Source organism: Dinoponera quadriceps, unplaced genomic scaffold (assembly GCF_001313825.1).
Source record: "Dinoponera quadriceps isolate SergipeBrazil2010 unplaced genomic scaffold, ASM131382v1 scaffold2305, whole genome shotgun sequence".
NCBI lineage: Eukaryota > Metazoa > Arthropoda > Insecta > Hymenoptera > Formicidae > Dinoponera > Dinoponera quadriceps.
The window spans coordinates 389,862-461,783 of NW_014556411.1; the positions used below are offsets into that span (position 1 = coordinate 389,862).

The window sequence follows — 71,922 nt, forward strand, 5'->3', positions numbered from 1 at the left end:
TACACTTCCACCTGTGTTTACGTTTAAGTACATTTCAGAAAATATTTTCATTTTTAAAGTAGTTGTAGCATAAAGTGAGTTTTTAAATATGACCTAATTATTGGCGTAATTATAAATAGGTTGACCATTCGGAAGCTGAGATATTCGCAACTAAACATGACACTTTTATACTTAAACATTTATAGAATTCTTTCTATGCATTATTTGTGCATTTCTACGAAATCAACTGATGCATAAAAATGGCATTAATAAGAAAAATAAAAAAATAATATATTTTCATGTTTGTAATATTGTATATACATGTCTACCTCAACTTCGTTTCAAATTAATATTTATTATTTAGATAGTCAAATAAATCTATAGGAACGTAATTTTGATGCATGATATTGCTTGATAATAAATACTAAATTTATGAGTGGCCCCAGTGACGCGCCACTGAAAATATGGCATTTTACGATACAACTACTTTAAATCCTTTATATCCTCAAATGGTAAAAATCTAAAGACACGGTAGTGTCACATGTCAAGTGCACACACAAAATCCATAACTTGCAATATTTTGACAATACTTAAATCGATGTGGTCTTCGTGAAAATTATTTTTACTTATTCGTAATTTCTTTATTTTTTGCGTAGTGTAATTTTCTGATATTTCCATTTTTACGGGAATCGATTTAACGGGAATCAACGGTGACGTTGGCACAAGGGTGCAACCGGTCGTCGGTTTCTACACAATTCATCGTTGCGATCATGACGCTCGGGATCGGAGAAGACCTGAAATTGACAGGACAATAGACAACGCGACGAGGACGTGTGAGACAAACAACGGAATCGCGACTCAACGATATTGGGGTCCACGTCAGTCTAACTCGAAAATCTAAAGTCCGCAATGACGGCGCCGGCGATCGGAATCGATCTGGGCACAACGTACTCCTGCGTCGGGGTCTTTCGACATGGCAAAGTGGAGATCATCGCCAACGATCAGGGTAATCGCACTACGCCGAGCTACATCGCGTTCACGGAGACCGAACGGCTAATCGGCGACGCGGCGAAGAATCAGGTGGCGATGAATCCCACGAATACAATTTTCGGTGAGTTTTGTACGGCCGTCCCTGCGCGATTTTACGTCGACTGGCTTCCTTCGCGAATTCCCAGACGCGCAGTTCCGATAGTCTTCGCGAGATTGGTTTTCGCGTGCAATCGCGGCGATAATCTCGATTTGAATTTTGACAGTCCAGCCGAAATCGCGCGATTTGGCAACGGTTACTCACAAACGCGGGCTCATTCCAGGGGTATACGGATTTTTAGTTTTGTTTCCACTCCAGCAGTTGCAGTATTCCCGTGTTTAGAGCGGCGAGAGAAGGTACGAGCGCCGGAACTCTCGGTGAAGTCGGTAATGCGCTCGTTTCGGCGCCGCCAAATCGACTCGCCCTCGAGAGAGAGAGAGAGATATCTATTGTCGCTCGTATACGTATCTAGAGGATATGTCCATGTCGGCCCACTATAACAGACCATGTTTATGACGTTGACAATAGCCGTAATCGCTTCCTTTTGGAACAGTTGTTCTAGCTGGACTCGCGTTCTCTTCTAATTAGTCGGCTACATCTCGACGCAATTTAATCGGCTATCTTTGCACGATAAAGTGATACGTTTAAAGAGTGCAAATTTCGTGACAATATTTATTGAAAATCTGTACGGCTCCATTAATTTTACCAATAGCAAGAAACTATAATTTGACATCCACTTAATATAATTTGACTCTCATTTAACAATTTGATATATATTCACGTTTAACGATTTACTAATATATATCTCGGAGAAGGATCGCGTTTGTTTAATTAAAATATCGAATATAGAAACTCCGATGTTCTATTGAACGCTATAAATTGTGTACTCCAGAACTAAAGTAGCGAATACGCGCAAATTTCCGAACGAGATCGTCTTGCAGATGCCAAGAGATTGATCGGCAGACGGTTCGACGATCCGTCGGTGCAATCCGACATGAAGCACTGGCCCTTCGCTGTCGTCGACGACAATGGCAAGCCGAAAATCCGACTGCGATATAAAGTGAGCGCATTAATTATATAAATAAATCGCAGTGAAAAGGCCGCTCCACTGAGATACGCTTAATGAAAGAGAAAAGAAAATAGCTGTCTGCGCGCGCGCGCGCGCGCGGAGAAGCGGGCCGGTCATACTGACTAAGCACGTTCCTTTCTTCATAAGTTTCATCCGGATAAATGTTTTTCATCCTCGTAGCGCTCCATTAATTACTCGTTGCGTATTATTACAAGGGGGAGGTGAAATCTTTCTTTCCCGAGGAGATCTCCTCGATGGTCCTGACCAAGATGAAGGAAACTGCGGAGGCTTACTTGGGCGCGAGCCTCACGAGCGCCGTGATCACGGTGCCGGCGTACTTCAACGACTCTCAACGTCAGGCTACCAAGGACGCGGGTACCATCGCCGGCCTGAACGTCCTAAGGATCATTAACGAGCCGACCGCAGCCGCCATCGCTTACGGGCTCGACAAAAAGGGTCGCGGTGAAAGGAACGTTCTGATCTTCGATCTCGGCGGCGGTACTTTCGACGTATCGATACTGACTATCGACGATGGTATATTTGAGGTAAAAGTCTGCGGTGGCTCGTGTGTCCCAATACGGCCGCACATTCGCGAGAATAAATGGCCTCCGCCGCGTCGGAGAGAATGACTTCTACGTTGGGGATTGTTTTATCATTATTTCCGACTAGTCGCGATTATTATCAGGGAATTTTTACAATAAGGAAATTCGACACAGTAAGTGTAATGGCATGCTATTTTTGGAAACTGTTGCCCCAGTTGAGACTTTTTGACGTACCTTCGATGATCTTGCGGATTCAACGCATTTGATCGATGGTATTTAATCGGTATCTGAAACGAAAGGTGAAATCGACGGCCGGTGATACCCATCTCGGCGGAGAGGACTTCGACAATCGTCTGGTCACATATTTCGCGCAAGAGTTCGCGAGGAAGTACAAGAAAGACCTGACGAAGAATAAGCGATCCCTTCGTCGGTTGAGAACCGCCTGCGAGCGTGCCAAGAGAACCCTGTCCTCGTCTACGCAGGCCAACCTCGAAATCGACGCTCTGCTCGACGGCGTCGATTTCTACACCTCCATCACGCGCGCTCGTTTCGAAGAACTGAACCAAGACCTCTTCAAGAACACCCTGGAGCCAGTGGAGAAGGCGCTGCGCGACGCTAAAATGGATAAATCAAACGTCCACGACATAGTGCTAGTCGGTGGTTCCACGAGAATACCGCGCATACAAAAGCTGCTGCAGGTATCGATTAATATTGCCCGATTAATTAATCGTAAATTACTTTTACTCTTATTATTACTTTAGTATCACTCAGCGTCTTGCACAAAACGTGAAAGAGGGGGTAAGCGGAAGGAAACGGTCTAACATGTTATTGTCAAGGTTAATCGCGCGAATTAACAATCGTTGACTGAATCTCCCGCGATAAGAGTCGAGATAATGTCGATACAGGTTCGGCGATAAAACGCGTTAAAATACGATTCAATTTCCATGCGCCGCCTCCTCCACCTCCTTCCTCCTCTGTCCTAACGCGGAGAAAAGTTGCGGGGGTGGAGCGCGCAGAGAAAACACGAGGGTTGTTCCCAGGTGTTCGTTACAGCATTAATGAGCTGAATGACAAAATCAACAGACACCCCTGCTGTTATTCCCACCGTGAAGGGAACGAATGTATTTTCGTTTCGCCTGCCGATATTCCGGAGATCGATAACGCTTAATTTTCGATGGACTCGCCCTCTCTTCCCCCTTCTCCCTCTATTTCAGGACTTTTTCAACGAAAAGGAGTTAAACAAATCCATAAACCCGGACGAGGCAGTGGCTTACGGCGCCGCGGTTCAAGCGGCTATCCTGCTGGGCGACAAGTCCGAAGCCGTGCAGGACTTGCTGCTGCTTGACGTGGCGCCTCTGTCGCTCGGCATCGAGACGGCCGGCGGTGTGATGACGGCTCTCATCAAACGCAACACGACGATCCCGACGAAGCAGATGCAGACGTTCACAACGTACTCCGACAATCAGCCGAGCGTGCTGATACAAGTTTACGAGGGGGAGAGGGCGATGACCAAGGACAACAACCTTTTAGGGAAGTTCGAACTTTTCGGCATTCCGCCAGCGCCGCGCGGCCTACCTCAGATCGAAGTAGGTTTCACGAAATATAACGGAGTCAGGCGATACCGGTTTTAGGGATGCACGAGATGCCGGGGGAAAAAAGGGGGAGACATTCCAGTTCTATTGATTCGAACGTTCCTGCGAAGCGGCTCCGCCTCGCTTCTGCCGATTCTTATTCAGTTTCTCGTAATAATCGTAAATTTTAATCGAATCACGAAGGAAAGTGCATCTAAAGATTGTTCCGAAGCCTGATATACTTGAAGCCGGCGTAGAAACAATACCGTTCGTCCGGAGCCGCGTCGAATTATATTATCGTAACCTTTCCCTGGGAGAAACATTATGTAAAATCCTCACGAAACAAACTTCGCTCGCTTCCGCGAAGTTTGAGTATTGAATACTGTAGTGCGATTAATTTATCTCCGAATGCTAACTCCGGAGGGTTGTTATATATCGGAGTATCGAGGCGGCGGCGAAGCGCTGTGTTTCAATCGAGGTAAATAATACACTGCTAAACGGCAGAATCGCATGGTGTTTCTTCGTATTCGGCGGCCGGCGTCGCCGTTTCGTTGTGCGCGAGGAGACAATTGCTTTCTTCGCGAGGATCCACGCCGCAGCGCCTTCCTTTGCCGCGGTTGACCACTTTAACGATCGCCGATCAGTAATTAAAAGAGGGAGCCTCCGGGGCTAAAACCGCTAATAAACGTTTCCGACGATCGACGTCGGAGATAAGAAAACAATCCTGCGAGGCAATAGGCCCGGAATGGACTGTACCGAGACACGAGTCCTGTAATAAAAAAGCAAGAAAAAAAGGAGAGAGATGGGGGTGAAAGAGGGGGAGGAGAGAGAAGGAAGAATCCTCGGGGGGCGAGGATGTATAGGTCGGCTCAAAGGATAAGAGCAGAGGCAGAGGGCGGCGATTCTCGTGTCTCGAGATTCCTTTTCTGCCCGTTGCCATCGGCGCACAAATCGGCTCTATTGGAATTGTCAGACCGTTCGGATAAGCATCCGGATACTGGTCGGCGAACGGAACGGAACCGAAGGGGAACGAAAGAAATCGAAAGCAGACGGCCGGCTAGGCCCGAAGGGGTGGGCGGTCGGAGGGAAAGAGAGAGAGGAAAGGGTGTCGCGATTTTTTTCCACGGAATTCCCTTCGGTCCCGCAGGTTACATTTGACGTTGACGCCAACGGCATTCTGAATGTCTCCGCGGTGGAGAAGTCGACGAACAAGGAGAACAAAATAACGATCACCAATGACAAGGGACGCCTTAGCAGGGAAGACATCGAGCGAATGGTGAACGAAGCGGAAAGATATCACGCGGAGGACGAGAAACAAAGGGAGAGGGTCGCGGCTAAGAACGACCTCGAGTCATATTGCTTTAACGTGAAGAGCGCGGTCGAGGAGGAGAAGGTCAAGGAGAGGATACCGGAGGCTGATCGAAAGCGCGCCGGCGAGAAGTGCAATGAGATTATCAAGTGGATGGACACTAACGCGCTGGCGGCGAAGGAGGAGTACCAGGCGAAGCTGCAGGAAGCCGAGAAGGTACTTCTATATTTTTTACCCGACAGCGCGCGCTCACACATATAGTAATGGTGCGCGTCCGAATGGGAAAGACACGGAAAGTGGAATGGCGTCGATGTGATTTTCTATGCATCGGGCTTACGTAGTGTCGCTTTCTCGGCGCTTTCACCGAAATACATTTGAATCATAGCGGAAAGATAAGTTTGATGAGACAAGTTTTATGCATTTAGATAGATGTGTAATTGTCGTTTTATGATATCCGAGACCGTCCAAAAGGATGAATTATACTTGTGGTTTCGTGAAAAGATCGATGAGAGTTGTTACTAATTTATAAATAATTTCCCTTCCAAATCTTCTTTTGCATGCGTTGCTTGTTCTGTGTATTTTTTCATTGTTCACACTGATGTCTTCTTTTATTAATGTACTCAATAAAGTTAATTAATAACTGCGAGCATTAATTAATTCAATGACGAATTGCCATGAATAATTGTTTTATATTTCGTTCTTGCCAAACGCTTATGCTATTGTGTTCAGCAAAGTGACTACAAAATGAATACATAGATTTCTTCCGGATAGATCATAATGTTTTTCAAACACAACGTAAATGTCTTTTTCGTAACCTTATTCTTATGGTTTTCCGTATAAAGTTGCAAGTGTACAGTTGGTGCGATATTTTACATTTGATGATACTTATTCTGCTGTCTACTATTACTAAAAAGTATCCTCGAGTTTCTATCTCTGTTTCTACCGATAACTGATAATTAAGCGACGCGTCGTGAAAATCGTTTAATATATGCACTGTATCATAACGAAAGGAATCATTTTCAGGTATGCAAGCCTATCATGACGAAGTTCTACGAATCCGCCGGTGCTGTACCGAGGTCTTCGCGATGCGGCGGGCAAACTGCTGCCGGTAACACCGGTCCGACCATCGAGGAAGTAGATTAATTGTGCGTTATGGACCACGAAGGCAGAATTAAAATACCATTAGTCGATAGTACAAATAATCTCCGATGTTATAGCCTAATGATTGACAAATATGTTCAATATTTATAAATTAATTCACTAAATTGTAGTTTTAATCGCTTTATAATGGAAGACAATGTAAGTAGAATTCTTTCGAAATAAAGAATCTCCAAAAGCTTTAGGATATAAATTCTTACATGATAGATTCGCTACTTGTTTAAATAAAACGTAGATTTTGACGTGAAAAAAATCTTAAGAGGCTGGAACGATCAAATGAAAGACGAATTATTGTTAAAAAGATTCGCGAAAATGTTTTTATGATTTCCAGTTATATTTAGCCGTGCGAGTCGCATAGGAGATGATTGACGCACGACTGAACATTAATAATTAAGTTTCTATCGTAACAGAGCACTTCCGATATTAATTCTAAGCTCATTCTTAGAATTGGCTTGTCTGGAATACCGTATCCTCGCTAGTGATACGAACGGGTGTCTCGTTGCAGAAAGATACACACATCTCGTTGAAATTCCAACGTGTTATTTATTGCAAGCAAGTTTGAGAAACGTAGTTACCGTAAATGATCTTGTAGTACATTTGCATGGGATAATATTATCAGACTAACAACGACCTAGCGTCGTCGCTTTTATAGGTGACGCGCGAGTTGTATGTGTAATTATTATGTTGCCGTCGCATCACGTAAAACCTATATACGTGGTAATATGTACACAGAGCGAGAATGTTAAATATTAATGTCCTTAAGTGGTAATGATAGCTTACGAATTAATGGAACGTTTCTTCTCGTAAAAAATAGATATCCAGAGCACCATGTTTTCGATTAATTTGTTATGTACAACAGCCGCGTCTTACCCACGGCGAACGGGCGCGAGGCGGCGATAAAAGGCTGACCATTTTGCATCCGACACCGTCGTCGCCGCCGCCGCGCGGTACAGCGCTGCTTGCGTTACAACATAGTGGCTGCTGCTGCTTCCGGTCGAACGGCAAGATCATTATACTATCCGCCGCAGCCGACTCGCGGACATCGAGAAACAAACGAGGAACAGAAACTGACTATTATGCCGCAAAATTTTATGCCCTGTACTCAGTCTTTCTCACGCGCGATCCTTGTTCATTGTGACAGTCCGGTCCCGGCTTGTGACACGCTCTCTCTCTCTCTCTCTCTCATTTCTCTTCATTATCCGCGACCCGAGTTACACCGTCTGAGATCAAAGCGCATTGATATTATCACGTTAATATCCTTTACGTAACGCGCACGAGACCGATGAACGAAACCGGATGTTCTTCGAGTCGCGCTCCTCTCATACGGGGGGGGGGGGNGCGGTCGGGATGGATTCCGTCTCGAGATCCTTGGATCCACGGTAAATGTCTCATTACCGAGCCCAAAGATTCGGAGGACCACCTCTCCTTCCGTGTGATTTCGCATGTTTCATCTCTTCTCCGCCCTCGGTAGAGTAGCGACGAGCGGGGAGGGGGCAGTCGGCAGCAGAGAAGACGCGTGGGGATTACAAACAGGGACGTAGAAACGGGACGGCGGAACATTGAGACGAGATATGAGAATTTATCGAAATGACCGTGGCATAAAATTTCTCGCTGGACCACCATGGAGGCTCGAAATACGACGCGCGCGATATCACGTTACTTTCGAGAGTCCTTGGTGGGGTCGTACAGAGTAAATAAGATCACAAGCGTCATAGGGGTCTACGAGGACCCCCGGGGGTTAGAACAATACGTAAAAATAGTACTTCGTTGTACAAGTGTTTGCGCATATGCGCGCGCATGGGTGTATATAAGTACGCATGTGTACGTGTTTCACGTGTCAGGAGTAGTGTGAGTGTGTATGTGTGTATGCGCTTTAACCTACTTATTACTATATACAAATACAAGTTGCCCGCAACGCTCGGTGATTCAGGCGCCGCGCGCAGAGAACGTGAACTCCTCTTTACTCTCGTATCACATGTCGTAAATAAGAAGGCACCACGTAGTAATTCTAAATCGACCATCCGGTGATTCGTACGCCGCGAACAACGAATTATTCAGCTGGGTATACATTGAGCGTACGACCAAGGGACGAACAGCGAACTTGAACAACTTTCGTTGTTGCAATTTGGGAAATGCGTACGCCACAACGAATCCAAACTGAAGGTTTTCCGGGCCGATTTGCTCATAAGGTGGCTCGTCGGAAAAAGTTCGCGCGCGTTTAGACGCAAATATACACGTTCATATTACACGTTCGCTCGTTCGTTCGTTGTTCGTTCATGGCTCTCAGTGTATACTCACTGTGAATCGGTACAGTGTGCATTTTCCGAGCCCTCGGTGGCATCTTTACGCGCTTCCTTCGCGCAGAGCTCGTCTGAACTCGCAACTCGCGATTGTCAGTTAATCGCGCACCTCCGAGCGTCCGTAATCGTGCACGATCGTGGACGAATGTTGCATCGGAGCATTACTTACACCGCACCGCGTCATCGGCGCGCTTCTGGATACAAATCGCGCGCAAAGCTTAGACTCGAAATACATAAGATACGCGTGTTTCCTTTTCTAATGAATATATTAAAATTTTGACACTTCGCCGAGATATATATCCTTAATATCGCTCGACACGTTTCCAATTGTCGAGCATCGTTTTACTCGATAATTATCAACGTTGATCGGTACACGAAGGATAGTACAGATATGTGTATACATGAGAGTCGTATATTACTCCTCGCACAACGTCATGAAACCTGGATAACGATTCGTCGTCTTCGTCTTTTGGTTACGCGCGCGTTCCGTCTTTTTCCAGACTTTCTAAAGACTACGCATCGTACCTGGTAATTTGTATTTACAGACGCATCTCTGTGCTACGACAAAAAAAAGGTACAATTTCGGTCTTCTTCCAAAAACAAAGTCCGGAAGCGTAAAGGATACATTCTTAGTCTTCAATCGTCTGATATCGCAGTGCCTCGTGATATTCTCCTTAGTCGCGCGATATGTCGGCGAAATATTGCGCTCTTCATGGTTCACTGGGGGAACACGAGAAAATCGACGCAAGCTTAACAAAGACTAGGCACTTAAGGCTTCGGGATCACACTTGGCTCGTGAGGACATTGGGTTCAACCTGCGACTTGTGATTTCACATTATACGCAAAGAAAATTCCGATCACCCTTCGTGTGCACCAAATTCACTCAACGTTTGCGTTCTTTTTGTCTTTCTTTTAATAGCGTTATCTGTCACTTTAAATAACAATGTCTTTAATCTTGTTTTAATACAGAAATTTACACGCTCTAATATAAATTTATCGTAAAAAATGTATACCGTAAAAATGAATCTCAAAGAAACGCATCTAAAATATTTAATCAATTTCGAATATAATTTTCGTCTGACATAAATACAGAAACGCTTCGAAAATACGGTCGTTCAGAACCCAACAGTTATGTATAAAAGAAAAATGTAAGCATATGCTCATAATACTTGGTTGTAATGCAATATTTGCCATTTGCAGCTGCGCGTGCTCAGAAATCCCGGGATTTTCAATACTGGGCCAGGCTTGGAACAAAGTGTACCTACGCGTGTCCCCGTAATTTTTCATCCCTATTAACCTACGCTTTCGAGTCGGTTTCGGCTCGTTATGCGAAACTTCTTCATTGTTCACGCTTGAAGATGCACGGTTATACACGAATTGATTTCATAATAACTTAGCGTGTAAGTCCATCGTTACGACTAGTCGATTGCCTCTTTCAACGCGGCTAATTGCTCCTCGCCTAGTTTCACCTTGTCCTGTATCTCGCGACCGTCCATTATCAGTTTCGCCTTCATGTTGATAAAATGCTGGTAATCGGCAAACTCCTCCTGATTCAGGTACTTCGCTAAGATCGCCGACACGTTCACGCTGCGCTTGTCTATGTTACTTTTCAGAGTCTTCGCTTCTTCCAATTGATCCATTAGCTTGTCCCGTTTGCTCTCCAGAATTTTCTGCAAGTAAGATCGAGAGAAAAGATCAATAAACCGCCGTGTATTCATAAAATTTACGTAAAGTCGCGCGTATCCTCCCAAAGAAGAGACAAACCACATAGGGATATTAGCTGATTGTTATACAAGTGTAACGAAATTAATGAAGATTAATCAAGTCCAAGATGATAATCAAGCGGTGAATACTACTCGTATAATAACACGACATTACGGTTTACAGAGAAGAGGTAATTTGAAATAATCACGTATCTCCTTGGAGTCCTACGCAAGCTACGGATGACACACGAAGGACGGAAGAACGATCGAGCCGGGGCAAACAAGGAAACGGGAGGTTACAATACTTACTCTCTCCGCGTGGTCGGCCGGCATTCCATAAAGGGCGTTCTCAGCGCGAGCCAACCTGCCGCTGAGACCGAGGAGAAGGCTCGTAATCTTGCCGACTTCCTCTACATGAAGCCGATACTTGGACGCTTCCGGCGGACGAGCCACGGCGGAAACGCGCGCGGAGACTCGCGCACCCAGAGCCTCGTTTACATCGCCCTCTTCCCTTACAGCCTCCTGCTCGGCCCTGAGGACCACCAGTTTCTTGTCGAGCCGCATCATCAGTTCCTCCTGAAAGACCATTTCGGTACATGCGATATTTTGCGACGGTCGAGCCTCTCGAACAAGAAGGGAATAGCCGATCAGCCGAGATAACGATTCGCCACGTGGGAAACCGATTAGGTAACACGGGTCTGGGCTGCAGCGGTACGCGATAACACAGAGTCCCGAAGTGCGGTAATTACACTTTTACATAAGACTCGATCATGCCACGCAGGCCGGCCCGGGAATGATACTTATTATCGTCCTTATCCGCGAGCGATCGGGTAATAACGATCGCCGGCCCGCGAACCGCGTGCCGATCGAATTTAGTCGCGGGCAGACGCGCGCTCGGCGGAGTTAATTATAGAACGCTCTGTAACGCGTTCAATTATACCCCCGCGTTCCGCGCGCGCGCGGCTACCAGTCGTACCTTTTTTTGCCTAAGGTCAAGGCTGTTCGTCGGTACAACCGCCGGCGCATCCTCCTGACGTGTTAATCCCTCCACCGTGACGTCCCGCGAGTATCTCGTCAGGAACCTGGCCTTTCCCTCGGACGTCGTGAAGTAAGCCGAAGTGGGGGACAGGGGGCTAGTAGGATCAGCCGACAGTGGCGTGACGGGAGCCGAAGGTATCGTTTCGTGCCTGAAAGAAATTCATCGCGATGATTACACCTCCGGCCGGTTAATGCCGCCTAAGCGTCCCTGCCCCCTTCCTTTCCTCATCGCCGTTCAGTCACTCCCCGTTTCACAGCATCGATGCAAAAATTCTTCTATAATCGTTGCGAGAAGGCAGGAATTGCGTCAATGAGTGTGAGTCACGATTGAATTAATCCCGACGTTTTTAGAGAGACGGAGGAAAGAGAGGCCGGAATGATTCGTGAGCGGATATGAAGGAATCTTCCTCAGCGCGGAATTCGCAGCTTGTATTCGCAACTCGAGATGAGTAACGAGGCTGGTAATACTTGGTAAGTCCCCGAGCACGCGGATGGAAGGAAGGTCGCGGCGGCTCAACGGGATGTTTGTTCCTGTCGATTATCACCACTCGCACGATGATAACGTGCGCGATCTCGCGCATCTAGGCGAGTCTATTGAAGAGGAGAAAGCGATAAAGAGAGGAAAGTGAGCTATCATCATTCCGGAGTGTGCACGCTAGTTAAAAAATTCTTCCATTGCGTGGACCGCCGAGAGTTATGTTCGAAATCAATTAGAAACGAAGTACCACACGGTCGAGAAAAAGAGAGAGAGAGAGAGAGAGACGGAAGCGAGCGTACTTTTCATTATTTAATCGTTTCTTTTATCACCATTCGCATACACTACATGTATGTCCGTGCCTGTGCGGAATTGTTGCGATTTGATCGCTGCTCAAAATCGCTTTCGAAAGCGTTCGTCTTTACCTCCACCTCCCGTAAAATATGATAGAAAGTTCGCGGCATTGGTAAAACTAATTTGACATAATACGCCGTTCTTCCGTTATCGATTTTGCTGAGCGATCGTTCCCGTCACCGACGGGGATTTTACCGCGTCATTGGGCACACACTTCGTCCGACACGTGAAATTTTAATTTACGATCGCAAGCTGTTATGTGGCACACAGAACTTCCGATGGATGTACGTCTGTCCGTCCGTCCGTCGTCTACGACCGTACGAAATAAAAACGGGAGATCGTATCTACTTTTCTGGAGGCCCCGTTTCCATTTCCCCTTTCGACTTGCTGTCGAGTACGGCGCGCACTCTGCTAGTATACGATGTGTCACTTTCAGCCATACGTCGGAGACTGGCAAATAATATGATGCGTAGAGAACGAGCACTGAGTAGTTGGTCTTGACAATATCATTTATGGCGGATTACGCAACGCTCTCGATGCTTTGGTACTTTCTCCTTGAGTGTGCCGGGAGAAGTATTGTCCCGATGTGCCGCGAGACAGACGGAATCGACGGAAGAGAGAAGAATCGTCTACACCGAGCGTAAAATACATCGAACGTGCCGGTACGAGAGACGACGAGAGACAAAACAATATCCATCAATATTGAAAAAGCACGCGCGTCGAAGACGAGCGAGATTTCAATCTTTCGCGGTGCACGATGCAAGCTTCGTACGTAAGATAAGTTTGAAGCTCAAAAGGAAACAGTCGTGAACACACGGAGGAAAAGTTTCTTTTGGATTTAATATACGTGTTTGTTTGATTTGGGTTTGTTTAATATGAACAACACAATTTAATATCAAATTTAATTTATCGTTTGAATGAAAATATTGGTCTTTCGTTAAAATAAACTATGTTGTACTTAAAGGAAATAATGTTTGATTTTTAATAAAAGAAAAATTTATTTCATTATATTAAATATTGTTCCACTGAAACACGCTAAAAGAGAAGTTCTTTAATATTCGTCTAATATAACGTTACTTCATTCAAATAATTAATTATTATTCGTGATAACCATTCTAATATATGAGTGAAAACATAAAACCAGGACAAGAGCTTGTAAGCTCTTACTTTTAAATATTTATACTTAAATGAGCTTCTCTTCTTTGGGAAATATACAAAAATATATTATTTGACGTAAAGATATTCATTGCTTGAGAAATCAAATATTCGTTTGTTTGCTCCATTCCAAGAGACAAATTTGTTTCGATCGAAGAAATTTTATTAGATCCAAAGCAATCTTATTTTCTGTACACGAGAGCGGGGAGGCGAGTCGCGAAGAAGAAACGTCAGTCGGCGGATTCGCCGCTTGTTTGTTCGCGCGACACGTTCCTGGCGTCTGTCGACGATCCGTCGAATCACGGCGCTTATCGCCTCGCTAAAAAGAGATAATTAAATCTCGGTAATCTCTCGGAGGCTCGTTAACGATGCATCCGCCAGGAACTTCGCCGTTTACACCCACGTGAACGACACACGCAATGAAGAACTGGTACGTGCGTCTCGTTTGGAACGAGATATCTTCGGACGCGTGTCACTTTTCTTTTTGTTCTCTTTTTTTCATTCGTCTCCTTCCCTCCCCCCTCCCCCCTCCCCGGATATCGCGCGTACGATAAACACGCGTATATTCGGCGGCTTTTCGACAAAAAAGACGAAGAAGAATCCTCGAAGGATTCACGCGCGGCGACCACACACGGAGCGATGCGAACGCGCGTGAGATCTCGTGGGATCGGGAAGAGATTGAAATAAGAGTCGCGCGCGCGTACGAGACTTTAACGGAAAAAGAAGCTTCGCGTGGCCGTTCATTAAAATTACAAGGTGTCTTCGGGATACAACGCGGGCCAATTAAGTCGGGCGAGGCGAATCGCGGATTTGCACTTGTAATGAGCCCCCTTCGTATTTCGAGACATGCGACTTGATTAATAGCACATAATCCGCGCGCGCTCGCGAGCTGAAAACTATCAATTATCACGTTTGGTCTATATTTACGGCGGGGGCCTTATCTGCCTCGGCAACGTAACAGCAATCTCGGCCCGGCCCTTCGCACAGTCGGATGAAGACAAGGCGCCCGCGCGCGCGATATCGGAGCGCCAGCCGGCTCATAAATACGCTCTAATTAAGCGGGCTTCGATTCGAAAAACCTACTTTTTATCGTCCGCATCCGCGTCCTCGCCGCAGGAGGCCGTTGACTCCTCCAGGGAGAGCCGTCGCCTCGGTCGTGGCTGCAAGGTCGCCTCCACCCTGAACAGGCCGGAAACGTAGTCGGTGGGTTTCTTGTGCTCCGGCGCTGGGACTGATAAGAAAGGAACGAAAAACGAATAAATCAAACTACATCATCAGGTGCTCCTTCGGCGAGCGCGCGTGCGCGCGCTTCGTTTCACGCTCGAGGGAGCTCCGCGCCCCATGGAAGCCATAATGCGACAGGGGATTGCATCGAATATCGCGGCACCGGCGAGAGCGTATAATTGAATAACGCAGTCGTATGGTTGATTAAATTAGCGCTTATTAAAATGAAGGGTCGTCGCTCCCGAACGACACACCCGTGTGTCCCGGATGATAATTGCGCGCGTGCGCGCACGTACGTCGCGCACGCACACGTTCACACGCACCGTAAGGCGAGCGTGCGACGACGCGCGAATGCGACACCGCGGCTAGACAGATCGTAAATATGTCAGCGCGAGTTCCGCGGTGAAAAAATTGAATAACTTATCTAATTGTGTATCAAGTACATTGACGTTTATTAACGATACGGCGGGACGGATGGCGAAACCGTCGTACGAATGATACTCGCCCTCGGTCATTACTCATGCAATTGAGACAGTACGATAAAGATCGGGACTCACCGAGTATAGGCACCAGCTTGTCGTTGGGGCTGAGTTGACTGGCCAAGTCTCTGCTGAGCTCCTCGCACTCGATTTCCTCCGGCAATTTTTTCCTCGACTCGGGAAACGGCCTGGGCGATTTGCAGTCCCGCTCCGTGTCCTCCAAGGTGTCGGTCTGCGAGGCGGCGTCGCTGGTAGCAGCGTTCACCCGCAGCACGACCTCCGTGCGCTGCACCAACGTCAGCCCCTCGATGCCCGGCTGGGGCGACACGCAGAGCGACGAGGTCGGCGACAGTTTGTCCTCCTCGTCCACCGGCGAGTTCGGCGGCGAGGATGAGGCTTTCGAGACGCTCGAGATGGAGGAAGCGGGCGACCTGCCGCCGCCGACCGAGCGGAACTTGGAGGACGGCTTTTCCGCTTCGGGGCTCGTCTGACTCATCGTCACCCGGCTCGGCGAGTTGGATCTGTTCCAAGAACCCGTGTTGTCCGTCTGAGTCGGGCTGGAGACCTTCCTGTTGCACTCGATTCGCGCCTCGTTCCTCGTTAGAGAGTCCGGGGAGTTCTTCGGCGGCGATCTGGACAGCAAGGTGCGCGGCGATACGCGAGCGTCGACCGATCTCCCCGAGGACGAGGAGCTCGAGCAGCTTCCCGATCGTCTCGGAATAGCTCCTCGCGGGCTCGGGCTCTCGACGTTGTCCGGCGAACGCGGCGGCGAGCTCGTCGGAGGTGGTGGTCTCTCGGGGAAGATCGTACCTTCTATCGAGCTCTGCGTCTCGGCCCGCGACCAACCGTTGTCGTAAGCCGCCATCATCGTCGTCGTCGCGATCGATGACGTCGTGGTGCTCATCGAGTACGTGGATATCGTGCTGCCCGACGTCGTCGTGCCGCGTTCTGTCCTCTTCTCGTTCCGGCGATTCAGCAATTCGATGTTCTGCGAGGTCATCTCGATCGTGGCGCTCCTCTCGCGGAAGAAGTCGTCGCCGGTGAGCGGGCCGCCGATTTCGCGCAGCTGCTTCTGGAAGCAACCGTTCGAGCCTCGTGAATCGGGAGGGGAGTAGCGGTAGGGCGACAAAGCGTGAAATTGAGCGATTAAAAAGTTATCAACTATCGGCCAGAATGTATCGTTTGAAACGCGGTACGTCGGAGCGGCGGAACAACAACGACGAGAGGTGAACGGCGGAGTGAAGTTCTGAACGGGTCACACGAGCTCGGTGAGAAGCCCGAATGTTACAGAGGCGTGAACTGAATCCGCCACGTCCTTGACATTGCTATATTTGTAGACGCGAAAATAGGTGGACCGCGGAGGCGCGAAAAACACGCAAATATCGCTATTACGCGAAGGTAAATATCCGGAGATAATCTCACCTCTCTATTTTGAGATAGGGGCTCGCAGCTCGCTGCCAACTTCCGACGTTCCCGCTCCAGCTGCCGGTTTCTGTCGTTAAGGACCTCCACGCTCTGCGGCGATAGTCGCTCCCTGCGTTGCTCGTACTCGTGTCTCTTCTCCGTATGCCTCTTCTCTTGGTAATGATGATGATGGTGATGCTGATGACGGTCTTCGAGGTTGTCGTTGTTGTTGTTTTCGCTATTGGCGCGGGATCTCGCCTCGCTGGCCTGGAGCTTTTTGCTAAGTTCGTGCGACAGCTTATTGACCACCTCCGCCGAATGTTGCTGCTGTTGCTGCTGCGGTTGCTGCTGTTGGGAGGGTCTCTCGTCCAAACGATGATGAAGAGCGTCCACACTGTGCGACTTGGACAAGTCGGAGTGCTGCTGTTGATGATGATTGTTGTGATGATGATGGTGCTGTTGCTGCTGCAACGGATGATGCGGCGTCACCCGCAATAGCACAGGGTCGTCGTGGTCCCTAGGAGGCGGCCAATCGTCCAGTCGAGAGGTCGGCGACATCGTTCTCTTGTAGCTACCCTCGCTATCAGGAGCGCCGCGCTCTCGTCTGTAAGCCAAGTAGGAAGCCTTGGATTGGCTTCTGGAACCAAAATCAATTTCCACGTACAGGTATATGTATGACAGCAAGAAGTCCGCGTCGTATAATTCAAATTCCTTTTTACTTGTACAATATCTAATAATACTAATAAAAGGATAACTATTAAAATATTAAATTGATTAAAATATTAAAAATTACTAATAAAAAATAACCATGAGGATAAAGGAATATATTCGACGATCATTTCATTCAAATTGGCAGGCTAATTCATATTTTCTAACGAGTGCTTTCATTCCGACAGAAACGTTAGGCGATGCGTCGAGACACGATTTATCGAATTCCCATTTTACTTCGACAGACACGTAAGTTAGCCAAATTGCTGTAAGTTCATCGTTGGGGAAATTTATTGACATGTTGGCCCATGTACCCGTCTGCGGCTGGCCGGCTTTGATTTCGTCGTAATCCGAAATACGCCGACGCATTTCGTAAGAAAACGACGAAACGGTCTTCACGTTTTATACGACCGATTCTCATGCCCAGTCGTATTTAAAGCGGGAACGTCTCCGACGCATACCGGACACGCGTATACATATGACGTGGCGGCTAAATGGTATCACGTACGCCTACAATCTTTTTTAAAATGTTAGGCACGCCGGGGACTAGGGAAAATCATTACGCATATTTTCGGAATAATAATAAGTTGAACATGCGTGTAAGTGAAATGTTAAATCGATCGTGAGCAAAATATTAAGCGAGCGATATTTCGAGCATTTCCTACGATTATGTAATCATACATAACCAACGTCGCAACACGGTGAAAAAGTCCGACGGTTATTTCGTAACTATAGCTGTTGCATACTTTCACCGTTTGTTCGGTTTGTTAATTAACTCAGTGAAAAAATCTGTCTGTTATACATCTGCGATTCAAAGTATGTGAATGAAGGCGGGTGAACATAAAGGCTCGAAGAGAATCGCGAGAGACGTTCGACGCAATAAGTGTATCATCGTCCGCGCGGATTCACGTAATTACAATAACTCATTCACAATGCGAGGCGCACGGCAAATTGGATTGTCCGTTGACTGAAGTCATAGTTATTATGTGCGTTACGCGTGAAACTCGTAGAACTAGTCGGTGATAAGAGAGCACCGTTTAATCGGGACCGGATGCGGTCATCAACGTGTCGCATGAATTTTAATTCCTCGGCGTGCCTTTACGGTTCTACTGGTTTCTCACGAGATCGCCTATCTCTTTCACAAGAATGTTCGTAAGAATTCCCGGAATACTACGAGACGGTCGTACGCTTTACACGCGAGTATATTATCGTCCCGACAGCGTACCCTCGCATCAATAGTGCGATTTCGAGACGTAAAGGTGCTTTTTACACTAGGAATATTGATACTCGCCATCATTTCTGCCATTTGCGCGACCCCCGCAAGAACCGGTTCACAATCAGGCCGGTCGTACCGATTCTCTCTCTCTCTCTCTCTCCCTCTTCGAGACGCAACAATATCCATATAACAAAATGCGTCGCGATGCCGTAATATAAAGAGCGCTCTTTCGAGCGGATCTGTTTTCCTGTTTCGCGTTGTGTAAGTAGAAGTTACGGGCACGCGAGACACGATCTACCTGAGCGAGCGAGCGTTCCTGCCGCGGAAGATAGAGATCACCGGAGCGAGACTAACATTCGCAGCACTGACATCGCCGCGTCGTTCCGACATTTATCATTTATCGAGCGCACTCGCGAGGGTCCTTCGGCCGACTTAATCCAAAGCGCGCGAGCCCTCGTAGCCGCGTCGATTTTTCTTCTTTAATCGGATCATGAGCTGACATTGAAATGCCGTTGCTGTCACAATATCCTCGTTACATGCATTGTGCCGGATTTAAGTCCGTCCGTATTTATGACAACGTATGTAACGCGTAATGCGACCGATGTCGGACTCGGTCCGTGAGTTTACGAGTCGCGCGTCGCTAAAACGTCGAAATTATTATTATTCCCGAGCGACGGATCCGTACGTTCGGGGCTCGCCGCTGTCTCGATGGGGGGAAAAAAGTGACGCGGTAATCTGCCATTAATAATCGTTGCATTAATCTTCTTATTTTTCGAGCGGTTGGACGGAACACGACGGAACGTAGCGAGATTCATCTTGCTTTCATCCTCGCGACGATCGTCGCGCGATGGCTCTCGCGCGAACTTGTTCCGGCTTACTTCGCCGGTCTGAATTCTTTCGGGTCGCGCGCGTATTCACGTGGACGAAAAGAAAGAAAGTTCTCGCCGCGATGAAATGACTCAATGAGGAGGGCAGAAAGTAAAATTTGCGTCCGAATTCTAATCACGCGAGGGACCCGTTTCGAGGCCGTTCTCCGGCACGTATTCCCGACGTGATAAAGAATCCGTTCCACGTATAGTACAAGTTTTCCTGTACGCGACATTGCGATGCAAAGTCGTGTGATTTATAAACAGTGTGATTTAATTATACATTAATTATACCTATTTTTTCGTTCCATCTGAAAATTCGAACTGATAACTAAATTTCAGTTGTACCGTTTCAGTTGGACAGCTAATTCCTTTCTTCCGTGTCATCATAATCTTAAACTGCAATGCGCAAGTTCTTCAATGTTATCCTCATCTCACTCTTGGTTCTCTATTATATCGTTATTTAGTGATACATCACTGTGTATTATCAATAATTAGTGTTTCATCATTACATTTTTCTCTTATTATTCATGCACTTTTCTTTACGACAGCTGTCTGTACTTTTATAATGTATTAATAGTTGTTCTTACAGAATTTATCCTGGAGTGTAGCAAAGTTGATTCTATTCTATTCTATTCTCTCTTTTAACCACTGGTTTCAGAGTTTCTAGTAAGACATAAATCCCAACGCTGATGATCAGTGCGATACGAATATGCAAGTTTAATGTAGCTTTCGTATTATGTGATATTCAGTTGTTTAATCGGATGATTAGTTAATACGGATAGCACAGTACGGATGAAATCTGATTCGGTAACTGCCGGAGCAAGTAAATATTCAAGAAAATATGTGCTGGTGAACTGAGTCGTGGGAGCACGTGTGCGTACCACGTGGCCGCCAAACGAAGGCTCCCCCGCAAAATAAAAGGAGGGGAATTTGATCGCAAGGGAACTTTCTCGAAATTCGATTCGAACGAACTGGGAACTCCGTCAACGTCACGGACATTCCCGCGCCGCGCGGTTCCCGAGATAAACGGCGCGATACCAAACGCGTCATTCGCAGAAACAAACGCATTATGTAAGTGGATATACTTGCCGTATAAATGTGAGTATAGGCGATTGCGCGAGGCAACCGCGGGTATATAAAAGTGACTATTACACGGCATCGCGATTTCCCTCTGCGCGGCCGTCCGCCGCCGTAATTTACGATAACGCGCGCAAATAACGCAACTACGAATATTAATGCCACTTCATCGGCGCGATGCCTTTACGAGGCAGGAGATAGCCGGCGAATCGATTTGAAAAACACATCTCGCGAGTGAAAGAGCGCGCGCGCGGCCTTTCGCCGCGGTACGTACGCGGCGGTTTTAAGCCGTCGGCGGGGTAACGAGGCCCGTTCGTAAAATAAGTAACGATCCTGTTCGACGAAGAGCGACGAGTAGGGCGCACGAACACGGTCTCTTAAAAGTTACATCGAATAACGACCGTACGTAACTGCGTACACGCACCGGGCTCTCCTTTCACGACACGCGGCTCCTCTTTCTTTCGCGACCGAGAGAGATAGTTATCGGCCGAGATAACACGCGCACAAAGAACGAAGGAGGAAGACAAACGCGCGTGTCGCGAATATAAGCTCGCGCGGATGAGCGGTAATTTTCGCCCGGCCGCGCGACTTCCGCGAGAATAAAAATGACTGTACACGCGGCGGTCCCGCGACTTCTTCTCCTCGTCGGGAGAGCGAGAAAATATCGCCCATCTCCCCCCTTCCCGTGCCGGCTCTATCGAAGACCCATGGCGCATTTAACAGCGCGGCTAGATAAATGAGCGGTATCAGCGACGAGTTTTCACGCGCGAACGATAGCGTTTGATGGAAGAGCTATCGGACGCGCAATAAAATGGGGCGCACTTTTGCGAGGAGCGAGCGCGCCTAACGACGTCGCGGGAACGAGTAATTTATTACCGGGATTAATACCGGCTGACCGGTAGCCACTTTACGTACTAGTATATCACGATAATTGATAGCCGTGATGTATTCGCCGTGGTAGCCGGTGCCCGTTGCGGTCTTCGTATCACGACGCACCGACGACGACTTTGCACACCGGATAACTCCGGTGAGGTGTTTTGTTGTCGATAGAGTCACCGTTCCGAGAGGAGTCGATAAGAACTGTCTCTGCCAGCCGATCGAATGTCTTGAGGGGGGAGGGGGTAGTCGCAAAGAGCTATCGTTTAAAAATATACCCGCTAAGAGGGTTCTACACGGAGCGCGCGATAAGACGGTTTTTCGCGAGCGAGCGAGCGAGCGAATAATAGTCCCGACTATTTGCCGATACGTACGTGTACGTTTTATGGACGTCACGGCTGAACGAGATTCCTGAACGTCGTCCACTGGAATCCCCGCGCATCGGGTGTGCATTTGTAACAACCTCCGCGGGCGAGATTCGCGGGTATCGATTATAATTTACCGGCGCGACACGCTCGCAGAAATATGCGGTCGGTGTTTTATAAAGTTCGATAGAGGAGTGTTTCCCGTCTATGACACATCGATGTGATTCACGCTACGCTTCCAAGCGATAATATTTATGCGTAGATCCACGCAGAGAGGCTCGCACACATCACCGCTATAAATAAAATTCCAAACGCTCGAAACTCCAAGTTCAAGTATCGTAATTATACGAAAGTGGGTCGTGTCGCCGATTTAATTAACTCCCCGTTAGTCGCAGTATCCACTAGACACACGTTCAAGCTACAATGTATCGCCGTTGCTCGTACGGCCTCGAAGTCGAACTCGTCCTCTGTCTATGTTTCTTCTTTGTTTCTCTGTTCTTCATTGTTTGCCACTTTAACGATTGGGTTTATTAGCCGGGTGCTAATTGACAGAAAAATTGTTTCAAAAAGCGGAGGAAAACAATGGGGGAAATTAGCGTATCTCCGAGATACATTACGATCGTTCGTGGATGAAAAATATTGCAACTAACGGAGAATTCATATTAGAAATGTAATCAAGAAACAAAACACGTTATTTTCCCCCCAGGTTTCGTAAGGTTCTATCATATTAATAAATATCCGATAATTATTAATAAATAATTAAGAAACACACGCACATAGAAGATATGCTCACATAAACTGCAACGAACAAAACGCTCCTTCGGCCGACAACTTAATTACGCGCACGTAGTCGGTTTCGTTGAAATTCAGAAACAATTCCGATCTCTCGTCGATCTCGCTCGAACGCGAGCACGATCGCGTCCACGCGTCTCGTACCCCGATAGAGTACACCGCGAACATCGATACGTCGATACGGTCGCATGCTCGGTGTCCCGTATTCATTAGGGCAGATCTACGATCGGTAGACACCGATCGCGGCGGGGAAAGCCGATCGGTCATTACGACACCCCGGTAATTAACTCGAGGCCGACGCGTATTTCTCCCTTTCGGCGTACATATATATATATACGTGCACGCGAATTAACCGCGAAACGGAAAGGTGAAAAAGGAAGAAAGGAGGCCTTACAAGCTCGTTACCGTGCTCGTACGATTTACATATTCGGCCGTATTTATACGATCGCGGCAATTGACGGTTTATTCGCTCGAGCGAATCGTCACGCGGACGCGCCCGGCGGAACGAGGAAAGCCGGTCGTCCGGCGGCCGCAAGCGACGTCCGCCGGTTCATGCTAATTTTCTAGAATGCGCGTTTATGTGTCACGACGTCGATAGATACGCGGGGATAAATTTATATTAATGCGTCCGCGCTGATCGGCTGACTTAAACGTTGGAATTAACAGCCGCGCCGGAAGTACCGATCAAAGCGAGATTTAGACGCCGCCGCGATTCGAAGACTCGATTCGTCGTTCGAATCAAGTTCGGCTGAAGGGGAATGTAGATCGTGCGTTTGAAATCGTAGATCGAGCGAATAAAGCACGTGACCCGTGTCAAACTCGCCGAGCGCGCGCGCGCCGAGGTGTTCCGACAACTCGAGCGGCGCGCGATATTTTCCCTTCGTCGTTCGCTTTCTACGACTGAAAATCGCATGTGGTATCATTAGCTCCGGCACAACCGCGGTCTCACCGCTGGGTCTATTGTTTTCACACGGGATGCTATTGCGTACGCGGCAGATGTTATGCAAACACGTATCAATATCTGTTGAACTGAATCTCTCGAGTCGCGCGCATACGACGGCACACGCACACGTATCCCCTCCCCCCCCCTCCCCCGCAGGAGCAATACCCATTAGGTTTACGCGCTCCGTAAGCCCCGACTCTTGAAAGGCGTGAGACCTTTCGACTTCAGGTGTGCGATTTAAGCAGCGCGAGACATGAAAAGCTAATTAGTGGGCGCGAACGATATTGTTCGCCGAGGCGGCCGGAGATGCGGAAGTGTTCGATGCGAGAGTCGCAGGCGAAGCGAAAAGTGAAAATCGTCTTGACTATCGTCGGTATATCGCTATCGTCTATCGTTTCCTGGGCCCGATTATCGTTGATCATCGCCGCGTGTTGGGCTACAAGCTACTTTCGAGGTCGGCGATCGAACACGCCGCGTGCGCGTCGTGAGACTCTCTTTCCGAAAGACTTTCCGCGATGGATATGAGGAAACACGCGGATGCGCGACGGAAGATTGATAGGAAAAAAAAAAAAAAAAAAAACGAGGCCCGTAACGCCTTTTCNCGACAACGTAGAAACGGTACTTGATTGCCGCTCGCGTCAATTATAAGTCCATTAGGCAACGCTCGCGACACGGTGGTAGCGGATGCGACCGACACGATGCGCGCGTCTTCGCCTTACTGCAGGTAAAACAAGCACGATTTGCGTAAACGCGATGAGTGAAACGCCTTGTGTTATTTCGTCGTGAGTGGGTGACCTTGGCTCACTTGCGATTTCGAAAACACCTTCATGATAATGCGTGAGTAATGCGTAAAAGCTCGGTGAAGCGCGCGCAACGCCGTTTCCGTTTCGAACGCGCAGCGCATAATGAGAGTTGGCGGGGTCGATCCTGCGGCTGAGAGTCCTCGATCCCGATAAAGTTCTCCTAGCAGGATACGTCCTTGGTCTCGCATGGCGAGCTACGGTTTTCAACCTCGTCTTCGCGGAAACCACTTCTGCGGCCAATGTACTTGTATTCTCTCTCTCTCTCTCTCTCTCTCTCTCTCCGCCTACTCAACATCGAAGAACGAAGAGTACTGTTACGAGTCGGTAGCTGCTGCCCGACGGATCGCCATAAGCAGCAGAAGCCGAGTATCTCGCCGTGTTTTCCCATGGCGCTTAGCATGCAGCTACCGTAGATTGAATCATGGTGCGTAGCTCACGAATTTCGATTGCACCGTGAAGAACACGGATATTGCGTGATCGCGGTTGTCTCTTGTAGAATAGAGACTCCCCGGGTCGAAATTTTTCATTCTGCGTTAAATCTCCGAGTGGGGAGAACAGAAATAAGTTCCCACTTGTAGCATCAAAGAAGCACGACATAAGACCTCTGAACGCTTAACGTAGAGCTAAATCAGACTCAAATTGGGACTAATATGTCGACTCGGGTCTTGCAGACGTTTAACAAACGGATTTCCACAGACGTTCGTGGGGATCATCGCAGTGGTAGGTTACTCCGGTGCAGATTGGATTCGCGACATCCCAGATATTTTGACGGGAAACACTTTTAACACGAGAGTTTCTAAATATCTCGACGATTAGGATGTTCTACAGATATCTGTTGGACATTTCCTTCAGATATTTGCACTGTTCGGGAAATGAGCGCTAGTACATTAAGCATATTTACGAAAAAAATGTGGCTCTTCGTCAGCTGTGCAAATCGAGAAAGGTGGCTGCTATCGTAAGAAAAACAGACGTCTCGCTGGGGTCGTTGCCTTGCTATCGACGATTAAACATTGTTTCCTTCTCGCTCCCCCTTATTTACCGATTCTGCCGTGCGAAACGGCGATGAGATCTATCGGTGAAATTTACATACTTGTAATAACGTAAAATCGAACTTTCCACGGTACCCCAAGTGATTTTCTACATATTTGCACGCGCTCTATTCTCATTTCTGGATTATCGTTTTTCTCTTGACTGCAGCGCGACCAATAAAGCTGTTAACGAACTATTATTTATTATTATTGTCATTATTTCTCTTCGCATCGTGTAACGCATCGATCTTCGAGTCAAAATGACGACGACAATTAATCCCAGTTACGTCAAACATTGAACGGAGTCTTTAATGAGGCGCGAAAAGTAGCATCGATTTCGCGACTGTCGCTCGTTGAGCATTAAAAATCATCAAAGTGGGCTTCTTATCAATGCGACGCGTTCCACATATGCGCCATGCGCGCGTTTAAGAAGCAACGACATCGGTACGCTTCCTGTTGATACAAGGTTCTCATAACCCGCTGCACGCGCGCAATATAAATGACAGTTGCGCCCATCGTTGATCGCGACATCACTTACAAAATCAGAATGCGTAGTATGTGTGTAACGTGTACGCGGGAGCGTAAACAGCTCGACTTCTCTCGGGCAGACAAGTGTCTGTCCCGGCGACGGACGAAATTCGGGTCGAGTGCTCGATTCCTCATCCATTCGCATTTCCTGCCAAGGGAAAACACCGGCGGACTTGTCAGCGGCGGGCGAAACTTTCCTCGCGGTTTAGCGGGCGCGCGCGGAAGAGACGAACGAACGACGACGGGCGATTTCGATGCGAGAACGAAAGCGCGCCGGATAAGAGGACCGCGAGCTCTGCTCAGCCCGAATCGAGCCTCCGTACTTTTCTACTTAGTTTGATTTCACTTGTGAATGAACGCGCGAACTCACTCCGGCGGGACGCGTTGCATGATTTATGCGCGAGCCTTTAGAAACGTGCCTTGAGTATACACTTGTACGCATGAATATTGCCGAGCACGAGCCGGCTGAATATTTCCATTCTTGTATAATGAATGGTCAGGAATAACATAACTTTGACGGGACGATTTGTGCGATACAACGCACGATGAACTATATCAAACGGCTGTCAGAGGTGCTATGAGGAGTGACACTCGAGTAGCTTCATCGATATTTGTAAACTGTCATGCTCGCGGAGGAATGCGCACATTTTCAAGGCTTCGCACGTGGAAGCCATACCTCGTGTCGGAAACCTGTCACGTCGATCCAGGCTTTATTCGAACGACGACGCGCGGGTACACGAGTAATCCTCCGATGAGTCCCTGATTCCAATGGAATACCACTTAAACGCGACAAAATATTTCCTTCTTCGTTACAGAATTGCTGGTAATTCGGTTGAATTTTTACCGAGTGAAACGTATCTTATTCGCAATGCAAATTACATTTTCAAGTTTGAGGAAGTACGGGTAATGTGGGATAGTCGGTTGATACGGAATATCTACGACTTCTAGCCTGTTAAGTGTTGCAATTTAGCGAGTATCACTGGTATTACTAGCTGCTGGACCCCTAAACTAATCTACAAAGCAGCAGCCTAGAGATGACGAGATCGTATGCAGTATGTACGTCCAATTTTAGATTTTCCGCGTCTCTTGCTACTTCGTCAGATCAATTTTCAAGTTATTATTTAATAGTCAATCTAATTCATAGATAATCTTACGTTAAATATAAAACTATAGCTTTAAAGATGCAGCTTTAATGTAATTTATTTTGCAAATGTCGTATGCTACACATTTTGGCATTATAATTCGGCGAAAACTAATTTCAGTTATCTTTATTAATAGCCTTCGATTTATTAAAAAGGAAAAAAAACCTGAGGGCATTCTATCTGCACTGCTTCCTCTTGAATTAAATTAAATTTTATGTTAGATACGTAGTAATACACGGGATGCTGAAGCTTGCCGGAGTTTATTTCGGTATGAACACGTAATAGGCAAGAAACGAGTGCGAGGCACAATTTTTAGGCGCGGAGATTTCACTGGCAGATCTTTTTTGGTTATCTGGGCCATATGGATGATAATCACGCGCCGCACGAAGCGAGTAATCGGGCCGAGATAGCCGATCTGCGGCCGAAATAAGAGAGTCGAAAGCGAAACGTGACATTTCGCGCTCCGTTGCGATAAATTTCCTAGAGTTAATCGCCCGAACTTTGTACCGTGATTTCGTGTCGTCATCCCGGCACTTTTTCACGGCGCGCGAGCGGATCGATCGCTCTCGAAATTAAGGTCGGCCGCGATCGCAATCGCGCGTTCGTTCGGCAAAATATTTGGGCAAAACGCAGCCGGGGGAGGAAGGGAAGGAAAAATAATAATCCGCCCGCTCGCCTAATAAATTCTGCCACCGCGAAAACACGGTGCGCCGTGCACTTCCTCCTTTCGTCTCGCGCGCGAGGTTCTCATACAGTGAAAGTAATGCATTACGGTACGATGCGCGACGCTGTGTAAGCAACAACAGCGCGAAATCACTCTGATTTTCGTCAGGATCGTGCGCTGTTCGGTGCCGCCGCGCGAAACACCGTCGACGACTGAAATGTCGGCCTGACATTTTCCAAAGCAGCGTCCGACGCAGCGTACGGAATTGCGTATCGCCGAGTAACGACGATAACGTATATTTTGTTCAACTTTGGCCGCCTTTGTTTCCGTCGCGCGGAAAATCGCGCGATAATACAAAACGTTCCGGCGTGGGAAGAGAGGGTCGCTTATCGCTTTATCGCGCCCGCATGTCAGCGTTAACGCAACGCTGCTATCACCTTTGCGTATGTGCTTATACGTACGACCGCGTGGCTAATGTATACCCCGATATACTCCGTCGACGAGCTTCACCTGTTAAAACTCGCGCCGATAGTTCCATTGCGACAAAATGTCACGGAGCCCGAGTCGAAGTTTGAAATTCCACATTAACTTTCCAAGCGGAGAAAATGGAAGTAAGTTCACACTTGCAGCATCAAAGTAGCGCGATAGGCGTTCCTTTAATACACGCGGAATGGAATTTCGTTTCTCCAGGGTCGAAATTTTACGTTCTACGTTTCGGAGTGGCGCGAAGACAGCGAGCGACGAGGCGCGCTGTGTGTCAATGTCCGAGAGAATTACCTGCGCGGGAGCGCGCTACGTTTTCGAAACGAATGACGTAACTTTATATCCGAACTGTGATTTTTGTACGCACGAGTCACACGCTCCCGAAGTCGACGACGACACGGGGAATGACGCTTGTGTCCTTGCTGGATAAGGTGCGAACGACCGCGAAGAGAGAAGCATAGAACCCTCTTAACTCGCGCTACGTGCGCTGTTTAAATAATGCCATTTCATGATTCACGCTGTCTTCGTCCGCGCCGACGATCAACCGGTTCACCGAGCGACAATAACGGTCCGAACGTCAATTAATATGTAATTGATTCCTTAATCGGCAAATGATGGCCAACCTTAAAAATAACGTGAGATCGGGACCGGGTTTCTTCTCAAGGCTTCTTACGTTTCAAACGGCGTATCTCGGTTTAATTATGCTTGCGAACACAACGGGGTATTGTGAGCATGTAGATGACGACACGAGGAATCGCGATTTCATTGACGTCTCGTCGTCATGATGCTCTTGCAATTGTTTGAGCTTCGTTTTAAAACAATGAGTCACGCTCTCCGCGTGCCAGGGTCGCGGCTTGAAAAGGATTGTTTTCGGTGTTAATGTAGGAAATGAACCGCAAGACCGCTTGTGTTTTTGAGAAGCGCAGTACACCCGGTGTGTATCTCGCGGCACGTCGCATTGTTTTGCCACGAGCAAAATCGCTCGCGAGCGAAATTACACGGCCGTCGAGTTCGTCCGCGCACCGCCATACGCCGATTTTTTCCAAAAGTACCCACTTTTCTTAATCGCTGCGCTGAAAGAAAACAAAGTGTTACATTCAAACAAATATTTGCCAAAGAACCCGAGCGCGGATCGATTGCGAAATTTTGTTCAACGCTTATTATAACACACTTTTGCTCAACCTGAGCTCGGGAATCGATCGGCCTCGTAAAGTTTACAACACGCTGCCGTAAGGCGAGAAGCTCGAGAAGAGGCAGAAAACACTTGACGCTTTTTATGTGCCGACGGGGAGGGGGGAGTAATAAACCCGGCCGACGCGTATCCACCTCACGGCTCGGCTGACGAAGTCACCCACGCGTATCTGCCTCCGGAGGTGAAACAGCAGGAAACCGTTGCAGCAGGGAATATCCATCGAAATGAGACGTTGCTCGACATGCACGTCGCGCCGACACCCACGTCGGGTCACGCTTGACGCGCGCGTTTACGCGAGCCGCAATTTTGACCACGCGGCCTCCGAGCGCGACATTTTCGGCGATACTTTCTACTTTTCGCGCGCGAACAATCAGGTCAGCAACACACCTGGCCGGTCGATCCGATGCGGTGTGACTCAGGGCGTGATCTCGCGGTCTGGCGCTCCGCCGAGGCGGCCCAATGCTACCCGCGGAAGAACAGAGCGTAGAAAGTATCTGTCACGGGGCAGGGCGCCGTAGATGCTGCCGCCGGGAGGGCCCCGACAAGAAGTACTCTCATTTTCCACGCTCCGGTGAACAGCGACAAGGTCTCTCGCGATGGGCTTCGTATGGAGCGCAATCGCGAGGCGCCAGGGGACAAAGGGGTGAGCCAGAGGGGGACGCGAGAATACGCAGGAATGCGATAATGGCGCGGCTAACTAATTGTCGCGAAACGACGCATGAAGCCGCGAGACACGCGTTCGCGGCGACGCGCAGGGCGAAACGACGCGCCCGCCGGAAGAAAGTGCTCGCTCGCCTCCGTCTCGGCTAAGCGCGTCTGACTTGGCGCTTGGTGTATGTGTGTGTCTCTGGGAAGTCCCGTACGTTTCGCTTCTTTGTTCACATTCTCGCTTCTTCTGCTCGATGGCTTTATTTGTGGGCAGTCCACAAACGACCATGTGTCGAATTTCGTAATAACGTTAGAAATTTTTGCAATTATCCGTGTAGGATATTTCTTGGGATTTAATTGAGATCCAGTTCGATTGTTAGAAATAATGGTGGATTCTAGTTGGGATATCTAAGCAGGTTTTGGTTGAAAGTGTAACATTTCAAATATACGATTCTAAGTGGGAAACATAAACAAATCTCGTTTAGTCACTCTCAATATTTTCCCAAAGATCGTTTTCGATTTTACACTATGATTGAAGAAAATATACAAAACACATTAAGTATTAATACTTTACGCACATGGTATGGGCGCGATAAATACATCTGTCTTTTGTGTTCCTTGAGTCTCTAAGCTTTGGTAAAATAATCGATAGAACTATTTTGAAATAAATCGTGGTCGCGTTGTATCGGCAACATTTCTCTCTTTCATTATTTTTCTTTCAACAATCCGAACGCGTTACCATCTCAAGTACTGCGTTTGAACAAAGAGCGCGCGGGTCAAGGATTGCAGGCTGCCACGCAAAAAATCGGCGATCTAAGCGAGGATGGTTGGCAATTTAGCGACCTCGCATACCAGACATTCCCGGGCTTAAAGCAGCGCGTTCCAGTTTTAGTTTTCTCGCAAGTCGCGCGTTCCGTCGACTGCTGCTTCCAATTTCATCCGCGCGACTGACGCGTGCGTTTCGCGCGTCATAGCCACTGCAGCGTGCCTAACGTCGTGCACATCAACGAAATCTTATTTGAAGTAGAGTAGAAATCTCTCTCTTATAGGAAGTGGAATATTAATCGAGAAGTGGATAGGGGGAAGAGGAAGCGGTACACAGCTGCGGCAGCAGATGTCTAATCGTCGCCTGACAACAAGATCGGCTACCAACTATACGGAGCCTGAGCGAGCGAGCGAGAGGCGTACAGTAATGCCATTCCGGGACACAATTGCGGTATGTGTCTTTCAAGAATAAACCTGCAATAAAGACGGCGATAAAAAACGACGTGTCACGTAATTTACATGTTACCAGTAACAAATACCGTGCCCGACGTAGCTACCGAGAGCATTCCAATGGACGCATTATAGCGCCATAATCATGAGCTTACATGAGTGGAATAATACTAGGTCTCCGTCGTTTCGCGGATACGGTAATCTTTTAATTAACTGGCGCGAACCACTTTACCGTCTTTGGTATTATGTTAATGTCAAAAACGGCTTTCCTTATCGCGAGTACGGCGCGCCGCTCGGAGGATTTTGCGCGCGGAGAGACACAAACTCACCGACGATGCAACTCGTAGGGCTGGTCGCGCGTATCGCGTCGCACGCGATATCACACCGGCGACGCACTCCGAGTCGGGGTAGATAATAATCTGTTAACGACGTCTGGAAAATTGCCGAAGGTAAAGGGCCGCCGGTGTCGCGTCGCGAAATTGCCACGTCGCCGGCGAGAAAACCTGAGCCGCGCGATATACCGTGCCGCGCGCTCGTTTCAGAAATTAATGTTGAACTGGATGATGGGGACTAATTGTAAATGATTCTGCCAATCGTGGGAATCCGCGCTGATTACATCGCATCCAGGCATCCAGCTGCTCGGAAGACGCAACTGATGAACTCGTACCGTCGACTCGTTATATTAATCATTTCCTTGGAACGAAATTCCTTCGGCAAATCAACGAGAACGAGGCGATTCGAACGGAAGGAAAAAGGAAAGTCGGGAGAAGCTGCTGCTATCGCGTTTACGGGCGTTTACTGCGGACGAGCGAGTCTCAGGCGGCATCCCATTCGATGCCGTGATCCGAGCTCGGAGCAAAAATCGTATCAAATTCTAACAAGAAACCTTATAAAAATAAAAACCACACGTCAAATATATATATATATATATATATATAAAACACCAAACTATATATGTAAAAGAAAGTACATGTGTAAACCTTGAAAAAGCAGATGTTTAACAAATTAACTTTGTTCAAAAATAGACACGAGATCGATGCAATCGACCGAGTACTTCGTTATATATTATAAAACGTAACACGTCACAGATACAAATGAAGAAACGTTAAAGCAAAGAAAGATAATTCGAGGTAACCCGGGCTCGGAGAAAAAAAGAAATTGTCGGTACGTATCAAACAGCGCGGTGAATTCTGTTGTGCGGGCGCGGAGGTCGCGAGGGTACGGAGGCGAGCCGGAGCTATGTTGAAATGTAATGGATAAAAGATACGTCGATGATGACGCGCTCGGTTAAACCCAGATAACGATTAATGAATGGAACTGAGCGAGAAGAGCAAAGAGCGCGGCCGGCAAGGGCTGCGGATCGACGCGCGCCGAGGCGATGCCGCCACGGATGGAAAAGTAACGAAGCGAAATGTAAAAACGCTAAATGGTGGGAACTAAACAGTCATTTCGGAGCGTCGGAAGACAAAGGATAACGGAAAAGACGATTTGTAAGGTAGCTAATGGAGGCGGTGGAGCGAATATAAAGGAGTCGAAGAGCTCCTCGGACCGCGGGAGAGCAAGAGAGAGAGAGAGTCATAGAGGATCGTTCGTAGTTAACGGTTGTAATACGAAAGGGCATGCTGGCGGCGGCTACCTTAAGAGACCGCTTCGCTTATTGCCTTAAGAGACACTGCCGACTGTACGAACATTACTCGAAACCTGCTACTCGGAACGGATCGCGAGCAGAGCGGTGTTAGATGTCGATCGTGCGCGCCGGTTGTTCGCGGCCGAGCGACAGATCCGAGAGACCGCGCGTAATAAAAGGCGACTTCATTTAATACCTATACGAAGGTACGACGAATACCGGCGATATGGGCAACGGCTACAGCACTCCACCAATGCGCATCGCGCGTGCACCGAATGTCACACGTCACTTTGTACGAGAACACGTGAGAAACGGGCGAAATCAATCGCGGAGCGAATGAACGGGAATTTTCATTAGCACACGGGAGAAAAGAATTGGCTCCCACTGCTGAAAAGTAACTCTCACAGGTGAAAATTAGCTGTCCATACAACTGAAATTTAGCTAATTTCACCTAATTTTTTTGTCCCTGCTATCGAGCTTATCTCCCACAGTTAAAAACTAGGTCTGCCAACTGAATTTCAGTTGTATTATACGGACAGTTAATTATCTTTTTCGTGCAGGCTCGCGGAATCGTCTGATGAACGGGGAACAGCGTGCCCGTCGGCCCGCACGGATGCGCGCTATCCGCGATTCTTCAAACACAAATATAACGAAACGGAAATACGAATGTGTGATTGCGATAGATAGTCTTTTACGACTGATAAAGGGGGTCGGCGGTCGTGTCGTCGTCCAAGGCGAGGGAAGGAGAGGAGACGAGATACGAGAGAAAAAGCGAGACCGAGGGAGAGGTCTGGATGTACAATGAGTGTCACCGTCGTGGAAGTCGTCGCGACGACTCGACTACTTCGACTAATTCCGTCTCGTCTAAGAACTCAATTTCGCCGGAGCAATTACCGCGTGGCAAATGATTCCCGTCTTCTCCTTCCTCCTCCTCCCCCTCCCTCGTCCTGCCTCCCGCGACATTCCACGATAATGATGAGGGTGTGCGGTAGCGGATACGACGGCAATGGCATCGGTGCACACACACACACATACGTGCAAAAGAGAGGGGGAGAGAGAGAGAGATACAGATTCCCAGAAGATGATGGAGAAGTATCTCCAAACAAAGAAGGTCTTGTTCTATCGTCTACGCGTACGCTACCATGCGTAGAAGGAAATTTTCATGGCGAGCACCTTTGACTCGCGAGATAAGATTCACGGCGACGCGGCGCCTTCTGCGATACTCGATTGGCGATTCTAATTAATTCCCTCTTCTCATCAAGACGGATATGCGCGGATATCGACACACGCTTGCTTGCTCGGTAAGAAGAACGGAGGAACTCATCGCGACTGTTTTTACCCAAGTGCGACGTTCGGTCGATTATTAAAAATAGAAAGGAACTCTTCGAACGATGTTGATGAGTGACCCGAGCCGAAATCCGGGAGCGTTCTTAAAGAGCCGCGAGAGCCTCAACGAGATTAATAAGTCGCTATTAATTACGGCGGCAAACAAATACTCGCACCGAAATCTTGAAATAACGGGAACCCGAGTGGTAAAGAGAGACGCGGCCGTACGTGTGCCGTTACGAAGGCACGAAGAAAGCCGGCGTTCGCGCCAAACGACTAATGAATTTCGCGTAATTAATACCATTACAATTAATCACGCGATGCTCGCGCTGCTCGTCGACGGCGAGCGGGAGACGCCGCCTCCTCGCCGCCGAAGGGACTTTGACGCTGCGGCTTTTCCGGCACGATCGATCTTCGGCCGAGACGATTACCTTCTCCCGTCGGATCGTTCATCGCCTGCGCTTGCTCGGCCATAAATCAAGCGGTAAGTCGTAGGGCCCCGTTGGGCCCCGGGCCGTAAATCGCGAGACGTCTCCATCGCTCGTCCCGCACGCTCGCGCGCGTCGGCTCGCCGGCGCTGCGATAATCAACGCGAGCGCAATATCGCGGATATCCATCCGTCGCGGTTTTATTTCGCAGCTCGGACGTACGGAAGAGAGGAATCGGCCACCCGGCGATTCCTCGCGCTGCGCCGCGCCGTGTTCGCTCCGTCTTCCAGGCGAAGCGCGCCCACGCACCACGCGGAACAGCCGGACGGGACGGTCGCTGAGAAACGAGATCGAGGCGGTGCGCGTCATTTCGCGTCGATCGTCTATTTTGCCGCTCGCATCTGCGCGTCCCCCGCGTCGCGAAAGCGCGCACGTTCTCCCGTTCTTTGTTGCGATCGGATTGCATATCGCGGCGAGCCGACCGTAAACAAGATTTTACGGGCTAATACGTCGCGGATGAGCGTATTGTTTGAGGGGNACGGGGTCGAGAAATTGACAAGCCGCCTGTGACCGCAGCGTGTCGTAATTACGATCGAGATTGGTGAATGTAAACGCGCCGGAATATTTCACGATTGCGATATTGTGTGTGTGTGTGCAACTTTACTCTCTGTCTCTCTCACTCTCGGTATCTCTCTTGATTAGAATGTACGGGGCACGTTATCTCGTAGGTAGTATCGGTTTGCATATGTTCTTCAAGTATTAAGGACACATGCGCCAGTCACGTCAAGGTTGTTTGCAAATAGCACGTTTTAACATTCCGCCCGACTAGGTGGGGTTGCATGTTAACCGAGATATTTCTGCACAGCGATATAAAGCGAGCGAATCGATGCGACGGTAGCAGACGGCGTCCGAATCGGGATTGTTTCCCGAGGCGGATTTCGCGAGCGGCGCCAAGCGGGTTCGGTAGCGAATGGGTCAAAGTGCGCGTATCGGAATTCACGGGACGTCACGGGCGAAACCGCGTCTCTCCCGTTAACGATCGAACGAAGAACAGAGTATCGGAAGAAGAACAAGCACATCCGTTGGAAGCGCTATGTTAAAGCCGCTATGTAATGAGCCGTCACTCATTTTCCACGTAGATTACCGTGCCGGCTCATTACCTTTCACCCCGGGACCAATCTGAAAGTGTTTGAGCGGCTCGAATATATTTCACAGCTGAGAACTCGATGGCGTTAGAGCCGCGAAGGCGCACGGACTTCCAGATCGATCTGCGATCGTATCTGAACGCCATTACGGAGCACAGAGTGTCGTAACGGCGACCGGAAAGCATCGGCGGGATACACCTAAGCGCGGCCGATTTCCAAGCGGGGGGAAAGACAGAGAGAGAGAGAGAGAGAGAGAGCGCGCTGATCTGCCGTTGTAACCTAATTATTATTAATTAGCACGATCGTCTCGATTGAGTGAAATCACATCGATAAGCGGCGACCTATTAACCCGTGGCAAGGTGAGCGCAATTAGAGACCGCGAGGGACCTCTAATTGAGCGTCTATGGTAAGTAACAGCGAGCAACGAGGTAGACGAGTAGTCATTATTAATATCGCTCGTTGCGCCGTCGTAAACCGCGCGGCGGCTGCGAAACGGTCCCGGACGACGCGTCGGAATGCGGCATCGCGCTGAATTATACGCTTACGCGTGTTCCTTCTTCGCGGAGAGGAGGAGAAACACACGCGACGGTGTGGAATCTGGACCGCTCGTCCAGTGTGTTGCAATTTGAATGGTTGTTGTTGCTCCGTTTGCAGCGGCTGTATAAATTTCTTTTAATTTGGAGGCCGACGTGGAGCGGATTAAAAAGCGGGCCGCGGCTGCGCGAATCCGCGGCACGTAAATACGCAGGCACGCACCGATGACGGCGGCGGTAGCAGAAGCGAAAAAGTGGGCGCGATATATTTATAATGCCGCTTGTGTCGCGTAACGCGCGAGCCTTAAATTAACCGGTTAAAACGACCGGCCGTTCCGAAAGTGAAGTAACGAGCCGGTGCGCGGCATTAAAGACGACGCAGGATCGTTGACTCGGCTTGACAATGAATTCGTACGTGGCTCGATAAGTAGCGGGGCGCCCCTGCCGCCCGCGACGAGAGAATCCGAGTGAGTATTCGCAAGGCAAGGACGAGAGGAGAGAATCCGCAGGCTGGAGGGAGACGCGGAGAGAAAGACACGATCGGCTTCGCTTAGCTGTTCTTTCTGCTTCTTGCGGCCGTATCGAGCGAATAGTTCCCAGGCTTCGCTCGGTTACTTCTTAGACCGGCCGAGACTGCTGTCGAAGCGGGCGACCTACACGTATAAATTCCGCGGCGTGTACGTTACCCGCGGCGTATCATTAATTAAAATGGGGAGAAAAAGGCGAAAATCAAACCGATCGATTGGCGCACGCTACCGTACCACGAGTCGCGCCGCCGTGTTAGAATGTTCTCGGAGAGATCTCGGAGATTGATATTGAACGTTGAGTCCACATTGCGGCGGCCGCACGGGCCAGAAGCTCGGGATATTATATATCGTTATATCGGATTATTATCGTTGGGATGTACAAATGCCACGCATAGTAGAGATTAAATTCCGAAGAGGGATGCATACGTAAGCTCGAGGATCGGTGGATGATTGATTTCAAATGTCACTGTCAAATGTTAAATTCTTCTATGTATTATTACTGTCCTTTTATTACGCGGAAAATCGGATAAATATCACTTGATCCGAGTGAAAACTTGCTGAGAAGTATTGAAATTTGTTTGAATCCCGTACTTTTTCTCCGTTCAAGAAATTTCCATTCGGCCGAGTGTTCTCAGTTATCTTAATGAAACTTTATCGAGCCAAATGCTCAACCGAATGATTTTCCAAACGCGATAACAGGAATATCGTATCTCGGTTACCGAGTCTTCATTTTGTATACAATCAGTTACATAAAGCGAGATTCTTTTTTCTGTGATTATTGTATGTATTATCTAAGTAAAGATTAGTGGAGAATTAGTTTCCTAAAATTAGTCACCTAAGAAAGAACAAAAAAGAGAAGAAGGCAAAGAACTCTCTTTAACGACGTCGCAAAGATATTAATGTTTTTAACAGTCTTCTTATCGAACGTATTTCCGACATGGTTTATGATATTACGGAAACGGACTTGTTGACAAAACTCTTTGCGTTATCGATTCCGTCAATCAATTAATCCGTCGAATCAGTGTCACTTAACGCGCGATAATATATTGCTGTGTAACGGTCGGCACAAATCAATCGCTCTCGACGTATCTTAAGAATTGCTGATGAGGAACGATAAGAATATCTAAGAATGTGTATATATATATATCGACCGCGACATTTCGGCATGACGACAGTTCCCACTGCCAGACGAATCCTCGAGTTTGTACGATGCCAATTTTCAGGTAGATCGCCTCTTCGATCGGATTGCAATGAACCGGAACCCACTTCCTGTGGAAGCCACCGGTTCTTTCACGCAGCTCAGAATCGCTCAGGGGAAATTTAATTTCGTTTAAACGGCGATGCGACGTTCCTCGCGTCAATATTGCGACAAATTCGATTCGCGCGAATGCGAGACCGCGATTTTTTCGAAATCCGCCGCCGCCAAAGGAACAAAGACGCGATCAACGGTGCATGCGTGTAAGGATGAATCGCGAGACATCGCAAATGGAGTGTGAAATTTTAGGTTGCCGTGGCGGAACGATCAGTTGCCGAGGGGGAGGTCGGTATTATCGATTAGCCGTGACGTCGGAGCTACCGGAGTGCGTGAGACGTCGGAGCCGTTGTATATTAAACTGCGTGAAGATACCAAAATTTTTACGTTCATCGAAACATTATAAATATTTCGCAGTTGTTCGCTACAAATATATGTACTAGCGTCTAAGAAAAGGACGATACAAATTGTATCAATGAGAAAAATTATACTTATTTTCGTCCTCATCTATATTCTTTCTATAGTTTTATCCATAAAGATAGCAGTAGCAATTTGCATATAAAGTTGTTATCATTTGACACTATAGTTACACGGAGAAAGTCTCTATTGCGGAGGAAAACCGACTTGATAATCTCGTTGGGATATTTCCGATAAGATACTATTGTAAACATATAGTCACGGTATATTTACAAATATATATATAACCTATGTAACATAAAAGCGGCCGTTTCAAAAGTAACGCGCGTAATCGACGCGTTTAGCGACGGGGCTATTTCGGTGGGCTCCGCTTTCATCCGCGACGCGGCGTCGCTGAAAATTCGAAACATCGTACCTCCGTATCCGAAACTTATTGCTTCCGAAAACCATTGTGTTGATACTGCCCACCAGATTGTAAACACTGAGATTCAACATCTGTCCGACGAGCGAGCCGCAGACCCCGCCGTCGCGGTGAGCTCAGGTCATCGTACGCCGATTCCGGCGACGCGCGTCTCTCGCCCTCGCACTGTCCGACACTGGGCGATCGATGCCGAAAGCAGTCACACATCTGTCGTCATTCCTCATTCGCACCTGCTTCGGCCGACGGTCACCGGCGAACGCGGCTTTAGACGAGACGCACCTGCACACCGGGCCGCGTGCTTACTTTGACAGCTGTCACGAGAACGCTTCGAGGACGCACGGACGGACGCGAGATACGTACTCCGTGGACGCTATCAACGGAATGAGTCGGAGCGCGGCTCTCGCAGCGTCGGTGGAGGGATTGATAAGTGGGGGAAAATGGCGAGAGTGGGAGAAGGAGAGGGAGAGCGGAAGAGAGAGACGGAGGGATGCGTTTACCGCTCTTCTAGGGCGAACCCCTCGAAGGACGGATGTACACAACAAGTACAAGCGAGAACTCGTGGATGCGACAAAGTGGAAAAGTTGAAAGGCGTGCGCACTCCGTGAGAACAGATACCAGCCGGAGATAGATCGGCGGGGAAGTGCGCGGAGACCGCGAGAGACTTCTCTCTCGCTCTCGTACATACCGACTCGTTTGATCGAGATGATCGCGGCGACAGGTCAACGTGTCGAGTTATCTGCCGCGGCGATCTTAACCGGCGGACCGTACGCGTGTAAACGACGCGGCGAATGCACATGCTCGCACCCTTGAATCACGTTAATGCCGCTGACAGTCTTCACCGGGGCATTAGCATGGGGCCGGTGGTGGAAAGGCGACGGTGAGAGATGCGGAAACCGGTTTGATCCGATGTCTAGGCCGCCTCTAACAGACGCCCGGAGATGCGATTCGGTCGCGCGCAACGACTCCGAGGATGCCGAACAGGAGAGGATCACACCCGTCGACCCGTTTCAGCGATACCAGCGCGAAATCGCGCGACGGATACGATTAAGGCTACGTTCGGAAACGTCTCTCTTCGTGCGTTTTCCTCGTTTCAGCGGGGAAGTAATGGGAAGTATTCTCGGGCGTCGAGCGTTCCCGGACGCTTCCAAGGGAACATTTAGAAAATTCCCATCGGAATTCTCTTCTGTGTACCAATGTAATATTGTCACACGTCATTGCTGTTACGACAGAGTTGCCCAGATAATACCACACCGATTCCTTTTGCTTTTCCGACGAGTGCTGTGACTCTTTCCGAACGCGACTTAATTAGCAGGTACTGTTGCAGTACGACGTGTTGTACCTTGCGAAGGTACTACACACAACACGTCGAGACACCGCGGGCTCTCTAGCCGCTGTGATTCCGCAACATCTGCAGTCGTAACTCGCCTCCCTAGGAGGACAACCTTCGTAAGTTACGATCGCGGCGGACCAGTCGAGTAGCCGCGAACGCTGTAATTTATATGTTACAACTGCCGAAGTTACAAAGCGAGACTTTATTGCCGCGGAGACGCGCCGACGAACCGAGAGAGCGAGCGACCGCCTTCGCGCCGCGGAGTTCGCGGAGACGCGGTAAACGTCATTCGCGTCGATCCGCTCTCCTCAGCTCTGTGATCATCGGCCGCGCGGACGGTCGAAGGGAAGAGGAGAAAAAAGGGAAAAAAAAACAACGCACGACAGCCGGTCGAGAAGAGAGGAGAGCGGATCGTCAATATGAGCCGTAAATTAACGCGCGAGCGGATCCGACTCGCGGGAAAACGCGTTTTCGGAGAGGAGAGAGCGTCCGCTCGTCGTCTCCCTTCGAGAATAATCGATGTCTCCGAGCGTATCGAGTCGTGTAACCGTGATGTGTGATCGGAAGAATGAGCGCTCGCTCGCACTCCGGGCACACGCGTTTATTAGAAGCGAAGGGCGGTCTCTCGCGGGGTACGCGCGCCGGGGATGCGACTCAACATTTTTCACAGTTTCCTCGATCCGCAAGGAGCTCCGGTCCTCCTTTTTCGCATTCCCGTGTAATAACAGGTCTCTGCTCTCGCCGGGGATCGCGACCGGACCCCGCTCGCTCATCCCGAGACAGAAAACCGGCACAGCCGCCGGCGATTGTCGTAGGTAAGTGAGTTTGACGTACATCGGCATCGTGTAAACCGTACTGATGGTACGCTCCGCGATTTCGAACCTCTCTCTCTCTCTCTCTCGATTTCTCCTATCTAGTCTATCCTTCTCTCATTTTACACGCAAAAACCGAATACGCGTCTTCCTTCTATTCGGTCCCATCTGCGTTCGTTTCGAGTAGCGGAACGCCAAACTCGGAGAGATTTTCGAATATTATATTAGGAGCAGACGAGATTGAGACATTCGGAGAAGGAGAAAAGAGAGAAAAAAAGCTACCGTCGCAAGGCCTTGATTGATGCGGTGAAACGTGCTCGTCTCTCTCGAACCATGTCCGATCCGGGATCCCGCGATCCCAATCCTTCGTGAGCGAGGCCCATTCGCGCTCAATAACGAATAATATTGGCGATTTATCGCGACGCTCACTCGTCGATAATGTCGATCGGTAATGTTAAGTACACGAATCCGCCGACGTCTTTACGATCGTTCCCAGAAAAGTGTGTACGTGCAACGCGCGATGCGTACGTAACGCGCGATGAGTAACGCCGTCGATGGGAGAGCACAGTTATTTTTATGCGCTTGCTTGTGCGCACGAGAGGAAATACATCGCGCGATAAGGAGCCACGAAAAAAATTGGCGGCGGTTGTCGTGAGACATGAACCGTAAGACATGTCTCGCGATGTTCCGCGTCTATTCTTACCAGCCGGACTGGTCTTTCGAGGAAGATGATACGGAAGAGAGGCGACGTCCCAAATTTAGGCGGGCAGCTTTCCAAATCTAAGTCGGGTTGGACTGCCTTCGAAACGGCCCGGCATAGAAATGCCATAAAACGCGACGTTGTAATATACATATGCATGATCGAAAATTTTTGCTCGGCGATAGAAGCCGAATGTTTGCTATTCGAGGCCACAGAATATGTCGTCGGGAAGCTGTTCGTTTCGGTGTCCAGATTAGAAATAAGCAAGATACTCGTGGCAAGTATATGAATAATTGGCATCCGGAGATGTAATTGAAAACATCGCGTTGAGATTAGCCGATACCGAGACTAACGGTATGAGAACCGTTGCGAGTCACAAAAAATGTTTTGCGGCACCGTCATCGGGGATACGGAACAGAGGCTCGGCCTCTGCGTATCTCTCTTCTCTTTTGATGCATCGATACGCTTATCGATGTAACGAGATACGCCGATAGGTGTGGCGTAAAAAGTAACGTCGATCGCCTTTAAATCTTCGAAGGAAAGCCGACGTCGTCCGCGAAACGGCCGTGTTTGCGTGCGCGCATTCGTGCGCTTAATTATTAACAGTAAAAGCGGAATATTAGCGTGACTTTTAAAAGGCGCTCTGTGAGATTTACAATCGTGGGGCGTTGAAACAACCAAGTCGCGTTATACTTTATTATCAACGCGCACCGGCCGCGAGGCGGTTATCAACGCACTTCCGCGGCGCGAGGAGCGAGACAACGCCCGCCGTAGAAAGTGCGTTTACACTTCGCTCTCGTTCCAGCGAGCCAAATGACAGATTGCGAAAACGGGGGCAATGGTAGGCTCCTCTTGGATATCTTTTTTTTCCCTTATCGTAATAGGCGAAGACTCCGTGACGGGGAAAGTTCGGATCGCGCGACCGCCGATAGATACCTGCGTCCTACTCTTCCAGGGGAAAAGATAATTTGTCAACGGTTATCTGTGCGAGTCTGGACAACTTGTGGGATATGCCAGTGTAATATTTAAATTGAGTGAATGGGCTTACCGTAAAGTGAATGTTTATCGCTTGTTTCACACATATACATCATTCCTATTATTATCATTAATTTATAGAGTGAAAGAAACAAGTAAATTACATTTAAATCGATCAATGACATACAAAAGTTAGAATACCAGCGATTTTATCCAGTCACCGGGACAAAGAAATGAAACAATGCCTGGCATTCTCGGCAGAAAAGGTGACAAAAAAGTAATCTTTCGGACATCAAAAGTGACACTTTTGGTCAAATTCTAAAATAAGACAGCTAAGCAATTTAAGTCATTTAAGCGAAAAAAAAACAAAATAACACTCGTTCTTACTTTCCTAGATTTGTCTTTGGATAATTTATTTCAAAATTTCACGAATATTTTCCGACCAACTATTCGATTACTGCAACGAAATAATTTCGTTCCATATGTTAAATATACGAGGCTTAGAGTATTACATCATACATATACAGTATATGAAACGAAATTATTAGATTGCAGTAGACATTTGTTTGGCCAAACTGCAGTTCACCAAACTGCAGTAACTAAATCCTTTTTGCAGTGTGGCTTTTTAGGCCGCGTTCGTATTACCCGGCCAAGCTGGTGAGCGAGCCGAAGACGCGTGTCACCTATACGTTTATAGGAGCGCCTGTCGACTCCCGCTGATGTCACTCGCTATTCCGGTGATCGGTGATGCTTCCGATGTGTACGTGATCCGCGCGCCTATTCCGGTCGACGCTTGACCCTGGATGGCCGAGGTGATATTACATCCCGCGCGCGAGCACACACGCGGAAAATCTCGCGCCGATGGCACGCGCGGATAAACAATCGCGGGATAACGGGCCGTCTAACGATCTCGTTTGTTACTTTAATCGCGCGCTCCCTTTCGTTGCCCGATAACGTTCGATAAATTCGACGTTCCGCTAGCTCTCAGCGCGCGGCCTCGTATTTCCACCGGCGTTGGCCTTCGCGCGCGATTCGCGCACACTCACGTACGACGGTGTCGATTAGATCGAGATCTACGATTCGCTTTATGGCCGGGGGCTTTATTAGAGGGACGGAAAGTACAGCTCGGTTCTTTCTCGATTCGCAGCACCCGCACCCACACACGCACGCACGCAGGCTGCCGATCGCGCGCGATCGCCGATTGTTGTTGACGCGCGCTGCTTTTATATTTGCTGCGTTCACAGTTACGCTCTCGTCCGATCGTAAAACGAATTCGCGCCGGGATTATCGTCGAAACGGCTCGCTCTTATCGGACGCATTGAGCGCGATCGATCGCGATCGAAGTTCGTTCATCGATGGAAGTCGGTCGCCGAGCGATTACCCCCCCCCCTCGCGGAGAGCTTATGGCGCACGGTCTCGCTTTGCTGAATACACCGGGGAGACATATTTCACTTTAGATAAACACCGAGCCCTGAGATACGTCCGGATCAAACTGGGCGCGCATGTCGCATCTATTTATAACTTCGCCGCGGTCACCGTACGCGCAGCCGTTGTCTTATTTGCGATCCGAACGAGACAGGCAGGACCCGGCCGGTCTATCCTGCGGTTTGCTGGGTCTGCAGAGCGGGTCTTTCCGCAGGTGCGACTCCGCGCTCACCCCGGCGAGTGTCAGCGACCTCACGGCGATGCCGAGCGTCAACGAGCTCTATCGGCGCGTTTCCCTGTTCGTTCGGGTCGCGTGTGGTCGTCCGGCTCGAGGAAGTTACGACGAGAGAAGCGCGCTCGGTCGTTCACGTCGGGATCGTTCGTTGTCGGGATCATCGGCCGTTTTTACGCGACGTTTCGCCGTTTGCACGGCTTGCGGTAGAAACCGTGAACACGCCATGCCGCGGGGAAAACTTTACGAGCGCAGCGGAGCTTTTATTGTGGATCACGGCGTTACCCCGGCAGCCGCACGTGCTGCTGTTTGTTGGTCCTCCGCTAAGCTCGCGAAACACGTGCGTGCGTAACGCATCTACCGGGCTGACGATACAGCTGGCCATAAGTCGCTCCGAGAAACACCAGTCGTGATAATCCAAATTCGGACCCGTCTCGCGTTTGGAAGCTGACGATACGGCGGCGTTGTTACGCGCGCATTTCCGCGACCAAGCGCGATCCCAATCGAGATGCGATAATCAAGCGCGCTGATCGAAGGTGGATTCCCGACGCGGAAGAGTTACGCGACGAGAGAGGTGTTTGCGCAGCTGTGGGAGAACACAGTGTCGGTTTCTAAACTGCGACGATGCTCGTTGTCTAAGCGCGTCGGTAAAATATCGCTTCACCTCGGTGAAACACGGTCGAATTTGACCTGGGGATTCTCGTTCGATTTTGCTGAGTCTCGACCTGCGTCTTGCAGGATATGACGCTCGGTTCGTGACGTTGGATAGTTTAGCAAAAATTCTACCTTCTAGTTCGACTTTGAGAATTGAAAAAAAAATCTTTTGATTTTTAAGGAGGTGCCAAAGTCGATGTGACGATCCTCAAAATGTTACGTTGCGTAAATAAAAAATCTAACCATATATAACAACTTTTCTACAAACTTTTCTCTTTAGGCCTTTAAATTTCATTAGAAAAGTATAAAAAATGTCCTTTGAAATTTTCCTGAATGAAGCATTTGACACGCTTGATACGTACAAGCAGCAGGATTTTTGAAATAAACATTTACGCCAACTGACAGCGAGAAATGTCACTTTGAAATTTTTATCGAATTGCAACGAGAAGCGAACAAGCGTTTACGCGCGTGTAATTGAAGTTTCTCCCCATATAAGTGAATAGAGTCGTGCAAAGAAATGAGTTTCTTTCTCCTCCTTCTTTTTTTTCATTATGACTGTGCGTACGAAATGGAACATGTTTCTTGCTACAAAAGCTGTCCGTAAAGTCGGGAACAATTTGTGTTTATCATTTGGTCGTAAGCCGGACTGTCGTCGCGAAGAGATACCGTTCCCCGAGACGGTTCCGTGATTTCGTGTCCGGTGTCGTCCGGTCTCGAGTCGCTGGCTATTGTCTTCGTGGCTGTTTGTCGTTCGCTGTCACGTCGTCATTGCACTTGCGCTTCCTCGGTACGGCCGTTTCCCCGAGAGTCGTAAGTCATAAGCAGAACGACGTGCTCGGCAGCTCGTCGAAGTCAAACGTAATGATCTTCGTCCAAAAGAACGAAGTCGTAGCGCTGCTTATACGCACTTAGATGTTACATATTACTTGCGAAATTTGCACGATTCTTCACACTTACGAATAATCTACACTGTAATATGTTATATAATTTGCAAACGACTATGAGGGACTGTTAGAAATTGGTATAACTTGCAATTTATGGATTTATAAGTGTGTTTAAACGTTAAATAATTTAGAAAATCGTATAACTTTGCGCACGAACGATCATATATATAAATTTCTTGACCATAGTTATTATAATAGCCTTTAGCGCGGAAATGAATAGAAAATCATTCTAAATTGATCAGAGTAACAGGGAGGTAAATTACGATACTTCGCGCGAACGCAATTATAGCCACACGGCAGCTGCAAGAGGATGCAGTTCCGGCGGATACAGATGCAGTAGCGGAGGATTCGATTCAGCTTGAACGGAATCGGCTCGAAAGCAAGTTCGCTTTTCACGTACGATTTTACTCGCGTTAATAGATTCGGCGATCGCCGCGTCTTTAATTTTAAGACATTTTTGCATTTACATTCACGTCATGGTTCATTCTTTAGAGAGAGAGAGAGAGAGAAAGAGAGAGATTCCATTAAATTAAATTTGCGAAATTTGTGAAAGTGAAAATATCACGAGACTCGACTGATACATCGCGAGATAATCTTCGCGCTATTATCACGAAGTAATCTTCGTGAAAACATTATGAAACCATCGCGTCTGAGATTTCACATCACTTGCGTGATTAGATATTTCGCTTGTGTATCATGCTGATAAATCTCGCAATCGATTTTTAACTCGCAATTTTTGATTACGTACATACTCACAATTACTTTGTCCATTGACTTGAATTCACTTAATTGTAGTGAAGTCGAGTGACGTTACGTATGATTATTTCATGTAAGTAAGTTTGCCCGTATCTATGCATAATTGTCTAATTAAACATTCACATCTGACACTACTGATAAAGTGTTTACATTTGTCGCTCAACTTGTTGCAAAATTGGAGAATTCCACGGCAACACTTTCCTCTCGAATGTTAATCGTCCTGTTAATGAATCTGGATACTGGTATTACCACTATCGCTGCTAAGCGCGTTTGGGATTAGCCACGATTGCATACGATTAACCCGGTTTCCGATCGAGCCGCCAAACGAGTCTGGCGTACGAAGGAGGACGTTACAAGGCATGCAGGGTTCTCTGTTCCAATGCACCTGCGTCGCTTTTGCTTCTAACACGATCGCAAAAACGTCGACTGGAACTTCGTGCCATTTGTTGCCGTTCGGTCGCGCTTAAGTTATCGACCATAATAGACAAATACACGCGAAACGACTCGGGTAGGCCGATAAGGCGACATAACACGGATCTAATCCGCTCTAATTTCATAACATCATCGACCAATAGTATTTTCAATCGCTGGCGAGACGGTGCAACGAAACTCGAGTTTCACCGATTTTATGCCGCCGCAACTGGTGGAACGAAACAATTTATCGCATCCCCATTGCAATTATTCCGATAAACGCAGCGCCAGGTTTTGCCGTTTTGCTTTCTTACTCCCTCCCCGTGTCCGAGAAATGACGCGTTACGTAACATCTCGAACGTGCATTTTTGCGACCACACCTAGGAAAATATCCGTCGACCGTGCGGATAACAGATCTGCTGATCGATAAAAACATATCGTACGCGATCTCTTGTTCACGCGCTCATTCCCCAGTGGACACTGCCAGTTTTTTTTCTTTCGCGTTATCGAGCGCTTCGCTGTTAACCATTTATCGAAATATACGTTGAAATAAAAGAGCTCTATGTGATTACGAGGAACACTACGAGGTTAGTACCTCGAATTTGGAGATACTATCACGTGGTATCTCCAAATTCTTAGTAATTTCGAAATGTTCCTCGTAATGACGCAGGATTTTTATTTTAACGTCTACCTCCAACTTTAGCGATACATGGTTAACAGTAGTGTAAAGCTGATTGTAATTAAGCGAAAGATAGGTACTTAACACGTTGACTGCCAACTACGAGATATCTCGTAGGTTGTTTACTTGCCCAGGACGCCAACTACGAGTTATCTCGTCGCTTCATTACTTGATTAAATCAAATTGGCTTCTTAGACCAGTATCGTGAAAAGTTCCATGGCAGTCAATGTGTTAAGATGAGAAAACAACGAACTAGACTCATACGCGACACATTTTCTTCTTTGCGAATGCCCTTTTCAGTCGGTATCGTCTAGGAATATCGTCCACGGATACAGGAGAGTGAAAAATGTCGACCGACGACAAGAGAGACCGGTGTAAACGATATTCCGTGTCGTTGCCAGGTGTCGACTACCTCGTCTTTTGAGGTCGCGGTTGTGCCGTGTACGTATAGCTGCAGGTGCGATACCGTAAAACAAGATTTATTTTCGACGCTGCGGAACAGCTGCTGAATTCTAAACACCGGTAATATTAAGGAACAATACCGTTGATGTAACTGAATTTTTCACTGCCCGAGGATCAGACGAAAACTCAATTGTAGAAACAGGAAGATTTCTGCGAAAGGTTTCTACTTAGTCAATTTTTCTCGATTGTCTCAACCGAGTTTTAATCTTGAAAGTAACACCCGCGATCTTGACGCTAAAGTAACATCATAGGTCTCTCAGGCCTAAATCGTGAGAAAACCGAAAAATATTTCGCGGTCTACTAAACCGGAATATGGCGCGAGCTAGACGTTACGTTTATTATCGATCTTCATTTATTATCTTCGTAGACTCGTTGCCACCACAAGGGGACTTGTTATCTCATTGAATTAGGTCGACAATAGCATTGGTTACATGGTCTCAACTTTTTTTCTGAGTAATAGAGAAGTAGGAGTGGCGTGTAGCATCTTGCGCAAAACGTGGAAGAGGAGTGAGCGGAAGAAAATGCATGTAGGCCTCATAGATCTAACATGTTACTGTCGAGGTTAATGCAGCTGAACGTTCACGCGACTGTTCTCAGTCGCGGTAACAGAGATATCATTTCTCGTCACTGGCTTTTCATCTGGTCCCTGTTCAGTTGCAGGAACTACGTTACTTTCCCGTGCGCGTGTATAATCATTTTTCCAAACGCGAGCAAACTTTTTTCACCAATATACACGCTATTTGAGTTGCAACGACTGCCGATTGACTCGTAAATCAATACCTGCGTTCAGCAGAGAAAATAGCTCGGTGAGCGCTTAATGGCCATTTCTTTACACTGACATTCTCTTACATTTATCGAGAGTCTAAAAAAAAATACTCCAGTTACGATGATCTTTTTAAGCGCTGAACTTTTTTTTCCGAACGCGGCCGATGTTTCTCCGTCGTTGTCGCCCTTCCGAATCGACGCGACTTTCCGAGGAAGGGAACATCGCGGCGCTGCAAGGATCCATAAAGCTGGGGAGGAGGAATTCACAGGCCAATTATCGCGCCGCAGGTGCAGCAACGCTCGCAGGCGACGCGACGAAAAGTGAAAACGACTCGGCGATTCGTGTTTCGCGTAACGAGGATTAGCGATAACGCCGCGGGTCGCCGCGTAACTCCCGGCGATCGCTCGGGGAGGAAAGGAAGGACGTCCGCCACTTGCATAAATCTGAATCGCAATTAAAGGCGTGCGCGAGAACCGCTTTTGCCGGCTACGCGGACATTCCCCGTCGATTTTTACGGCTACTCGCGCAAAGGAGGAGAGAAAAAGCGTTTACCGTCACGTAACTCCTCCGTCGAGGTCGTGAATCGCGAGGTCGCGCGCGACGTTCCCCACGCCGGGCGCGCGCGCGCGCGATTTCGAAAGAATTTCCCCCGCGAGTCGGGCCGCGCGAAATTTGCACAATTAATGGAAACGTTGGCGAAGATACATCGCTTAAATGTCGGCATAAATATGAGATCACTGTCAGGACTCGTTATTAATTTATCGCGAGGCGTATTCCGTGGTGCCGCACCTCGCTATCCATCGCCCGGCGCCGTGGGGAACATGATCGAGCACCGACGAACAGGCCAACACGCCCGTGGTGGCACACGGTAATCTTTTTTTCTGACATTTCTGCCTCGTGGGTTGGTTTATTCGAAAGGTTAAACCGTCGCGCTCTCGAATATCCAGCGCGATCGCGGGCGAGAGAGAAAGGGGGAGGGGGATGGAGCGAAAGAGAGAGAGAGAGAGAGAGAGAGGAAAGTAGAAGAAGGAGAAACGTCCGCAACGGTTCTGGCACTCTTCTCCTCCGCTAGATAATCTCTCTCTCCTTCCTGTCGAAGGTCGGCGCAAGTCAAATGTTCGAACCGTCGAACCGTGTCCTGCGTTCGGAACATCTTCGCCAGCGTGCGTATCGGGTAGTTGGACGGCCGCTCGTGCGTTGCAGGAGGCAGGTAGTCACCCAATCAGAGCGAGAAGGAAACAAAAGAAAGGTGAAAAGAGTTATCGCCCCGTGAGATCGAGCCTACATCCTGTATCCCAACTGGAAAAGCCGGCAGTACTTCGGCTCGACGTGCAATTACTATCGGTCGATTGTTCGCTCGCTCTCTTGCGCTACCGGCGCCAATGTTTTTCTATTCGCGCGCGCGCGCCAGCCGTATTGGATTTTCCACTTCTCTCTCCCTCTGCCCTCTCTTTCTCTCTTACTTTTTTGACAGTTCTCGCGTGCTCCGTGGCCCGAAAAATCATGGATCGATGAATAAAGAGGCGACGGGTCACAGAGCGCGCTTCGCCGCGCTGATCGTCGCGAGACGTCTTGTTCTGCTTTTCGCACAATACACGGCGCGAAATCGTCCTTGCCCGACTTCTCGCCTTTCGAGAATGCGTTCGACGTCGCGCGCTCGTCGGAATTTAATAACTCGTTCTCTCTCTCTCGCATACGTTGATCCCGGTTCAACGAGCGTGACTCGTCCACGTTCTCGCGCGTTTATGCTTCGCGACCTTACCTCTCTCTGTGAGAACGGCGCGGTGCTTTTTCGCGCGGAAACATCGTCGAGCCCGCGCCCGTCAACGGGCGGATGCGCGATTCGACGGTAAATTTGCCACGCTCTCGGCGCACGTCGTCGTCGTTCGGGAGGAAGGATCGTCTCTTTCGTTTTCTTCTCTTTTTCTCCTTCTGCGCCGTTTAACAGCCGCGTTGCACGTAATTCAGGAAAAGTCACACGCTCGTAAATCAGGTCTGGTAATGGGTACCGTTAGATTCGCAATGATAATCCCATGGTAATGTATGCGACTCGCTCGAGCGAGCAAACGAGAAGATAATTAACGATCACGGGTAATCCGAGTTCACCAAACTATCGGGCGGCGGTGCCGCGATTCTCCTGGGATTTACGAGTTTGCGACACCGACGAAGTGTTAACAAAAACGGACAACCGAACGTCTCTCTCGCGCGGTGCCTCGTTAACGTATATTCCCTCTCTTTCTCTCCCCCTCTCTCTTTCTCCCGTTTCCCCGCTTTGATTTCCACGTTAGCAATGGACCATTTTATAGCTTTACTTTATGGGGACGTGGATGTGGCTATTGAGTCTTCCAATGACGTAATTTACGTCGCGATGGCGCTTACGGTTGTAAACGTTCCACCTCGGGATTTATACGACTGCCGGTTTTGGATAACGCGGAACGCGTTCTAATAGCGTTCCGGATGCCGTTTGTACACAGCTCGAAGCAAATGCGACGAGATAAAACACTATTTTTCATGTTGTATCGTCGCGTCGATCGATGTGACGAAACACCGTATGAACGCGGAAAGATAACGATGAGACAATTAGTCTGTTCTTGAATTAGGTTACACTTTTTACCTTCTTTTAGAGTAAGACAAGTATACAACTTAGTTGAAGCGAAAAGGAAGAAGATTCCAGTGCAGCCCTAATTCAGGAGCGGAAAACAGACGTCATATATGATTAAACTTACCCCTGATGAGCGTGCAGTGGAGCGGGTCTCGGTGGAGGCGGAAGCGATTTTCTCCCGGGCGTGTTCTGTCGCGGCGCTAAGGGCGGCGGCGGGGAACTGGGGGATCCCGAGCTGTATCTCTCCGTTGGACACTGAGGCTGAGGTTTCTGCTTCGGCACGTCCACGTACTTCGGCGGCAGGGCGTAGTAATTCCTCTGCGTCACGTCGCTGGGACGTTGATGGTGGTTAGGAACGTATTTCGGCGGCTCGTGGTACTTCTGCGGACTCGAGTCCGCGGGGAACAGCTTCGAGCTGGCCTCGTAGCCCGTTTTCACCGGGCTGCCTATGGAGAAACTGTGATTCTCTCTCTTCAAGTACTTGGACGGGCTCTTCGTGGCCTCCGTCACCGGCAGATAATTCGGCCTCGACGCTGGACTCGCGCCACCGTTCTTGTCAGCGTTCTTAGGCACTTGAGGTTGGGGTCTCTGGCCCGAGGAGGACTCCAGTCTCTGGCTGGAATCGTTCCTCAGCAAACCGGACGCGTCGACGCGCGTACTGTCGACTCGCATCGATTCCTGCCGGATGATCCTCGGCTCCACCGGCACTTGCGGCGCGGGTCTCTGGTTGCCGGAATCGCTGTATCTCTGCGATATAAGGTCGGGCAATTGCGCCGGGGGTCTCGATGGGAAGGATCTCTCCTCGGATATTCTCCTGGTAGGCGCTATTCTGCCGTTCACCATCAGCTTCTGAGTGGAGGGGTACCTGAGACTGGAGCGTCCCGTGGCGACCATCCTGTGTGTGGCGAACCCGGCCGACACGCCGTTCTCCAGCACCATCTCGGACTCCACGTGCTTCAGCGCGGTGGAGGATCGCACGAATTGCTGTTGCTCTTGCTCCTGCGCGCACGTTTTCGCCGAATTCGGCGAGGATTTGCCCGTCGGCTTGTCGTGATCTCTCTTACCGCTGTGCTTCGATCTCTTCATGGAGTGTCTTTCCGATTTGTGTCGTTCGCACGACCTTTCACGACTGATCTTAGTCGTTTCCTCCGTCTGATGGTGAACGTTGTTGGTGCCGTTGCTGTTATTGCTGTTGGACTTACGCGGACTCTCCGCGAAGCAATCGTCGCTGAGCTCGGGCGGTGGGGGCGGCAGTGGATCGTCGCAATCGTGGACCTCGTTCTCCGTGACCGTCGGCGGCGACGGCGGCGGCAGGTCAGGGCTAGGCATGCGTTCGTTGTAAGCGTTTTTTAAATGTGGCTTTTTCGGCGGTCTCTCGGGCACCCAGTCGTCGATTGAGATCGCCGGCCCGACTATCACGGGACCCAACAGATCCGTGGAGAGACTACCGCAACTGTTGCTGTGTTGGTGCTTGGGACTCGGCAGATCGCCGTTTCCTTGATTCTGAGACCTGGCGGCGTTCTCCCGCCACGTGCCGCTGGCGTAATCGGACGCAGAACTGGCTCTTCTGGACGAGGGTGGTCTTGGTCGAGGTGGTGGCTGCGGTGGTGGACTCTGAGGTGTCGGCGCGGGTCCTTGGGCCAATTGAGGTTCCGATCGCCACGACGCCTGATGGTGTCTCTCATAGAAGGACAACAACGCCTTCTTTTGAATCGCTTTCAGAGTGGGATCGGACACTCTGTGACGCTTCTCCGGATCTAGATAGGTGTAACGCATTTGTTGCTGTTGCTGTTGTTTCTCCAACTCGCTGATGCGTTCGGCTACCGACAGCTGCGGTTGCTGCGGCGAGCTCAACGTCATTCTGGAAAGAGAGAACGTTGCGTTAGATCGCAAACTGGTCATACCCCGGAGAGAAGTATGAATTAGAGAACGCGATTGTGAGGAGACACAACTCACCTTGAAGATTGCGTGAATTCTTGCGACTGCGTCACACCGACGGGATAATGCTTCCGCTGACTGCGCTCGCGATCGAGGTAGAGCACACTTTCCGAATGATGCCTCTGAGGAGTCTGCACTCTCGCACTGTGCGCGATTAGCTGCTTGCTGCATTGAACCCCGCTGCTCTGACTCACGTCGGACATCGATCCATGAATGGGATTCCAATTCTCAGGGCTCTGCGGGCTGGAGGTTCCCACTTGCTGGCGCGTGGGGCTCTGCGGTTGAGCGTATTTGTCGTTCTCGATTCTGGCCGAGTTGTCCCATTGGCTCGCTTGCGGTCTGTCGTTCAGCGACGACTCGTCGTCGATATTGGATTCCTGCCACTTGCTCTCTCGCGTGGCCGACGTGTGGCAGATATCGCCGATCGATGCGGACGTGGCACAGTGGCCGATCACCGCCGGCAAACTGGGTCTGCTCTGCGTTTGCTTGTTCCGGTCGTTCATCGAAGCTACCTGCCACTTGTCCGGCCATTTCTCGCTGTGTCTGCTCTTGGTCGTCGCGCCGATTCCGGAAGTGCTGACGTCGCTCATGGAGCTCTGCCACTTCTCGTGGCAGCCGTTACTGGCTTTCTGAGTGATGATCCCGCCGTTCACGCTGCTGACATCCGACATGGAGCCGTGGTGCCATCGGTCAGACGCTCCTTGGCGAGGCGGCATACCGCTCGACACGCTAACATCCGACATCGAACCGTGCCATTTTAAGGTCTCGCTGCTGGACGCGCTGCCGCTGGACGTAGTCACCACGCTGTCCCTTCCTTCTCGGGAGGTGTCCTCCCAAGAGGCCACCGGCCTTTGCGCCACCGCTTCGCTGTCTCTTCTCAATCTGACAAGAAGGGTAATTTCTCGTTAGCGTCGTGAAGACCGTTAAAGTAACGTTCAATGTTAATGAGACGCGTAAAAACACGGGCGTAGCCAGGGTGGGACAGGGAGGATGCTTGCCTCCCTTCCAAATTTTTGCAAGATGAGACAATTAAATTATGAAAATTATGAAAGTAAAGAAACGTAACTGATATATTATAATCTATATTTGACAAAAAAATCGACAGCACATGTTCCGTAATCAAAAACCAATGACAAAGTATCAGCAATACTTGATGAAAATTAATATAATGAAAATTTCTCAATTTCACACCAAACGTCATCGCCTGTTAGGATTTATTTCAGTTATGTAGAAAAGAGTCCATCTCTGTTCCGGACGCGCGTGAAATAAATAATAATAAAATGCGTGCAAAAATAAATCCCCCCTCCCCTTGATTGAAATCCCGGCTAAGACCATATGTAGGGACAATCTCTCTCACCTGTCGAGAAACGGCGTGTTCGTCGTGGAGTCAACGCTGGATACATAACTGTGATATCCTTCGGATTGCGCGTAGCTGGCCTGTTGAGAATGCTGCACCCTTGTGTATTCCTCCAGGCCCGCTTGCGTCAACGTAGTCTCACGATAGAGGTCCACCTGGCGAACAACGAGACGCGATGTGAATTCGACAGCGTGATCGAAACGAAAAAACGTAACCGCTGAGTATTAGCAATCATCGAGCGCATCGGATCTCTCGTTCGTCGTTCCTTCGCCCGAGCCTCACCTGAGACACCTGAGGGTCCTGGTAGCTTCTTACGTAAGCCTCCAGATCAGCGTGACTCAAAGTCTGAGATTGCTGTTCTCGTTCGGGCGGCGACGGCACCACGTACTCGGCGTCCCCCAGAGCCTTGCCTTCGCGATCTACGCGCGGCCACAGTCTCGGCTCTTCCTCGACGCCACTACGGTTGCGTGACTCGTAAGTCTCGGCCGGGATCTTCTCGCAACGCTCCATTACCGTCTTCAGCTGCGATATTCAATTTTTGCAGTGTAATAGAAACGAAGAAAATCGCAAACGTATCGAGAAAGTAGCCCGCTCGCCGGGCTCGCGCATTTTTCTCGCGGGCTTCATTCTCACATCCCGCGAATGCGAGATCGAAAGTAGGACGGTAGCGCGAGGTAAAGGCCGATAAACGAGTAAAATATCTTATAGATTCTTGTGCAGATCGGGAAATATTCGTTATACACCGCTCGGCGATGCATGCATTCGCCCGTTATGCGGGTAACTCGGCTTAGCTTTTAACTTAGCCGAGCTATTCTATGACTCACGATCTTAATATAATTCTCTTTCTCTCGCGCGTCCCTCCTCCTTCCCGGTGAGAAAAAGCAGAAAGAACACGATCTTAAAATACGTCAGGGCGCAGGAGGGTAACTAATCGCATGCGCTTTGAAGCGGAAACTCCGATCGAATGAAACTCGAAAACGTTCGACGAAAAGAGAGAAACGCCATTTCCTCAGCTCATTCTTTTCTCGTCCCCCCGATACCCGGAGTTACCGTACGTACCGGAATTTAAGGCGCGATGCGGGTCGGACCGACGAAATACCACGACCTACTTCTGGGGAAGCCGGTAGCGCGACAGCGACGATTATGTCACCGAGAGAAAGGAGGGTGCGGGTGTGGAAGATTAATTGCGTGCGCCGTTTTAGGGTGCAGCACACAATACGTACACCAAGGTCTTGCCCCGCGGTGATCCCGATTCTCGACACGACACGTTTGCGCATATATGCTCCCTTAATTGTTAAACACGTGGACGGTGGCGACGGCGACGACGGCAATGTGAAATCGCGCGCGAGGGAATCGCACCGATAAGCGCCGTCACCTCGTGACTCGTTAACACCGCCGGGGTACTCCGACGTCATGTAAACGAGATTCGATTTCACAACCGGCGAGACAATCGAGAACGGCTGACACGGCGAATTCTATGTATAGTAACGACAGGAAGGCTGATTCGAGAGGAATCGGGCTGATGCAAATCACGACGGAGTGGCAGAAGGAGCTTGAAGCCTTTCGTAAGTGTAATTTGATCGTCCGGGATTACAAAACAAGCGCTTCTCGTTAACCGCCCGTATGACGCGTCTCTCACCGGCCGTCACCGCTATTTCTGCCGCGCTTGCTCATTTTTGCTATAAAATGTACTAACCTTCGATAGAATTCATAAAACATTGCTCCCAAGAGGGTTTCTTTATCGTGGATATAAACCGTGGATTGAAAAAAACTAAAAGTTAAAAATATAAATGAGAGAGTAGAAAAGCGTACACACGCTAGTGCTCGGTACAACGTGTAAAACTACGTTGGATTTACCAAAGAGACTTTTCTGCATCGTATGAATCGGAATTGAAGACAATTAAAAACGAAAAGTATAGGTAAAAGGGAAATAATGACGATACGTCTCTCTCGCGTGTCCAATTTGCAGCGGCGTTGCGTTGCTACCTTTCGCGTGTAAAAACAGCACGACATAAGGGACCCAGACGGGATTCTATCAGTTACCTGCTGCGTGAACGCTGGATTGGGCCTCTTCGTGTGTGGTCTGGTGTACTGGGCAGGCTTCTCCTTCGGATAGTTGGTGTGGTCGGTCCAGGACTTGGAGCGGTGCGAGCCGCTGTGTCCCGAGCTGTGAATATCCTCCTCGGGGTGTCGTTCGGGTGCGCTCGGCCACGACGGGTACTTCTCGTGTCCCGGTCCGTAACACACGCCCTTGAGACTGGAGGCATCCCTAACTGGCGGCGTCGGCGGTGGCGAGGCTTCGTCTCTCTCATTAAGGGGGAGCGTGAAGCTGTCGAATCCGAGGCTCTCGCTGTACCTAATGGCAGACAGGTATGAAAAACGCACACACGTTAAACGCACACAACGCAAGAGAAATAGCGCGCGACGCAACGTCCCACTACCTGGAAACAATTACGCGCGGATGCGAGATCATCCCGTTTATTAGCGTCCCGCCCGATGATGAATCACGCGTGGTGCAGTCGCGCGCGATGTCATCGAACCACTTTATTACACTAGGATGTGTGCGGACTGCATAATTTATGGCACAGTCGACGGGTTCAGCGGTAACTCGCGCGGTAATCGGCCGGGTATTCCCTCCGTCGCTTTGTTGCGCCGCGCTTTTATTTTCTCGACAATATACCGTTGGCGCGACGGAAAAACTGGAACCATCCCATCCTCCCGGCGCACAGCCGGTCGTAAATATACATCGACACGCCCGCGAGACGAACGAAACGGACGTCGCGTGATGGATAATCGCATTATTCGAGACTTCGATCCGAATCGCTTTATCGACACGGTCCCTCCTCGTTCGGCGTACTCCTCCGCATCGCGGAGGACAGAGAGAGGGAGAGAAAGAAAGAGAGAAGAAACGGGAAAGATGAAGAAAGAAGAGCTCGCGTGAGCGAATACGTACCCGCTGTCGTTCTTATAGCCCGGAGTATTCTTCTTGTGACCGTCGTTGTAACCGGCAACCGCGGCTGCAGCCTTCTTGCCGCCGTTACCACCCTCGTGATCGTTCTCCGACCTGCGCCCGTCGCTTCTGCGACGGTAGTATTCGTTAGGAGCCACCGGCCGAGGCGGACTCTGCTTAAGGCCATAGCCTTCCTGAGAATACGACGTGGCACTCTTGAAATTGGCAGTCTCGCTCCCGTGGCCGTGGCTCGCGTACTTGTAGGACCCCGGGGGACAGGAAGGTGGGCCTGGGGCCTCATCCTGGACGCGATATCCTGGCGGCGACGGTTGCAGCTCCGTCATCGTGTAACCGACGTCCCCGCCATCCGGGATACACCTAAGTGGGCAGAAAATTAAAAGCGGTGAGCTTCGACGTGCGCCGGGGGAGATCAAATCGCTGAGATTAGACGGCCGCGTATAAAATGGATTAAGCGATTACGCGCGGATATAACGGAATCGGGCGGGGCGATTTTCACATATGTATGAGATGCGCATGCAAGTTAAACGCGACGTGAACATTTGATCGATTAGCCGATCTATACGCTACAATTATATCACCGAATCATATTCTCCGAGACTCGGATTGATCCGGGTATAGTCCCCAGGTTCCGCCGAAACGCAAAGATCACTCCTGCATGAGAGAAACAATTCTGTTGGTATTGCTGAATTTTCCTTTTACTTGAAAGCCAAACGAAGACTTGGCTGTCGCAGCAGAAAGATTCCTGCAGCAGGTTTCTGCTTTGTCAATTGCTTTCAGCTATCTCAACCGAGTTTTAATGTAGCTGAATGTTCATACGAATGTTACAGTTTAATATATTTTATATATTCCAATCAAGAATATTCAATTAAAACGAACTTTGGTTTGTATGTGCTCATTCAAATTAACTGAGTTTAACTTTTTCCTTCGATGAAACTTATAGTATTCTTGAAAGAAGAATAAATTTTGCTCTTGAGTACACATGATAATGAGCTTATCTAAACTTTGTGATGAATATATTTTAGGATCGTTACCAAAAAAATATTCTTGGTTGAAGATAACCCATTGCGTAATTGAAGAAAAGTAAACTAAGTAATCGCTTTTCTCAGTAGTGGGATGATATTTTGTTCTCTGTGCACACCGTCGAACTAGCGACGGCTGATTCAAACGTGCGGAATCTCAATGCGATTTCTTCAGCATCGCGCAGTGCGCTCACCTTCGTGAATGCTCGTTAGCGATACGCCGAGCGAGTAAATAATCATGGTTAACATAGATGTATGTTACCGGCATTACGCTAATCTCGCTCTGTTCATGGAAAGAATTACATTATCTGGTAATAAGTGCGAGCTTGTAAGATCGGAGGCTAGGCGTGTCTCGGCTGCCAGATAAAATCCGAAGGGAACTTCTTACCGCCGGTTATTTAACCTTTGGGCGAGTTTCGAGACACGCAGCGCGCGCAGTTAACTCTCGGGCGACAGAGGAGTAATGAGTCGTGTTAATAGAGGCGCACTCAACGGCGTGATTGATGAAACTGATAGATAACGCTATTTCCGAGTCAGGGGTCTCCGGAGCGCGTGAATGATGACAGCTTTTAACGAGGAACACGGATGCTAAAAAGTCAAATAGGAGCCGTCAGTATCCCCGGCGCGAGAGATATCGAGTCGGGAACGCGCGCGGGTTCCGTTCCTTCGTTTTTCGCTCGCGCGCGGCTTTTTATCCATTCCGCGATTAATTTAAATCGTCGCGAATTAATCATAAATTACGGTGAGCACTTTGGTTCATTTGAATTTTAAAACGGCGCTCGGATATCTCCTCCCTAGCGGGGAGCGGTGATAAAAGTGACGAATTTAAATTGCGCGATTGTAAATTAACAAACACGGATGGTCGGCGCTGATAATTATCGAGAAACACCGAGTTCCCTCTCGACGTCCGTCCGGCGACGGAGAATTCCGCTACATCCGTCGATGCGAAATCGCGCGCGGACACTCCTCGCGATGTATCCTCCACTGCCAAGGCGAGGATCCGCGATGTCACGCGGCACGAAAGCCCGACTCCCGTTGTGCCGCTGTCTCACGATCGGGACGTTTCGTCGTTTTCCGTAGTACTTTGCGTCACGAGAGGTGCAAGGAGAAGAGATAAAAAGACGGCGGTCAAGAAGACGGCTGTTTCGCGAGAACGGTAAAATTTTGCAACCTCACGTGCGCGGCGAAACGTCCTGGAATCGACTGCCCCGCGGGCACCTGGCATTGCCGATTTTTACCCACGCGACCTACGTTTCCGACTTCGTCCCGTGATGGCATCTAATTGCAAGAAATCCGGCACGCAACCGCGCACCCGGAGCACGCATCTCCCGGACGGCGGGACGCCCGCGCACCGGCATGTGGGCGGCTTGTAAAATATTTAAGCGATTTTGCAACGCGAGCGAAAGTATACGCGCGAGTGTATACGTATATACTCTTTAAGTATATAGCGTGTGGCTGCTAATAAGCGCTCGCTTGTATCACCGGAAATATCGAAATTACGCTCGCTCCAAATACAATGGTTCGCGCGCGGCGAGAGAAACACGCGGGCGCTCGCGCGGATTTATTAACTACAGCCTACCGCGCTGGTAACCGTAATGAAGCTCAACGAACGGTTGAAATTCTTGCGATTGCAATTCCACTCGTGCAAGATACGCGGTCTCATGAAAAACACATGATACTTTGAAGATCGATTGAATAATAAATTTAAAAACAATATCGAAGAGGTATCGGAACAAAGTAGTACCGATATGGGTACGAACATCGGAACAAAACGTTAATACAAAAATACTCGGTAGGGGAAACCGGGGCTAGTCGGCTAAATAAGTTGGCTAATTGATTATTTCTGTTGGTTTCCAACGGGTTACAGAATTGAGCAATTGGGGATTTCACAGACTCGGACATATTTTGACATCTCTGCCTCTGCTCGATTCAATAATTCGTTAGAAAATAGCCAAAAATAGTCGATTAGCCAACTCATCCTTTCAACCTTGCTTCTCCCGTTGAAAAGAAAAAAAAATATCAATACCAGCATTATATCAGTAATATCGCAACATTCCTTACGAAGGACGGAGAGCATCAAAGAGAAATGCGCGAGATCGCTCGTGAACGCGCATGTCCTCCCGATAACGATGTGGCCCGCTTGGGAGAAATCGATTTTCTCACTGATCAATTAAGCATGAGGCCACCGATCGCCGCGGTGAATTAGAAATTCACGACGCTGGCGTGCGTTAAATTGAATTTGTCAGGGTGGGCGTGTCGGCGTCGCGTCACAGCTTTGCATAACGAGAAACGAGCGGGCGAACGGACGCGTGAGACGGAGCTGCTGTGTTCCGAAGTCCCCGAAGAGCGCGACCGACGTCACGATGGCGCAACGACGAATTCCGGTAAATTTCCCGGGGAGTACTCGGGGCGCGAGTGCTTTCCTCCCGCGCGGAATTCTAGGCTAGTGTGCCAATGCTCTTTCTCGCCGCATACCGGCTCTCATCTCGCAAGCGGAATCGCGATAGGTACTTCCGCGATAGGAAGCGGATTCAATTACCGCTTCCTCGGTGGCAAGAAGTACCGCTTCTAATAACCATGCACGCCCACGTCAGTGCCCTCCCCCCCCCTCTCTCTTTTTGTTTCCTTCCTTTCTCCCTTTTTCCCCCGGTCTTTCCTCCTCTTTTTTCATCCCGTACGAGTTATCGGCCGCTGCCGATGTAATAACGCGCGAGTCGCGCATTATTCTTTTCGTGCACGCAACACCAGCGCAGCGTATAATTTCCGACATCGGCTGCCAACGGGAATACGCCGCGCGAGTAATCATTACCGCAAATTGCAACAATGTGGCGAAGGAGCGACTCGCCGATTTCGGTGATTTCGGCAAATGCTCGCGGACGCAAAAGGACGAGGACGAAATTGACGGCGTAAATTGCGAGTATCATTGCGAGCCCGATGAGGACGAGAGGGATAGAGAGAGAGAGAGAGAGAGAGGGAGAATTCGCGTCTTCGCGAATTCGAGCCGCCCCGGTGCGCTCGCGCATCGTAGATGAGCGCCGACGTTCGTTCATGCGCGCTCATTCACTGACGTACTCACGCGTCATACACGCCTGTTTTCCGCGGTCGTGCGGCGCATTCGCACGCGCGCCGCGTCGTTCATAGAAACGAACGGAACGGCGGAGGAACGGTATGGCGTAAGGTGCCGACGAGCCGCTCTCACGTTATATCGCGCGTAGAGAAGTCGGACGGAGACAGCGGCGGGTGCGACTCTCTCGCGCGTATTTAAGGTAGTCGTCAAAGCATTTTCTTAGAAATCCTTGGAAATTTTAGCTGCATATTGATGGAAGTATCATCCACACGTCTGTAAAGTTAGAAAACGACCGACCCTTCGGGAGCTGAGATATTCGTAACTGAAGATGACACTTTTGACGTATGTTCCTTGACGTTAGTGATGATGTGTGTATATTTGTCTGAATTTCGCTCAAAATTCATATTTATTATTCCGATAGTTAAAGCTATACGAAAGTCTTCCTTTATCGGTGAGTAAGAAATCTGTGAAGGGACCGCTTAAATAGAGAGAAAATCCGATTGCCTCCAGCGAGTTTTAATGCACCTGAATGTTCATACGAATGTTCTCAGTCGCGGTAACGTAAATATTACGTTCTTGTCGCCGAGTTTTCACCTAGTCCTTATTTTGTTGCAGGAACTGAATTTTTTCCCGTGTGAGAATCCGGCACTCTATGGCACCAGCTACCTTGAAGCACCGCGTACGAAGAGACCGCATGCTCCTAAATCACGCCTCTTAATTGCCGACCGGCTCGAGGCATCGTCGTCGTTTTCATCGTGACGTCAAGTTTCGCCGTGATAAATTCGCTGAAATTCATTTCTCGCGAGCGAATGCTCAGCTACTGCCGTCGTTGCGAACGAGGGAAGATCGCCATCCTGCTGATCCCGATGTTCCCACTAATTTCTCGCCGAGAGCAGCGCAAGTGCGAAAATCCCATGAGCAACAGTCATCAGCCGAGAGCGGGTAAAGCGCGCTCTTTACGACCGCGAGACTCTCTTCATTTCGCCACGACGGCCGAGCGCATCGCGCGATGCATTTCAATAGCTGCTGCGCGCGCGGCTCTCAGAGGGGAAACCGCCGCGATCCGTCGCGTATATTCTTGCGTTACACGGCGTGAGCGTGTTACACTTCGTGTCCTAATTAGTTCAACGGGAGTTTGCACGTTGATGAACGAGCCGGCTACACCTGAGTTAAGTCTCACCCTGGAGGACATTGGCGAATCTGAGAAACTTGCAGTCGCCGCAGCCTCGGAGCGACTCGCGTCCGCAGTTTGTCCAAAGGTTGCCGGTGTCCGTTAGACTCGACCCCGTGATTAATGAATGAATAATAGAGAGTTATTTCCCTACCGTGTGTCGTGGACTGAAAAAGACATAATTTACGTAGCCATGAAGAGACGCGTGTGACATCGCCCGACGCGGGGAATTTTCGACAAGAAGCCGGCCACCAACTCGCGGGATATCAGTAACGGAAGCTCGGGAGACAATGAAGGTCAGCCCGCGTAGGTCGTCCACGACGTCTGGAGTGCGTCGGCCGAAAGAAAGAGGAATCGACGGGGAATGCGGGAGGGTCTTCACCGCGGTAGAATGCGGAGGAGACGCTCGACTTATCGCCGCGGCTTGAAGCGGTAAATTCAGCGCGAGACTTGCGGGGTGCACGCGAAAGAGAGCGAGCGGACGAGTCGGAGGAGGTCGGCGAATGGTAGACGGAGGAGAGCCGGAGGATGTGCGAAAGAAGAAGGTGGATGAAGGCAGGGGCGAGAGGCAGGGGAACGGTCGAGAGAGAGAGAGAGAGCGCGCTTACATGGAAGGTGCAAACCAGGGCGGGACGGCATCTTCCTCGTGGGCCGCTCATGGAAATCCGGAGTCGATTCTTTTCCACCGAGCCGGAATTACGATCCGGCTCTTACGGGGCGGGCGCGCGTTGGCGGCGTGTCGCGTACATACGCGTGGGCCCCTCGCTCTCCTCTCCTTTCTGGTCTCGCCGCTTCCAACGGTAGCCGTCACCGTGTGCCGACGTTGAAAATACAAGCCGTGCGAGAGAGCATCTCTCTCTCTCTCTCTTTTTCTCCTCCTGCAGTGCGCCTTTAGAAGTGGTGCACACGCCCATTGGCGTAGAATGTGTACGAGACGTGGTTCCGAGAGCTCTCTCTCTTGCGAGAGAGAAAAAGAGAGAGGGCCGATGATGGATACCCCGATACTTTATGCGCCGCTTAATTACCGGTCTATATCTATACAGGCGTAATTTATTTTTGCCAGGTTAGAGAAGCACGTTAGAGGCGGCCCTCGAGAGGAGCGCGTCTGATTTGCGAGCGTGAGTAAGCGGAGGAAGCACGAAATTGATCGTTACGTCGCAGCCTCGTTTAGCGCCGCGGTGTAAATCGTTTATTCGTACAACGTGCCGCGCGCGTGTCGTATATCTTCCGTTGCTCGAGATGCCGCGGTAGATCCGAGTACGGCACTGCATCGCGTGTCATGTATCAGACCGCTCGCGCCAATGAATACGTGGACGACGACGTGCCGGCCCTCTCGTTCTGTTCTCGAGTAGACGAGAATCGCGCCGGTATAGTAGGTATAGGTAGTCGGCCGGCCCCGAGCGGTAGATGAGGTTACGAGCGAAAGAATCCTCGCTACTAATTCACAATCTATATGGCAGCGGTGGACAGATCCAGCTGCGTGAGATATGGCTTATCCGCGCTTATCCGTGGAATGCCATGGCGCTCTTTGGGTAACAGTAGATTTACGAGAGAATTATCCCGCGAATGATGATACATCGCGATTTTCGCGTCAGACGATATTGATGTTGCGGTTGATGTGGATATTAAAACTTCACCGCGCGGTTGTTCGCATGCTCGCGCCCGCGAAAAAGAAACAAAGGTCACGGGGATCCTCGTCTCGTTCGGTATCGATATTTATCGCGTCGTTACGCCGCTTAATGTCGATCGGCGGGTACCCACGGCGAGATACCTACCTCCTTCGGGTGCATACGAGATCGTCGGCGCGGCCCTCAATTACGCTTCCGCCTGTGTCTTTCCATTCAATTAATTCAGCGTCGCCAGAGGACATTGTCGGTTTCCACACGTCGTGTGGACGAAACTAATACAGCTGCTAGAGAGAAGCGATGTTCGAAGAGAGGAGCTCGAAAAATTATCGTCGCCGCGGCCTGGCAAGCCTGGCTACGGGCCTCGATATTAGGGCTATAAATTGTATTCGAAACATCGAATTTCTTCATGTTATCTGGGTCAAACTGATACTCTCTAATTGCGCAGCGTTTCGTCGCGCTCTCCAAAATTAATTCCATCAACAGCTTCGATATTTCGAATCTTCGAATAATTCGACTTGGTCGTCAATTATTATACCGAAGTTTCGAAGGTTCAAGCATGTCGAATGGTAGTACCTCTATTGCGGCACCGACATCAATTTATGATAATGACGCGAATCCAATTCTCTCTTTCGCTGCAATCTCCCCGGCAGTCGATTTGGATTAGCATAACCAAATGCGTTAGCCTATCCGACAGGAGTTAGTCAACGACGGCCGATCTACATGCAATGTTTGATGGGGCGCCGTCGAGGGAAGCCGCTTTCGCGCGCGACGCGATCCCAGGCGGGAGATAGAATTATTCTTAAACGAGGCTATCGACCGTGCTGGAAGAACTTACGGAAAACTCGGGAAATTGCGCGAGACTTGGCGACAATAACGTCGACGTCGAGTGAGAGTGCGTGAGATCCTTTCTTCCTGAGGACTTTCTCAGTCTCTCTTCGTCGTGCGCACTTCGAGACAACTTCAGCGACTCGCCGGTAACTCTCGGGTTTGACTCTCGAGTGCAAGAGCGTTTCGTCCGTAGAAATCGAGTCTCGGATGAGTGACACGTCGGCGCGCCCCGTTGATGGAAGCTTCAACGTTACAGTACGCCGGTACGATTGTTATTCGCGAAACTAATTCCCAGCCCGTCGTCGGGATCACGCAACCGCTAAAAATATCTCCTCCACCGAATAAGTTATAAAAGGCGCTCGGCCGAAAAGGCGGAGGACGCAAAGTACGGAGAGGCGAGGCGCGAGAGAGAAAGATAAATTGGTGAAATACGGCGGATCACGCACTCGTATTCGAGCGAAGGTGCTCGTAATTTCCGTCGCTTCGGCTGGCCCGCGGCGGAGCGGTCGAAGGTTCATGTTGCTTTTTTGAAAGCAGAGGGGGGCGCCATAACTCGAGAGCACGATGCCGGAGGTTTCGCGTGAAACATTAAGCCCGTATTACGTCGCCTGATTAACGCGTACTTTCACGCGACGTCGGCCTCACGACCCCGCTGGATCGCAACAATTAATAGCGCAAATCAACGACGAGACGATCGATCCCTCCTACGTACACAATTATGCCAGCCCGTTAACGTGCGCGCACCGTTACGCAGGCCCCCCCGCCATAGACAGGCCCGCGCGAAATACCGTCCCGATCGTGAATATCGCCGTCGGCGGAGATCGTGACACTAGATTCCGCGAGTGCGACGGAGGATCCCGCCGATCGATTTCGCCTGTGCAAACGCCGGATTCAGCGCGTGAAATGCGAGCGACGTCGGTCGTGATTCAATCCCCGCGAGCGATTTTTGCACGCGTTTGGATCCCACCGGTCGCCGTTACTCCCGCGGCGAGGGATCGAAAGGCGCTCGGCGAAAAAGCGAAGAAGGAAAAGAACGACCGTGCCGTAATGCGCGCGATTTATTCTCCCCGGCCGATTCCGGTAGTAATTATCGCGGAGTAATCGACGAGCGCCTTAGATGTACACAACACGGTCGGCACAGGTGCGCTATAATGACTCCTGACTCGCACACTTCCACTTGCGTTGTGTGGACTAGAGATTATCTATCGACATATTTCTCCACCCTCCCCCTCGAGATATCCCGCAGATATTTCAGGGGACCAGCGGTATATCTCCGGCGCCCGAAAGGAGAAAAAGGAACACGGACACGTTCGCTCGTTCGCTCCGCTCGTTCGTTCGTTCGGTTCGATCGATCGACACCGAGATAATCCATTGTATTTCTCTAATTCGTTTCTCGAATCACGCCGCCGGTAATCGCGATCTCGCCGGCTCGAGCGATCGTTGACCCCGCTCGTGGATGCGGAATCAATAACTTCGGAGAGAGGACGCGCGCTCGTAAAACCGTCCGCGTTTTCCGCGGGCTTTTGTCGGTGCGAGCGTCCCATGCTAATGGAGCGGAATCGCGCCGTAATGAAGGAGGAGGGCACCGCACCGCGTGTCGCGCCGATCTCGATATATTATCTTGGTAAATGATTTCGTCGCACCGTAGGATGCGGCCTCTTCTCTTGACCGTTACACTTACACCGCGGGGAGCAGCTCTCATCGAAGAGACATTGATCTACGCCTTCCGCCCAGTGTATGTTAAAAGCCGGGAGAAATACGCGCTCGTGTCCGCGCGAAGAAGCGGAGTGTATTGTCATAAACTAGGAGAGAACGTTATCTAAATGTCGGCGCATCTCGCGGACTCGCTCTCCGCCTTATCGTCTATGTTCCATTTCACCAGGTGAGTCACCTCCGTATCCGCCGTTTCTTTCCTCGCGCCCAGACGCTCTTTCGCTCGCGCGGGCGTTGCGGTCACGCTGAGCCTGCCGGTTACCACTGGCCGCTCGCGAATTCTACGTGATTGCGTAAATATACGATAACTTAACGCGTGGTGGTACACGCACGGTGTTACGGGGAAAGGTCAGCTGACATCGGCCGGCGAATAAGCCATTCGTGAGTTTTCTCCGACTAACTTTCGATGTAAATGAGCGGATAATAGGAGCTACCGCGTAGTCATCTATTGCAAAATCTCTCTCTCTCTCTCTTTGTTGCAAATCTACTGCACGTTGTAACCGTTGAAATCCCGCAGGCAATGATAGAGAGTTACAGTTGTTTTCGGCGCCAAGCATACACATTTTTTTTTATTTTAACCACAAACAGTCAGGAGAATTATTTCTCTAGTGAGTGTCCATCTGAACTATCGTTTCAGTAATAACTTTACATGTATGCTGCTACTACTACAGATTATGTTTGGCGCCGGAAATAACTATGATTTTCTATCAGTTTGAGTGACAACTCGATTTTCTTCCAATATTTCTAAAGATTATCCGGTATTCAGTTTTCGGGTTATTCAGTTTGTAACTTTTTCGTACGTTATCTTACTTGTTGAATTTCAGTGCTTTCTATCGGAAATATACACATGTCTTACCGACTCTTTCCGTGCCGCATGCGAATGTCGTCGTCAGAGCCGAATGACAGTTTGAATATCAGATTAGAAAGTTAATAAATTACGTAATATTGTATGTCACTATGCTTCATAGTAACGCGTGTGCATTTATAAAGTGTAAATAATTAAAATATTTCAAATATTTTGTTCCGTTGAGCACGTGTAAAATGAAAAGCGGAAAAAATCATTAGGAAAGCGTCGGAAGCGACCAAACAGTTTATGTTTCTCACTCAGAATCGTATATCTGAAGATTACACTTCTAATCAGAACCTGCGTAGATTTCCCAATCAGAATCCATAACATTATTTGGAGAAATTAGATTAGGATTCCGATTAGGCTCCAAGGAATGTTCCGCGCGGGATAATTAACTGGATAAAATGTAATCGCGTGGAATCGCGTCTGGAAAGCGCGGATCGCTCGCGTAAATCTGTGTTTCGTGCGGCGAAAGGATTAAGCAATCCCGGGTTTCGCAACGCGGTTACCGCGCGACGACGCATCCGGAAGAGGTCGGGCCGCGTTGCTCGGTCGAAAACGGCTTGTCGCGCGGGATAGGTCGCCTCGCGGAAACGTGGAAAGGCTCTCAAGCGGGAAGAATCTCGGGGCCCCGTTCGTTCCTCCCACGGTTGCGCGCGCCTTATCTGCCGGCTTGCGAGCACGTTGGAAAGAATCGGCGCAACACGCTACGAGCGCGACTCGCGGGCTCGCGGCTACGCAGTACGTAACGTTCGCGCGTTGCAAATGCGTAGTACCGCATGCGATTTCCTGGAGTAACGGCCGCTCGAGTCGCTCGCGTTCTCGCGGCACCGGGTCCTCCGCGAGTTCTTCCTGCTCTTGTACGCCGGCCGATAAACCCGAAAAGAATCGAACAATTATTATCGGGCCGGCGAATCGGCGGTTCTGGCGAGCGAGCGAAATGTCGAAATAGGCGAATGCACACGCGCGTATGTGTGCAGCACGTACGTCGAGATTCCGGGCACGATTGCGCTTTCGCGCAGCTACCGTGAAAAGATGTCGACCGATGTCGAATCGACGGTATCTCTGTCGCCATTTGTTCGCTGTACCAATGTAATTACCGATTCCAGGCGATATCGGTTACCTTTAAGTGCTCTTTTGATTTATTCTTCGGCTCGGATATCAATCTGCTGCCCTTTATTTTTATTTTCGTTTCATCTCTTCCTTTGCCGACTTTACATCTCATTTCTTTCCTTATCCTATTTTTTCCTCACGATTGTCGTTTGCATTCCTCTCGTCCGTTTCTTGATAAAATATTCTAGTTCATCAATAAATCAGTATCCGGTTCTCTTAAAATCATCAACAAATTCGTTGATAAATTTATCCTATCTAGCTTCGGCTAGATTCGACTGTGATACCGTGGCGTGACAGAATTTAATCTCGCGCGGCATTTCTTTAAGATTAAGTTTGCGCAGTCGGCTGCGAAGATCCCGAAGGCGGTGATTTGTCTTTCGGGCGAGCCTGTGCGTGTTATCCAAATAATATCCGCGTAATGTTACGGTAGGCGATTTTTGAATAATTCGCGCGCGCGAGAGATACGGGGAACGTTTATTAACGAGCGGGCAAATCGATTTGCTCCTTCTCGGGGAGAGGAGCGCGCATAAGTGCGTGCTCTCGTGGTCGTCAGTTATCTGCATCAGGCAGTAAATCGTGGCAGGAATAATATCATTATGCCCCGGGCGTGCGCGCCGAGCTTATAAGCCGCGTTACGCCATTGGCAACGCTCCCGGCATATAATCGAGAAACGAGGGGAATTGATTAATTAACGCGGAAAGAAGTCTTCCTGGGAGCACGGCGAGTCGACCTTGTCGGCATCCGCTTTCCGGCCGGGCGGTTAATAGCCATTCCTAAAGTATCGCACGAGGGTGCGCGCACCCGGCGAGTGTGTAGCGAGCTCGCGAGCTCCTCGCACTCATCGAGAAACGCCTCGAACTTGCGCCGACGAATTTCGGCCGGGCCTTATTGATCGGACGAACGAGACGCAGCGTGCGTTCGAGAAATCGATCGGCTCGGCGTGGGACTTCCGGAGAAGCGAGCGGGGAAAACGCGGAGTCACGCACGCGAGGAGAGACGTCTCGAGCTTAAGGTCGCCGTTACCGTCGCGTTGTCTGAAATTACGCGCCACGTCCGGTTCGAAAGGGAGCACCACGGGCGCGGCAAGGGACGGGTGCACAAAGTACAAGACGCAAGGTGAATTTATTAATTGGACGGCCGGCCTCACCTCTCCGCCCTCGGGGCCCCTCCGCTTCCTTATCGAGAGAGGGAGTTATCAAGAATGACGTATCGACCGATCGGTATCGCCCCGCTGCGTAACTATGGCTGGGAGTTATCGAGCCCACTACTCGCGTGCTCCATCGCGTCAAGTCGGCAACCACGGGGAAAAAAGGGCGAAGGAGATGCCTCCTACGGAGCGAACGGGCGCGTTTCTATACGGCGGACCCGGAGCAATCAAAGAAAGCCGATTCCTCCTGGTGTGCGTGTGTGTGTGTGTGCAGGGAGAGTCGTCACGAGCTCGCTTCACGAGTGAGTTACGCGCTACGTCGGCGATCGCGACGAATCATTTATAAGCTGACTCGTAGGAGACGCGATTGGCACATAGCGCGGTCGTTATCGCCGATCGTCGATACTTTTGTCCCGACCCGCGCTGCGAGGTCTTCTTCGTGAACGGCATACTTAACGGTGCATCGTGGCTTCCATCCGACGTAATTAGTTAATTGCGTAAACAAGCGGTGCGTAATTAGGCGCAAAACTGGCGTGACCTCGACTTCGTCGGCCACCCCCGAGTGCGCGAGTGCGCGAGTACCGTGAAAGTCGTCCGCTCGCGAGAGAGCCGGTCTTCTCCTAGACTTCGGAGCGCGTCTCTCAAGCGTGTTCGATATATTTATGAAGTCATCTCTTCCCCATATCGGGCTTTCGCTCGGAGTATGATTAGCGGCATTCAAAGCGTACGTCATCGTCGAAATTGACATGAATGTACTCTTCGAATCGTCCGATTCGATGCGGACAAAAAGCAGTGGACTTTTCGCTTTCGCCGCTGCTGGAATTACATACACCGAGTCTTTTTCGCGCGAAGTATGTTTTTTTTCTCTCTCCCTCTTGCACTATTCTGAAACTAGTCCCATATTGGGAGATCCCAAGGACACCGAGGGTGTTCCCTGCACGGCCAATTTAGCGGGGCACCTCACGAGCCGCGCGGTAACGAACGGCTCGTAGCGCCTATTCGCAACGAACCTCTCTCGGAGTTTCGAAGTTAGTCCGCTCGCTCGAGAGAGGCTCGAACAAGTCGGTGCAACGTGGGGCCCAGGGGGCCACGTGAGGCCCCGCGGATCGGAGCCCGACGGGTAGTAGAAGGGACCTCGCACGATCGGAGAGAGAACCGGTCCTTCCTCGGCCCTCGTTCGACTTGACCGCCATTGGCGTAGACGCAGCGAGTGTGGGTGCTAAAGCGAAGTCACTCGAGGTCGCGTCTTGTCCCCTTCAGCGAGGGGGGGCCCTTCGTAATGCCGAGTTACGCTCGACGTTAATGTATCGCGAGTAATAATGTGAATTGTCGGGCTTAACGAGTCACGCGGTCGAGGCTCCTT

General features: G+C 49.5%; 2 protein-coding genes across 3 annotated transcripts; one reads left to right on the forward strand and one right to left on the reverse strand.

The window, feature by feature from the left end:
* Positions 1-888: 888 nt before the first annotated feature.
* On the forward strand, positions 889-6,748 carry LOC106747329 (heat shock 70 kDa protein cognate 4-like). The gene is made up of 7 exons (XM_014624738.1): positions 889-1,090; positions 1,948-2,066; positions 2,291-2,620; positions 2,917-3,315; positions 3,832-4,203; positions 5,336-5,713; positions 6,521-6,748. Exons 1-7 carry the CDS (start codon positions 889-891, stop codon positions 6,638-6,640), a joined length of 1,920 nt encoding a protein of 639 aa, XP_014480224.1. The 3' UTR covers positions 6,641-6,748.
* Positions 6,749-7,178: 430 nt separating this feature from the next.
* On the reverse strand, positions 7,179-57,177 carry LOC106747330 (protein Shroom). Of its 2 annotated transcripts, XM_014624739.1 has the most exons (11): positions 57,099-57,177; positions 55,338-55,577; positions 55,056-55,210; positions 53,717-54,580; positions 51,885-53,621; positions 16,806-17,424; positions 15,462-16,452; positions 14,764-14,911; positions 11,635-11,845; positions 10,968-11,234; positions 7,179-10,625 (listed from the first exon to the last, which is right to left on the reverse strand). In XM_014624739.1, the coding sequence occupies exons 2-11, from the start codon at positions 55,563-55,565 to the stop codon at positions 10,374-10,376; spliced, it is 5,472 nt and encodes a 1,823-aa protein (XP_014480225.1). In that variant the 5' UTR covers positions 55,566-55,577; positions 57,099-57,177; the 3' UTR covers positions 7,179-10,373. The 2 variants fall into 2 exon arrangements, with proteins under 2 accessions (XP_014480225.1, XP_014480226.1); XM_014624740.1 differs by lacking the exons at positions 55,056-55,210; positions 55,338-55,577; positions 57,099-57,177 and having other exon boundaries at positions 15,462-16,455; positions 53,717-54,584.
* Between the last annotated feature and the right edge of the window lie 14,745 nt (positions 57,178-71,922).

Coding starts and splice junctions, on each gene's coding strand:
- LOC106747329 (XM_014624738.1), top strand. CDS start 889: ATGACGGCGCCGGCGATCGGAATCGATCTGGGCACAACGTACTCCTGC. Junction 1,091..1,947: donor TCCCACGAATACAATTTTCG/GTGAGTTTTGTA, acceptor ATCGTCTTGCAG/ATGCCAAGAGATTGATCGGC. Junction 5,714..6,520: donor AGCTGCAGGAAGCCGAGAAG/GTACTTCTATAT, acceptor AATCATTTTCAG/GTATGCAAGCCTATCATGAC.
- LOC106747330 (XM_014624739.1), bottom strand. CDS start 55,565: ATGGAGCGTTGCGAGAAGATCCCGGCCGAGACTTACGAGTCACGCAAC. Junction 54,581..55,055: donor AACACGCCGTTTCTCGACAG/GTGAGAGAGATT, acceptor CCTTCTTGTCAG/ATTGAGAAGAGACAGCGAAG. Junction 16,453..16,805: donor CCCTATCTCAAAATAGAGAG/GTGAGATTATCT, acceptor TGCTTCCAGAAG/CAGCTGCGCGAAATCGGCGG.